We start from the raw sequence: 58,911 nt of genomic DNA, 5'->3' as shown, positions 1-58,911 counted from the left end.
GTACTCACACGGGTGAGAAGTTACGGATGTGAGCAGTTCCTGGAACTTCAGTGGGACCCCTGCTGTGACTAACGGCTCCCCAGTGGGAGTGAGAGGTTCATCGCCTGGCCCCAAATGAAATACAAAGGGCCACATACGTGTACCACAGACCACCCCTGTAAACCCAGAGAAATGCCACTGCCTTCAGGAGAGTTCTCCTGGGAGGACAGTAGTGTCAGGGAGACCAGAATCTGGCCCAAAGAATGTAAGAATGAGTCTGGAGTAGAGCAGAGGTTCTCAGACTGTGGTCCGTGGATAGTTCCCTCTAAGGTGTACACCTCACTTTACATGTTCGTCTTCCCCAGGCTCCAAGCAGCTAATCAGTGGAGCCACACTTGTGTGCAGCCGCCCAGGTGTGCACCTTAGACGGAACTATCCACGGACCACAGTCTGAGAACCTCTGCTCTACTCCAGACTCATTCTTACGTTCTTTGGGCCAGATTCTGGTCTCCCTGACACTAGTGGCCTCCCAGGAGAACTCTCCTGAAGGCAGTGGCATTTCTCTGGGTTTACAGGGATGGTCTGTGGTACAGGTATGTGGCCCTTTGTATTTCATTTGGGGCCAGGTGATGAACCTCTCACTCCCACTGGGGAGCCGTTAGTCACAGCAGGGGTCTCACTGAAGTTCCAGGAACTGTTCACATCCGTAACTTCTCACCCGTGTGAGTACAGATGTTACAGTCTGACCCCTAACATCCATGTTCTGTTACTGGCTGCTAAACCGGCCCTGTGGCTCTCCACAAGTGAAAACACAGGCCTGATTCTGATCTAAGTACTGACCTCAAAGCCACAGCGCGACTGGCCTTGGGCTGGGCTCCCTCCGCAGAGGGTCAGCGCTTGGATGGGAAAATTCCTCCAGTGCAGGACATAGTTTAACAAACTGAGCAGGTGACTCCATCACCCTCAATCAGCAGCAAATGCCCGTCCTGGTGATAAGGGGTGTGATGAAGTGTTCACCCCCACTAGACTAGAAGGGATTAATGAGGCTGAGAAGGGGCCAATTAAGGCCCCAGTTGAGGGGAACTAGATGGCCTTAATAACCCCTGAACGAAGATGGAGCCCAGCTGAGCAGAAGGCAGGGATGGTATAACACCAGGAAGCTGACAGCAGAGAAGGGCTGCAGTGAGGAAGGCTACAGTCACTCTCTGGGCACGAGAGAGGGAAAGGAGAAAGCCCAGGGCAGAGGAGAAACCCTGAGGACTCTGAAGGAAGGATTTATCTAGGAGGGTGCTGGAGAGAAAGCCTGAGAGAAGTGGAGAAGGAAAAGACTCAGGGAAGCCCCAGCAAGGTGGGACATTGCAGACCTTAGCTGCTGACTCAAGAGTCCTTGAACTGGAACCAGGAGCAGGGGACAGGTCCAGGTTCCCCTACCAGTCACTGGAGAAGTGGCACAGTCAGGGCAGTGGGTTTGGTGATGACCTGGGACAATTTATCCTGTGGCACTTTGATACCCTGGCAGGGGGGAAACACCCAGTGACCTGGCCAGAGGGCCAAGGCCTGACGAGGGAGCTGCCAAGCCAGGAAGAGGAAAGCACAGAGTCCAGGAGAGCGCGTGGGGCTGCAGTGAGAATGAGACGATGGAAGTGGGTGTTGGAGATGGAAGGAGCTAATCCCATGAGCAGCCAGGAGGAGGTGCCCTAGCGGTGAGTGAATTCTGTGACAGGTGCCTTGGTGCGGGAAGTGCCATGTTTGAGATGAGAGGCCTATCCAATGCCTGATCACCCTGCAGGCAACTCACAAACGACCCCACGTGGCTTTTTGCAAGAAGGAAGGTGTCAGCCCAGACTATGGATCAGAGAACTGACTATGGAAGTTGTTGTATTTCAAGCAAACTCACAGCACATCATGGCACATAACAAACATGAGACTTTCCATATTTCTCTCGCTTTCTCTTTCATTCTTTCTTTTTGCATCTCTTGTTTTAAAAAATATAAACCACTTTAGTGAGACTGCATCAGTCACAGAGGAGCGTTTCTGTTCTTGTACGTCAGAGCTGCATATTCAGTCTGAAATAGAAAAAGGAAAGATCTAGTGTTATAATTAATTCTTTATATTAGAGCAGCTTTCGCGTTATAAGAATGTGAAAACTCTATATCAATGGTGCAGATTTCTCTTTTGTCCTCTGCTGTTGTCTTTTGCCCTGGCTGCTGAGTTTAGTGTGAGCATTGCTGGATGGCATTGGAGCTTTGTGATATGCATGAGGTCAGACTAGATGATCTGGAGGTCCTTTACAAAATTATACTGTGATGTTATCTCATTAAACTATGACCATATAGTTGCTACCACTGTTATATAATTGCAACAAATCTTGTACAAAATGTGGCATGTAAGATGTCTATGGAAAGTTTATGGTTCACTGAATATGAGGATGCTATTTGCATGCATGTATCATTTTTGTATCTGAAGTTATGAGTATTGGCTCTATGCCTGTATTTCTAATGTGTTTGCTTGTGGGAAACACCAAAAAGATGTTTAGCCAGCACAGTGTGAAGGAACTATTCTAGTTAAGTAGCTCATCAAAAGGACACTTAACTCACAAGGACTGTCCTGTAAATGTTCTGTGGGGGTATAGGTAATGGCTTCTTTTGTGACTAAGCGGAATCATGCAGAGACGTGTGACTTGACCATGTGACTCCAAACTCCATCTTTTACCTGTAATTTTCCACTAGCTGTGCTGAGGGCATTGTTTGAAACAATGGATTTCCCTCCACCTGGCAGAAGCTATAAAAGGCACTGGAAACCCCTCCATTTTGCCTCTTTCCTGCTCAAGCCTCTGGAGTATGGACTTGTGTTAATGGGAGCATTATTTCTAACCAAGAGACTGAGGATCTTTCAATGATTTGGAAGCAACCAGAGACTTGACTTAAGCCAGCAGTTTATTCCATCACTGCTACAAGCCTGAACCAAGAACTTTGCAAGTATTGTCTGTATTTGATTACTTTAACCAATTGTAACCCTCATCTTTCTTTCTTATAAATAAACCTTTAGATTTTTAGATACTAAAGGATTGGCAACAGCGTGATTGTTGGGTAAGATCTGACTGATATATTGACTTGGGTGAATGGCTGGTCCTTCTGGATTAGAAGAACCCTTCGTTTGATGAAACTAGTTTTAAGGAACCACTCATCTGTAAGTCTAGTGGTCTGGTGGTGATAAAAGGACTGGAAAACTGCTTTTCTGACTTCTTGTTTGCCAGTGTGGTGAAACAGAAGTTTTGTTGCTTGTTTGATATATCTTATGGGGGAATAACCACCAGTTTTGGGGTGTCTCTGCCCTATTTCTCTGCAATTTGTCCTATATTTGGTATTCTCAGTTGTGGCCCACTGATGCACGGTGACATAAACACTGCAGTATTTCACCATCCCTGACCTGCAGCCACCTCTGGGGTGGAACCCAGCATTTCTTTTATACCAACAACCCTACACAACACTTCTGCTAGAAGAGCAGAGAAGAATAAATTTACATGAAACCTCAGAGAATTCAGGAGTCAAAGTGTAGACACTAGGGTAGGAAATTGGCCAGGACACTGGTTCTAGCCCCCATTGTTAATACGCTGTATCTTACTGAAGTGCCAAAAGCTGAAAAAGCAGTTTACCTGTGGGATCTGCCTCATAGGTATTTCCTTCTGTCTTTGCACAGCTCTCCCTGGTGGATGAAACACAAAGGGACAGTTATAGGGATGTGTGGTGAGTGGCTGCTTCATAGCAGTCAGAGTTATGACTGAGTTACCTCTGACGGGGCACTTTCTCCAGAGCAAAATCAACAGCTGGATCAGGAGAAGGATGAAAATACAGGGCAGCCCAGCACAGAACACAATCCCACAGTCTCCTGCAGAGAGAAGAGATGCTGAGTATAGAAAACACCTATCAAAGCATGGGCTGCCGATCTCTGGGCAAAGGGAGGTGTTTTCCCCAAAGCTCCGCACCCATTGTACTGTGCTCTGTGCAGGTGGTTCTCAACCAGGGGTGCACATATCCCTGGGGATACGCAGAGGGTCTTCCAGGGGGTACATCAACTCATCTAGATATTTGCCTAGTTTTCCAACAGGCTACATAAAAAACACCAGCAAAGTCAGTACAGACTAAAATTTCATAGAGAAAATAACGTGTTCATATTGCTCTCTATACCATACACTGAAATGTAAGTACAATATTTATATTTCGATTGATTTATTTTATCATTATATGATAAAAGTGAGCAAGTCAGCAATTGTTCAGTAACAGTGTGTTGTGACACTTTTGTATATTTGTGTCTGATTGTGTAAGCAAGTAGCTTTTAAGTGAGGTGTATTTTGGGGGTACACGAGACAAACCAGGCTCCCAAGAAGGGTTCCGTGGTCTGGAATGGTTGAGGGCCGCTGCTCTGTGGTCCACTGCCCTGCTGTATATGGAGGGAGAGGGACCTTGCAAAATGATCTGTCCTGGGTATTCTGTCTCTCTTCTCTCTCCCTCCCTCCCACCCCCTGTAACTCCTCTAATATGTAGATCGTTGAGTTTTGCAGTCAGATTGTAGGTGGTTCCTTTTTTCCCAGCACAGGTTTGCTGCAAATGCCGAGGCGATTAGGAAATTAAAAGGCCTTTGAGAAGGTTGGACATGCCCATCTGTGCCAATTGGAATTTGCTTTGTTTTTCAAGGGTTTGTCTACACACAATTTTACTACTGACCCATGGTGAAGGATGTAGCATAAATACCCAGATAGGCACGTTAGATTGGATGATACGATACTGGACCTGTTTCCCTGGAGACTGTAACATTGATGCTTCTTCCCGGGCTGCTCTGCTTGGCTGTACAAGTGCAGATTGTCTCCTGGTTCCACATTTCAGAAGGGATTGTCATTAGGCTCCAAACACTAAAGACCCCATTGCTGTCTATGGCTCCAGCATCCAACTGACCTTCAGACACCACCTCACCCGTGCCCCAGAGAACAGCATTCCAGGGAGGAGTGAAATCAGAGAGCAGGCAGAGCAGAGGAATGACGGGGGGAAGCTCAGCATCCTCCAGGACAGAGGGCACCAGGATGGAAAGTCTCGGATCCGAGGCATCTAAAAGAGAGTTGAGTCACAGGTGAGATTGGAAAGAGTGTTTACCGGTAGCTGAGCTAGTCCATACCCAGCTCCTACCCTACCCCAGCCAGTGCAGAGTGTTTGAAATGTCTAATGCTTTGTCTGTTCCAGTTGTCAATGTCTTACACACTGGGGTATCCACTTTTGGGGACTCCCCTGATCCGTCAGTGCTCAGGCGTTTTTCCTGATATGGCCATCCTAGATTATTTACTGAGTGCCAACAGCAGGTTCGGTTCAGTACAAAATGCAACGGAAGAGCCGGTCAGTCTGGTGGTGAGGACAACAGACTGGGAGTCAGGAGCCCTGAGATCTGTGCCCAGCCCTGCCTTGCTATGTGACCTTGGAGACAAGTTCACTTCTCCCCATCTGTGCCTCAGTTTCTCCGACTGTAAAATTAGGGAAACGATACTTACTTACATATGATATTTAGTCACCTTTGCAAGGCGCTTTGAGATCTACCTATAAAAAGCCTGATATAGGAACCATTCTTACTTAGCATGTCAGGCTAAATTTTCCTATTACATTCATCTCATTAGTGTGAGTTACAGTCGCTAGTAGTGCCTGAAATAATTCCTTGCCTTCCGTTTTATGTGCACACTTTGGAATAATTGCAACCAGGGTGGATCAAAAATATATAGATCTCACTAGTCATTCACTAGTCATACATTGAATTATTATGTGCAATTCATACTGTGCTGCTTTGGGCAATGAATAGTCCCCTGTATGAACACGTGGGTGGAATCATTTCATGAAGCTTGGTGAATGCCTGGAAAAGAACCTGATTAATAGTAAAGTCTTAATAGGATAGCAGGGCAGGTGAAACATACTCCATGTCCTAGGCTCAGGCAGTTTCACCCTACATGCCCAGTGATTCAGGGACAAAACCCAGGTCTCCTAATTCCCTACCCCATGTCCTGGGTCATGGCCTGGAACGTGGTGCCTGTTCCCACAAATACCTAAGGCTTAACGCTGAAGTGGCAATCACTCACGACCTAGCATTGCAATATCATTCTTTTGGCCCATTGGAAACTCACCTGTGACAATCAGCCTGGTCCCATTCCCGAAGTTGGGATGTACATATGCAGCAAGGCCACAATAATACACCCCAGAGTCATTTCTTTGTACGTTACTTATAATCAGAGAAAACGTGTTTGCCGGAATGTTCACTTTACTCGAGTATTTTCCATTTGAAGGTGGAAGCAGAGAACTCTCGTAAATCCATTGTAAACTCAGATGTTCCTTGTACCACTGAACTCTCCATACTTTTTGTGAAGGGCTACAGTCCAGCTTTGCAGTCTGTCCAGAGGTCAGCCACAGCTGTGCTGGGCTTTGCAGGATTTGTATCCCTTCTTCTGAGGTAGCCACTATACAGGGAAGAAAGGAGTGTGTTAATACAGTGAGCACTGGACAAGCCTGGGCTTTTGCATTACACTACACAGAGCAGGTGATCAAAGAATAAGAAAAAGGTATTTCTCCGTTAGAGATTCATTTTAACTTTTCTCCATTTCTAGCCAATATTTTTGTTAGGTTTCATGTAGCCTGTGCTGGAATTAATGTAAAGTAAAAACAAAAGTCTCGGCATTTAGAAGCAAGAAGTACAGACTTTCAGCTCACTGCCCTATTCACCAGGCTGTGCATTCCCACTCACGCTTAACCAAATCAATGGTAACAAACTTTTTACTAAATTGTACATGACAGAGTCTTTTGACAACTTGTATTTCAAATTCTCTTTTTGATCATTTTGCAGAAAATTACATCAGCCCCTCTGTAATGCATCAGCATGAAGGAAAAGTAGATTTTTTTCACCCCAATCCAGAATATTAACCGAAACTATTGTCAAGGTGTTAGTATCTGGCATTCAGGTTGTTTTAATGTAAAATATTTCATCACCTCTCTTCAGGTTTCAGCTGATAAACTAAAAGATGTGAACTCCTCTCTCAGAAGGTAGATATTAGCACTTTCTGGAATTGCAAAAGGTCCTTGTGCAGAAAGTTAATAGTTTTTAGTTTGGTGGAAAATAAGCATGAAATAAATTGGGCTAAAATACTTACTGTGCAGACAGACTAGCATCATCCCAACTATCTGGTGGGACATCTTGTGCCTTTCTTCAGTAAAGAAAAGGTGATGTCTGTCTGTCTCACAGCGCCTGCTAGCGAATGGATCTCTTGATGAAAGACTTTGTCACATGGAGAGGAAAATGTTCTGTTTCCTCTTAAAGATCTGTGAGGCAACATGCATGACAAAATAAGAAGGCCAAGATATATCGATAATCCCTTTGAAAATCTTACTCTCTTTACAGAGCAAACTGGGGGGAGGAGGAGGCATATTCCTTTGCCTCGAAAATCTTTTAGAGAAGATATTCATGCTTAGATTGGATAATAGCATGGTGTGTGTCAGGTGGAATATTTATGTCAGTCTTCTTATAGATATCCAATTATTCTTACGGCAAAGGTCAGATGGTATTAGCATCAATAAAAGGGCAATAAGCTCTCTCACTGTGGTGTGTTAAAACTGTGTTTTATAACTTTAAATTTCAGGGGGGTTTCCTGGTTCTGCTTGCTGTCTGCGGGGAAGTGTGCAATCTGGGCCTAGCAGCAGTCAGTCTGGAAAGAGCCAGCCTACAACAAGGTGGGGATGAGTTGTGCATCTCTCTTTTAAGGAGCAGCCTGCTTCATCTCTCTCTGGTTTTGGTTACTTTTTCTTACCGTTCTGGATTCGAAGAATAAAAGTCATGTTAGGTTGCAGCCTTCCAACATGAGTATTTGGTGTTTCTATTTGTATGTTGTGAACATAACATTCACCAAGAGGCATATCACGTGATTTAAGCAAAGGATGGTGTAAACCAACACACTGGTTCATTGGGCACCGTGGAACTGGGGAAATTAGCAAACATAAAACTTGGCTTTTGTGTTTCTGTAGATTAAGGAAAGGACTGGGGGTGGGGCCCTCTGGGGAAGGAATTGATGGGGTTAAAATATGAAAGTATGATGGAGTCACCCGACTTGGGAAAATTTGGAGCAAAACCTACTTTTAGGACACTTATTTCAGATATGTGCATAATGCATGTTCCATAGAGTAATGTGCAAAATTGCTTAGGGAGAGAAGAAAGTGAAATGCCCCCTAAGAGATTCTAAATCCATCCCTTCTAAACAGTTTTCCCCCACTTAATCTGGAATATAGTTCTCTCTGCAGCTTGTCTTTGCCTGGAAATTAAGGCTGAGAGTTGCAAACCTCCATCAGGAATTTGGTTCCTCAGATACATTGCGCATCCAAATTGCCCTTTTAAACCTCAGCTCCAATAAAACCCTACTGCAAATCCGGGCCAGGTCCTCTGCTGAGCCCACTCTCCTGTTATCTCACGTTGATCTTCAGGCCATACATGCGGCTGTCAAGGTTCTAGCCAGGTGCTCGCGGTCCAATCCCTGCTCTGCCACAGGCTCCGTGTGTGACCTGGGCTGGTCACTTACATCCCAATGACTTTCAAGCCTTAGTCCCTGTTGAAAGTGAGACTTTGCCGCTCAAATCACTTAGGGGCTTTTGAACATGTTTCCCCAAGTCTCTCTGGGCCTCCACTCCCCAGCTGTAAAATGGGCACAATTCCTCCCTACTCTGCAGCAGGGTGATGAGGATAAAGAAGTAGACAGCGAGATTAACTGAGGTTTTGCTGAACTGGGGGCCTAGTGCCATGGATGTGCTTTGTACAGGTGCATTGGCATCATCCCATGCAAAGGTCCTGTGGGCCAGGCAAATCAGCTTAGCTAGAACGCAGGCTATGGTTTTAGTATGGTGTTCACGGTGACCATGAATCTGAGGAAGATCCATGACTCCTGCAGTGGCTGCTCCTGGCAGGTGAGACTGGGCTTGGCTCCTACCACGGGCCTTGCAACTTGACCTATGTGAACAGAGCCCTACTCAGGTTTGGCACATCTGTCCCTCCGTTTCCACCATCTATAGGGTAGCAGAGGAACCAAAGCTGAGTGGCACTGTGCTCATGTGGGCTAGATGCCGATCCTGGGAGCTGGATCCAGCCCCACAGGGCAGGAGGTGCAACTGCAGTGTGAGTATAGCGTGGTCTTGCTGTCCAACAATCCACGTGCTCCCGCTCCCTCCTTTTCCTATGGTGGTTTTCCTGTATCTCTGCCTGAAATTTATTGTCAATTGCCATGATAAAATCGTAGGCCTGGCTATAGCAGAAATCCTGAATAACTTAGGAGCTAGGTATCATTTTCAAAAGTGATCTAGGTTACCAAGTTGTAATCAAAGTCCTGCTGACTTTTAATGGTATCTGAGCTCATGAGAACCAGATTTCAAGATAGTTAGGTACTTAAAGGTGCAGGTAGGTTCCTAAATCAGTGGGAGTTAGACATCGAAGTCATGGGACACAATTTCAAACATGCCCTAAGATTATTGCCCCCCGTCACACTTAACAGATGCAAGTTCCTTTTACACTTGATCGTCTTCATTACACGTCTATTAAGAGCCAAGAGAAAGACAAAGTGACTGTCACAGTTTTGATTTTATTTCTACATTATGTTTTATAAAAACAAATTGAAATCGATGTTAGAAAACCACAGGCTACAGGACAAACACTCATGTTTGCTGCAAAGGGCCAATCGTTTAAAAATAGATCAGAACTGGCTTCTCGGAAAGCTGCACTTGCTGCTGTGGTCAGTTTCAGCCCACTTATTTTGCCACTTTTCTTTTGTTTTTTCCACTAGCACAGCACTTGGGTTGTTTGATTTTTCAGGTCTCACTCCCTGCGTTTGGTTACCAAGGACGTATAAACAGATCCCCCCAATTCATCTGCAGCCAGGGGATGATTAGAGCAAAGGTGAAGCAGAACAGTTCATGAAATAACTGCAAAAACTGGAATTTACCGTTCAGCAGTGTGAAAGAAAGTAAATGTTACAGCACAAACCAGAGTCACTGAGAAAATAGCTCAGTCACTAATTATCCACAGTGCAGTGTGGCCTAGTGGATAGAGCACTGGACAGAGACGTGGGTTCTATTCCCAACTCTGCTGCTGGGTTATCTTGGGTAAGTCACTTCCCTGCTCTGTGCCTCAGTTTCCCCATATATAAAATGGAGATAAAATTGCTGACCTCCTTTGTAAAGTGCTTTGGGATCTACTCATGATGTGCCTGGAATTATTATCATAAAAGGGAGCCGAAGAATATGCACAAGTATCAAAGCCACCCGCTCCTGGGATTAATCATGGTGTATTGTGCTTCAGGAAGTGTTTGCACTACACCCACAATGCCCACAAACTCTGGACTAACAAAGCCAGACCCTGTGTTCCTGGAGCACTCAGCACTATTCCACTCAAATCAATGGGAGTTAGGAGTGTGCAAAATGCAGAATAAGAAACTGCACAGTTTGGAGGCAGGTGACAAAGTTTGAGCTGTTCTGGGGCCTGGAAATTCAGCCACGGGGATTTCCTGGTCTGATTTCTCAAGAGAGCCGCACTGTGAGTGTTCAGGATTAATTTAAAGACCTTCAGTGGAGTGATGCTGATTTACACCAGCTGAGAATCTGGTCTCAAATTACCGTTCCATATCATGTTGTCAAGCAATAAGGTGCCATAGTGGATAAAATACTAAGGTTGCAGGGAGAAGCCCGTTTCTCAGCTGTTCATCACCCACGGCTGGGGCCACACTTCCAGCAGAGCCAAGCTCCCATTCAGGGTACGTCTACACTGCGGCTGAGAGGGTAGCGGCTCAGGCTAGTGCCCTGAAAAAGAGCAGTGTGACCACGGCAGCACCGGTGGCAGCTTGGGCTGATGTCCCAAGTACAATTCTACCCGACCCCCTGGACATGTGCTTGCACAGCTGGCCCAACCCATGGACCATGCCGCTGTGTCCTCACAGCTATTTTCACCACACTAGCTCGAGCAGAACTAGCACATGTCTGTCTACCCAGGCTGGGAACTACCCTGCCAGCTGCAGTGCAGACGTATACTGAGGCACCTTAAAAAGGGCCAGAGTTGTACAAGTGCTCAGCTCATCAGACGCCCATTGGAACCTGATCTCTGAGGAATCGAGCCGTAAGTGTGCCAGTGGTGGCTGTTGGCGGCTGAGCACAGTTGATAATAGTGCCGTTCGTTAAGTGCCTAAATGAGAGATGGGCTCTTTAAAAATCTGGCCCCAGTGGTGGGTGCTGATCCCTTGGGAAAATCATTTGCAATAGGCAGCAAGGTACAATCCTGTCTACAGAATCGCACCGTTAGCCAGTGTCATATGCAGCTTTCTGACCCGTCAGAAAGCCCTGGTACCTGCTGTCTCTGCACTAGACATTCTTCTGCGTTGAACTATTTCAGGCATATTCTACATTGTGCCACATCCTAATGGTAATTTTGTTGTTCTGAATTGTTCTAATATATCCATATTTGATTCAAATGCAGCAACAGCAGACAGGAAAGAGATTGTCCCCAAAGGGTTCTTTAAGAAGCCTCGCTGAAAAGCATCTATCACCACAGTACAACCCCCTCAGCAGTTCCGACCAGGATGTTGGACCATTTGCACTTTAGCAGCTTGCAAGACAGACGCTTTAGATTTCATCTTTCAGGATATTGTTTGTAACAATCATGCTGTTCACCAAATATCTGTTTTTGTCTTTCATGGGTAAAGCTTTTGCTTTAGTCATATCGTTACGCTTTAGAATTGAAAAAGGAGCCTTTTCAATAAGACATTCATGGTGTCTGGTAGCTTAGGACAGTTCTGCTACAGTTTAGATGCTCTTCCATTTACTTTTGCACAATGTAATCTGATTGCATTTGTTTTAATTCTTAACAATTCAGTTTATTTGAAGCAGATTGTGACCTGCTGAAAATTGACTCTAATAACACAACCTCTTTTCTTCCTACAGTGGTACGAGTGCAGTTATTTTTGCACCAACTTCAGCCGTTCCTGTTTGTGAACATTAATGATACAGCAAAGATCCAGTGCTCTTCCAAAAAACAATTTTCAGCAGGACGTGTGAGAGCTCAGTGGTACAGGAGACGGGAAGGTGAGGCGCCCGTGTTAATTAAGAGATGCTCAGATCATCAAAACGTAAATAAAGTTGCTTTCATATTGGAAGGACACAACTTGACCCTGGCAATCTACAATGCTCAACGGAATGACTCGGGGGTTTATTACTGTTCCGATTCGTACTTCATCTTGACTTTTCACAATGGATCCACCCTGATTGTTGGAGGTAAGGAAACAGAACTGAATGGTTAGAAATGAAATTGAATGACAATGCAGATATAGTTTATGTGCAGGTTAAAATGTACAAAGCTGCTGTGATTGTTTATCAAAGATTGAATTGTTAGAAGACAGACTGTCTGAATCCAAAAAAAGCGAGTAAACTTTGGTTGCTAAAAGAACAGAAAATATATTTTGCACAAATAAAATGTGAAATAAGTGAAAATGAACTCTTGAAGATTTCTGTCATATTCCTGTTCAGGGCACATGCTAGGAATAATTTTAACCTAAGAGCCATGTTCAAATGACACAATACTTTGAAATTGGGAAATGTTCTTAGGACTGCCTCAGTTTCTAAAATAGCACAGAGTTTCCATTCTTCTAAGTGCAAATATGTGTTCAGTTAGGGCTGGATTTCATTTCACTTGTCAGTTTCTTCATATTTTCCTATTGTACAACACATTTTTCCTTTGAGCTATTTTCATCTCGTACAATTAACCCCTTGAACCAAACTGCAGCTCAGCTGAGCATCACACTGGACTCTCTGCTTTACTCTGCAGACAGTTACACCACCAGCAGTTGGGTGATGCCTCTGGCTCCATCTCCCCACAGCCTCCTCTCCCCTGGGACGGCTGATCTGGCTTGCGTGGTCCATGGAGTTTCCAACCCAGTCCAAATTTCCTGGAGTATTTCTGGGGATCTGCAGGAACAGGGGCTGCTGCGTTCGCTGAAAGCAAAGGATGGCTCCTTGGTGTTCATAAATCACATCAGCGTCCCTGTGGCCACCTGGACCAGTGGGAAGAATTTCACCTGTGATGTTAAATTCAACTCTTCTGGCAAGTGTGTTAAGAAAATTGCCAGGTATGTTGAAGGTGAGTGATTCTATATTCTGGGAGTAGAGGGGAGTCAGATCGATAGCCCAGTGAGGGTATGGTCCTTAACTGGGACTCTGAGGCACTATGATAATTATGATGGTAATTAGACATGTAAAATGTCTATGGTCAGAGTGACTTTAATGAAGTTTGTAATTAGAGAAAGTTGTGAAATGTCGGGTAATATGTAGGAGCAGGCAGAACTGCCGAGAACTTTAGGGAAGGAGGAAAGGGGAATTGCTGTGCTCACAGACAGTGATTTTCAATAGAAATTATCACCCCAGCCATAGCTGCAAAGCACCCTACAGAGCTAAATGACGACCAGTGTCAGAGGGATAAGGGAACAGAGGCACTTGAGGGTGCAGAGAGCTGTTTCCTGGTGAGATGTGGAGAGGTGATGAGGTGAGGAGAGAGCTACAGTGAGGATTTTGTAGGTGGCAGAAGGTGCAGAGAAGATTCTAATTGCAGGAGAAATCATTGGCCTAATGCCAAAGGCACAACAGAGAGACTGAAAGGTGCTGAAGGCTCCTGTAGCCTCACGCCTCAGGGGTTAAGGCCTGTGGTGAGATGGGGATCAAGAGGGAAGAGCTGAATGTGGTGGTATCACAACCCTCTCTACTCAAGTCAGCCACTTGTCTGTTTTTTAGCTTCCTCCACAGCCCCTGCCAGCGAGTGCTCACATTACATTGTGCCCCTTGCGGCTGGAGCTGGCCTGCTGCTGCTGGTGGTGTCTCTGAGCCTCATCTGGACCCTCTGCCCTTCCACACTAGGTAAGAAACACAGCTCAGCCCAGACACTCTCCCACAGAGAGAAATCCCACTCCCCTGCTTGCTACTAGGGAGTCCAACTGTCCCGTCCGATACATGAAGACTACGTCTTCACTAGCCGCCATATCGGCAGGTAGCAATCGATTTGTCAGGGATCGATATATCACGTCTCATCTAGATGCGATATATGGATCCCTGAACAGGTTCCTGTCGACTCCAGAACTCCACCAACACGAACGGCAGTAGTGGAGTCGACAGGGGGAGCCTCGGACATCGATCCTGCGCCGTGTGGATGGTAAGTAATTCGATCTAAGATACTTCGACTTCAGCTACGTTATTCATGTAGCTGAAGTTGCATATCTTAGATCGATCCCCTCCCCTAGTGTAGACCAGCCTGAACATGCTGCAAATGTCACAACTGCCAGCACTGATCTCAGAATATTTGTTTTCTGAAACTTGAATTTCCTGTGTCAGGAGAACGACTTTGTTCTCCGTGACAAAGGGAGTGAAATAGAAAGGCTTCTACTGCCCATGGCCCAGGTCTAGGCACCTTGTCTGTAGTTCACAAAGAGCAGTAGCCTTTCTGATGAGCCTCTCTCCATGTGCCGTGCAGGGTGGTGCCCTGTGCACCCACAGCTCGGCTGCACCATTAGTCAATGAACTACAGCTGAGGGAGTGACTGCGGAAGAGGAACTTTTACTGTTATCCTTGTTTGTTTGTTCCAGGATTCAAGCCCAGGATCTCAGCACCTCCAGCTTCAGAGGAGAACCAGGTACGTCATGTTACAAATGATCTGGTTCTAAATCAATGTGTGCAGTGTTTGTTGTAGCCCATATTACAGAGACAAGGTGGGTGAGTTAATATCTTTTATTGGACCGACTACTCGCAGGGCCACCCAGAGAAGGGGGCAAGAGAGGCAATTTGCCCCAGGCCCCAGGCTCTGCAGGGGCCCCCACGAGAGTTTTTCGGGGCCCCTGGTGCGAGGTCCTTCACTTGCTCCAGGGGGGCCAGAAAACTCTTGCGGGGCCGGGCCCCAGAGCTTCTTCCGCTCCTGGTCTTCACCGGCGGGGGGGTCCTTCTGCTCTGGGGGGAAGGACCCCTCGCCAGCGATTTACCGCCGAAGCGGGACCTGCCGCTGAAGTGCAACCCGGTCTTTGGCGGTAATTCAGCGGTGGGGGGCCCTTCCGTTCCGGGACCTGCCGCCGAAATGCCCCGAAGACCCGCGGCAGGGGTCCCCCGCCACCGAATTACCGCCGAAGAGTGGGCTGCACTTCGGCGGCGGGTCCCGCTTCGACGGTAATTCGCCAGCAGAGGGCCCCCGCCACGGGTCTTCGGGGCACTTCAGCGGTGGGTCCCGGAACGGAAGGGGCCCCCGCCGCCGAACAGGGTCGGCTCTAGAATTTCGCCGCACGGGGGGCGCCCTGCCACTTGCCGGTCCCACGGCTCCGGTGGACCTCCCTCAGGCATGCCTGCGGATGCTCCTCTGGAGCCAAGGGACCAGCGGACTGTCCGCAGGCACGCCTGCGGGAGGTCCACCGGAGCTGCCTGCCGCCGATGGCCCCAGGCCCCCGGAATCCTCTGGGCGGCCCTGACTACTCGTGCTGAGAGAGACATGCTTACAAGCTTACACAGAGCCCCTCTTCAGGTCTGGAACACATACTCAGAGTGTCAGTCAATATGTCTCTCAGCCATTTCTAATCCCTCAGTCCAACTTCATGTATTTCACACTTAAACTGATTGATCTTGAAGCGAAGGTGAAAGTCAGGTCTAGCTGTTGGAGTAGCAGAAGGGGAAGAAGGAGCCTTCATGCCAACTGTGGAACTTACTGTGGGATGGTGGGCAAGTCACTTACATGCTCTGACTCAGTTTCCCCATATGTCAAAAAGGGATGAGAAGATGAACTGCACAAGAATGCTGAGAACGTCAATGTTCTGTTGTTACTGACCATGCCCTTTACAGGGGTTTTGTGCGGCTGGGAACATTTTGGGCACTTATAAGATAAAGAGCCATAAGAAATTATATTTGTAAGGCACCTGAAGATTTTCTAATGAAAGGTGCTGTGGGCCTGATCCAAAGCTCGCTGAGCTCAGTAGGACACTGTCCATTTATATGGGGTTTGAGTCTGGCAAGTTATTGTCAGTAGTTGAGTTCTTAAAGTCCGAATCCGGCGCTGGTTTCCGTTCTGGTAACACGCAGAATTTATAGGACAAGTAGAAGAATCAGAAATGAGAGGGGATTTTTCATCAGGCTAAACTCACTTGGAGGTTCAGTTCTGTCTCACCCTGTATCCCTTCATTTTACAAGGAGGTGGCTAATTTTACTAACTATCGCCAAACAGGATGGAATCTTATACGCTCATCTGGATTTCGATTCGCGGAATCGCAATGCGCGCACGATTCAGCGACCGGCCAGAGGGAAACATCTAAAACCCTGAGCTGTCTAGTGCAGGGGAATCCACATGTGGTTCTCTGCTGATCGGATGCAGCAGCTGAAAGAAGGCTCTGTCTGTCTCCGTCTCCTTTCTTTTTTATTTTCTCCACTTCTCTGCTTAGAATAAAAAGCTCAGAAGATCCCCAAAGAGTCCAGCCTCATCAGATGGGAAATCTCCTTTTGGGATATAAAGGCATCAGGGTGTAGATGACTTTACATGTCCCCTTTGTTTTAGATTGGAAGCTGTTTGGGGCAGGGACTGTCTCTTTGTTCTGTGTTTCAGCAGCGTCTAGTACAGAGGGGCTCTGGTCCATAACTGGGGCTCCTAGGTAACAAAATCATCATCCTCCCTGCATCTGTACAGGGACCTGGACTCAGCTGAATGGCTGCAGGTTCCCTGCACAGAGTGAGGCTGGATGGCAGGAGCCTGCAGAGGGGACAGGCAGCCCTTGTATATGCCGCAGCTCCCAACTCCCCTGATCCTCAGAAGGCTCATGCTCCCTTTGCTGTAACGTTACATGGACGTGCAGTGGGATTGTGAAGGGGAAGGATGGATGCAGGAGTGGAGAGGGATGAGAATCTCTCCCCAGGCCAGTGCTGGAGCTGCTACCACCTACTCCAGTGCTACCTCTGCAATGGGCGAGTTTCACAGAGCCCCATGTGCCAGCCCCTCTGCACCATCTAACAATAACAACACGTTACCAATGGCTGCAGCTCTCCTGGGGCCTGACCCTGCACACGCTGCCTGTTTGCATCACAACTTGTTATTCAAGCTGTCATTCGAACTGTCACTCATTAAAAACAGATGGCAACCCCACTGGTGAGGTTTGTGTTGTCTTTATTGCCTGTTCAATGCATCGAGCTCAGCTCATTGCATAATAAGAAAGGTGACCCCTTAAATCCTTTGGGCCAGATTCTGCTCTGCTTTGCAGCAGCATAAATCTGGAGGAGCTCTGTTGCAGTCAGTGGAGTTACTCCAGATTTACACCGGTATCTCTGAGAGCAGAATCTGATCCTTTCTATCCCACTTTGCACCTGTTTCTTTTGATGGATGATACACTAAATGTGTTACATAGTTGTTACATGGCGGATGATGATCAATTGTTCTTCATTTCTTGTAAAGGCTTAATCTGCAGCAAGAGAGATTTAGGTTACATGCTAGGAAAAACATGTTAGGAAAAACTTTCTAACTCTCAGGGGAGTTCAGCTCTGGAACAGGCGTCCAAGGGAGTTTGTGGAATCCCCGTCGTTGGCAGGTTGAACAAACACCTGTCAGGCATGGTCTAGCTTTACTTGTCCAGACCCCTGTGCTGAGGCCGGACCTTGAGGACTTTTCACTTTCTCCTACAGCCTGAGATTTCAATGATTCTCTGAGTGTCAATAAAAATGAACGACTAAGGGCCTGAATCTGATCTCAGGTTACCCTCAGTACTGAACCGAATGGGGCTGCAGGAGGGCCCAGATTTCCATTGTGACTTCAGACTGAGATCTCGAATAAACAGTGACTTGCAGTCACTGAGGATGCTTTCAGCAAGATGAGAGCAGCTGGTTCTGGTTCCTTCGCCAACTTCCCATTTAGGTTATTACTAGAGCTGGTCAGGTCTTTAGAAGGAAGATTTTTTTGTCAGAAAATGCCCATTTCTTGAAATAGAAAGGGGTTTTTTTCATGGGAAAAGGGTGAGCTTTGATGAACTTTTTGACTTTACAAAAAGTTTCAAAATTGAAAAATGTACCAGTCCGGTTCTCCAGTTCAAAATGACTCCTGGCTTAGACATTTAAGCTAGCTAGTGTTAAAAGAAAATTTGAAAATTTAACAAAATTGTATATGGTCAAATTTGAAAGGAAACATTTCAAAATTATTAAAAAAAACAATTCCTTTCACCCAAACCCAGAATGATTTTTGGTTCCAGGAAAAAATTTGAGATTTTGATTATTTCATCCTAGTTCATGACAGGAAAAGTTTTCTATATCTTGAAAATTTGTGTGGGGTGGGAAATCTATCTTCTGCCCCGCCCTGGTAATCACATGAGTGTAAAATGTAGCTCTAGTTGGCTACATTGTTCCTTTTTACCTCCTGCCCTAAGGCTCTGCAGTGCTGCTGTGGGGCTGTCAGACAGCTGCCCTGCTCCACCCCCACAGTGGATGAAGATTTTTCTATACACAGAATAAGGGCTCAATCCTGCATGGTGCTGAGGCACCTGCTGTGATGAACAGGGCAGACACAACACTGCATAGTCAATAGGAGTGGGGTGTGCTCAGCTGTTTTTAGGATCAGCTCCTAAGTTCAGTTCCTTTAAGCAATTTACATTGTAGGGCAGCGTGTTGGGATCCCTCGAGCAGTAAACAGGGCATTGTGCTGTTGTCATTAGTGTCACTTGGAGGTTTATTACAGGCACATTCTTTTATAAGGGACTTTGATGGCAGACGTGCTCAAATACTGTTATGATTTCTATGGTCTTATCTGTCTTACTACTGACAACATTCAATCCCTTAACACTGAGCCTCGGGACCTGATTCTCATTTGCACTAAGTCCTTTTCCACCATGGTAACACACAGGGGCTTGGAAGTGGGTGTGAGTGTAATTTCTGCCCCTCTGAACTTCTCTTTACACTGATGCAAAGGAAAAGCCGTGTCACCGTGAGTAATGCCCTTGGGCTAGAAAACAGGCAGAATCTTGGCCAGTCCAGTCGCCTTCATCAGGCCAAACTCCTGCTTCCACTTAACATTGCCTGAGTCAGAGACTGCGGGATTTAGCCCAGGTCGCTCCCCAAGCATGAGAGGGAGGAAGGCAGGGTAGGGAAATGGAAGGAAGAAGGATGATGGTCCCCAGCATTAGAGAACTGCCTGGAAGGGGTTTGTGACAGATCGATCCCCACTTTGCCCGGGGAGCTGCAGCCAGTCCGTGCAGCCTCAGAAAATGGTGTGCAGTCTACAGAATCTGGTCTTTTTTGAGCCAATTGCTCTATTCACTAGCCCATGTTGCCCTCTATTGTCAATTGTTTCAGAAGAGTCACTGATAAATGCATTTTACTTCTCTCTCCCTACTTTGTGCAGCCAGAGGCAGCTTTCTAACCAGCCCCTTTCAGTTTGTTTTTAGCCAGTTTATTGCTAGATCCAAGCAGAGGCCCTTAACTTCTATTGACTTCAGTGGGAATGAGGCCCCTCACCCACTTACCCATGTACGACAATCCCGCTAGGCACCTCTCTGAATTTATAGGCACTGAAATACTTTTAACAATCTTGGACTCTTGAAAATTGCATCCCAGGTTGTCTAATTTCTCAAATGTCAGAGCTTTGAGTGTGATGATTTAAGGTACAATTAACGTCCTCCAAGACACGATGCCAAACGATCATTACATGTCTGTGTTGTACCAGCATGAAATATAATGCATTAAACCAAACATGGAAGGCTGGGGAGAGAGTTGCATTGGGATTGTCAGAAGAACTTAATGATTTAGGAGCATTTTCCTTTGAAAGTCAAAGGGACTTGTGCTCTGAAGTCATGTGGATTTGTTTATATAGATCATCCATATTCTGATTGTTTGAATTTATTCTCAATCATTATATACACTCCTGTGCCATTGGAATGCAGAGAAATTCTACAAGAAATGCTGCATCCCCTGTAGATTCTTTAACTCACAAATCTAGTCTCTATCACCACAGCACATCCTCCTGGGAGGCGTTCCTCACTGGACATAACCGAGACACTGTACCCAGTCACTGCAGCACTGCACTGGGCATCAGCCTTTGGACCAGTGTGTCAGGATTTTGTTCTACTTTTTTTATTAAAATGATCTGTGCTGAGTATCTGCTCTTATCTTCCTTAGGTAAAACGTCTGCACTAAGCTTTGGATTTGAGAAAACAGCCTCCTCAGCAGGACATCAGTGTTGAATATCTGTGATATGTTTGGAAACTTTTGCTGGATTTTAAGTGCATTTCCATTCACTTGTACAAAGTTATAGCAGGGGGTTTTTAGCATTTAGGCTGCAGAGCATAGATGTCATCAGATTAAATAATTTCTATTCGTGAGCTACCCAGTCCATCTGGGGCAGTTGGAGACCTGATGGAAACTGACTATAACGATATTTTATTTCTCCAGTGCTAGGAGTGCAGTTATTTCTGCACCAGACTCAGCGGATCCAGTTTGTTGAAGTTAATGACTCCGCAAAGATCCACTGTTCTTCCACGGAAAACCTGGAAGGAGGAAGTAGCATGTTTTGGTATTTGAGAAAAGAAGGCGAGAAACCCACCTGCATTAAGCGCTGTTTGGATGATCAAAATGTAGGTAAATTTGTTTGCAAACACAAGACACACAGCTCGACGCTGGAAATCAGTAACGTCCAGAAGACTGAGTCTGGCATTTACTACTGTGCATATAGATACAGCAGCTTCCTGATCTTTGGGAATGGAACCACACTGATTGTTGGAGGTAAGGAACCACAGAACTTGTTTAAGGAGACTAATAATTGATTGACAAAGCATATTTCATGTTCCCATTAAAACGTAAGAAGATACGATATTTATTGATGAATGGTTCAAAGGAAAGCATGCTTTAAGCCAAACAGATCAGCTAAACATTAAATGCTATGGGTATAGAAGGGATATAATACACATACATTTTATAAGTAAATATGTTAAAACTTGAAAGTAAACTTTTGAAGTTTCTCAGTGACTGTTCAGGGCATCCAAGAGTGAAATATTTCTAACCTAAGAGCCATGACTGCATGAAACTATATGTTGAGGTAATGAAATGTTTATAAAATTTTTTAAATTGCACCCAATTTTCCACCTGACTAATGCAGATACATATTGCGCTACATCCTAGTTAGTGGTGGTGTGATGATTTACTATCTCCTTCAATAGATGTGTTTCTTTGAATTAATGTCTTAGTGACAGTGTTGTTGTAGCTGTGTTGGTCTCAGGATATTAGAGAGACAAGGTGGGTGAGGTAATATCTTTTATGGGACCAACTTCTGTGGCTGAGAGAGACAAGCTTTCGAGCTGACGCAGAGCTCTGAGTAAATTCCCAGACCTGAAGAAGAGCTCTGTGGGAGCTCAAAAGCCTGTCTCTCTAACCAGAGGAGTTGGTCCCATAAAAGATTTTACCTCACCCACCTTCTCTTAGTGAAAGATTGACATCTTTAATCAGACTGCAGCTCATCTGACTATCACACTGAATTCTCCACCTCCTTCTGCTCAGACAGTTATACCAACAGCAGCTGGGTGATGCTCCTGGTCCCATTTCCATGGGGCAGTCAAGTCACTGGGACAGCGAATCTGGCCTGTGTGATCCATGGAGTGTCCAGCCCAGTCCATGTTTCCTGGAGTGTTTCTGGGGAGCTGCAGGAACAGGGGCTGACACACTCATTGAAAGCAAAGGATGGATTTTTAACGCTTGTAAATCACATCAGCGTCCCCATGGACACCTGGACCAGTGGGAAGAATTTCACCTGTGAAGTCAAATTCAACTCTTCTGGCACCAGTGTGAAGAAAAGTACCAGGTATCTTACAGGTGAGTGATATGATATTTGAAACCAAGGGAGACTCAGTTGTAAAATACGTGTAAAATGGCCGCAATTAGAGCTACTTCTATGTAATTTTCCTTTTCAGAAAGCTGGAATATTTTATGTCTTATTTAAAATAGCCAGATTTGTGGAGAATTTGGGAAAGCTAAACTGAGACAGTAGAGGGCCAGCAAGACAATGTAGGTCTGATTTCTAGAGCAGCTTTCACCCAGACTGTACCTATAAAGCACTATAAAGAATTAAATAAGAACAACTACTGGGGAGAGGGGAATTAAAACCAAGGATTTAATGAAAAGGTGCAAAAAAGATTCTCTCACTCGACTGGTGTCAGCTTCTTCCACAGCCCATCCCAGCGGGTGTGTGCCACAGACAGTGCGCTACGCAGTGGCGATTTTCCTGGTGGTGTTGATGGTGTCTCTGAGCCTGGCCTGGAGTCACTGCTGTTCTAATCCAGGTAATCAGCACACAGTCCGTCCTGGGTGTGGAGACGTAGCAGCAGCCCTGTTAATAGTGGGGCTGATTTCTCAGAAAATGACAAAATTAGAAAACAGCTCTACCATCCCTTCTCTTTGTCCTGACTGACCATTTATTCCTTCCGGCACTCCCGTAACACGGCAGTTCCTCCACAGAGACGAGTGCTGTATTCAGCCAGGCTCTGAGCTTGGAACTGCTATTGTATCTGATGGCTGAACACCCTATTTCTATCATTTATCATTTGCATTATTGCACAGGGCAAACTTCTGCCTCAGATAAGCAGGTGAAACTCCCATGTGAATCTCTGGGCAAATTGAGTTGGGATGTGACCAGTGATGTAAATTACACAGCAGAGGCCTGGTTAGCCTCTCAGTTGTAAATGCACAACTCTCATTAAAGGGCAAGATAATCTAGGCCTGGGTATAAATTGGGTGAAAAAAAACTTTAATTTCCTCTATTGAGTCATTGACCGAGTCTTGAAAATGAGTGAATTTAGGATGCAGATGGTTCCAATGCCCTTGTAAGTCTGCTAAGCCTGGATTTGGCCTTTTCTGTCAGTTTTGGAAATTCAGCAAAAGCGCTAAAGCCACAGACTCAGAGGAGTTATCGGGTACATGAAAAACTGTCTCAATCCTAAACTCCCTTTTCAGCCAACTGCTGGACTTTGAAAACAAGATTCCCTTGATCGTTTCAGTGCTAATGGCATGCGCTGTTTGGATAGTGGAATTTTAAATAAAGCTTAACAGTCTGTTTGTAAATGTAACTGGGCGATTGGCCACAACATAGCCAAAAAAAGATGATTTTTTTCACACTACCTCCTAGCACTGGAATATCATTGGTCTGAGCCATTGGAAACTCACCTGTGACAATTAGTCTGGTCCCATTCCCAAAGTTGGGCTGTAGATACAGAAAGGCTGAGAGACCACAGTAAAAAACCCCTGAGTCGTCTCTTTGCACATTACTGATGATCGGAGAAAACCTGTTTGTTGCAGTGCTCACATTACTCGAATATTTTCCATCGGAAGGTGCAGACTCAAAACTCTGCAAACTTCCATCCTGTTGTTCCTTGTACCACATAATCCTTCCTTCTACTTTAGAAGAGTGACAGTCCAGCTGTGCAGTCTGTCTAGGGGACCGCCACACCTGTGCTGGGCTTTGCAGGATTTGTATCCCTTCTTCCGCGGCAGCCACTATACAGGGGAGGAAAGGAGTGTGTTAATACATTGAGCCCTGGACAAGGCTGGGCTTTTGCAATACACTATATAGAGCAGAGGATCCAAGAATAACCCATATTTGTTAAAGATTTATTTTAATTTTTCTCTATTTCTAGCCATTTGTTTTCTTAGGATTCATGTAGCCTGTGTGGGAGTTAATGCAATGTAACAACATCAGAGTTTAGAACCAAGGGCTACAGATTTCCTGTTTTCTTCCCTAATCACCGGGCTACACATTCCCACTCATGCGTACCCAGATCAGTGATTAAAACCCTAAGATTTTACTAAATTTTACATGGGGGAGGCATTTGTTATCATAGCCCTTTGTGTTTCAAATTCTCCTTTTGATTATTCTGCTTAAAAATACATCAGCCTGTGTTATACAACAGCATAGGGGAAAAAAGATTTTGCACTACATTCCAGGATATTATCCAGAAACAGAAACTCTTTTCAAGGTTAGTATGTGGAATCCAAGTTTCTTTAAAAACAGAATATTTCATCTCTTCTCTTAAGATTTCAGCTGACGAACTAAAAGATGTGACTCTCTCTCTGACCAGGTCAGTGTTAGCACTTCTTAGAATTGCAGAAGGTTCTTGGTCAGAAGATTATTTGTAGTACTGTAGAAAATAAGCATGAAATAAATCAGACTAAAATACTTACTGTGCAGATAGACTAAAGTATCCCAACTATCTGGTGGGACATCTTGTGCCTTTCTTCAGTAATGAACAGATGATGCTGTGAGACAGACAGACGTCTGCTAGCTAATGGATCTCTTGATGAAAGACTTTGTCACGTGGAGAGGAAAATGTTCTATTTCCTCTTGTAGATCTGTGGGGCAACATGCATGACAAAAGAAGAGGGTCAGGAGCTATTCATAGACCCATTCAAAACCTGCTCTGAGAACCAGTAGAGCAAACCTGGGGGGAAATATTCCTTTGCCTCTAAAATCTATTAGAGAAGAAATTCAAGATCAGACTGGATAAGAGCATGGTGTGTGTATAGTGCAATCTGCTGTGTTATAGTTGGATGCCATAACAAGACCCTCTTCTGACTGCTATTCAGGTGGAATATTATCTATGCTTCAGAGATGCATAAGGTCAGATGGGATTAGCATCAATAACACAGAGGTGTATGAAAACTGTTAAACTTGTGGTTTATCCTTTTAAATTTCAGGGAATTTTCCTGGCCCTGCTTGCTGCCTGTAGGGAAGTGTACAATCTAGCAGATGTCAGTCTGGAAAGAGCCAGCCTAGAAAAAGATGGATGAATTTTGCCTCGTTGCCTTAGGGAGCAGCCTGCTTCGTCTCTCTCTGGTTTTGGTTGCTGTGTGTTATGCTGGATTTTAAGAATAAAAGTAATGTTAGGTTACAAACTTTCAGCAAGAGTATTTGATGTTTTTTATGTCACAAGCAAACCAATCACCAAGAGGCAAATCGGATGGAGGCCCAGGTTCCCCCCCAAGATTTCAGCAAAGGATGGAGGAAACCAAGAAACAAGTTCCCTGGTCACCCTGGAAGTGGGGAAATTAGCAAAAATACAACTTAGCTTTTACTGTGGGTTTAAGGAAAAGGCTGAGAGTGGAGCCCACTGGGTAAGGAATGGATGATGGGGCTAAAACATGAAAGTGTGGTGGAATTACCCCATTTCGGAAAACTTGGGTCAAAATGTACTTTTAGGACACTTATTTCAGGTATGTGCATGATACACACTCCTTAGCGTAATGTGCAAAATGCTTTATAGAGAGAACAAAGTGAAATGCCCCCTAAGAGATTCTAAATCCATCCCCTCTAGACAGTTATCACCACGCAGTCCAGAATACGGCTGTCTCTGTGGATCATCTTTACTTGGACATTAAGGCTGAGAGTTACAAAGCCCCATCAGGGATCTGGTTGCCAAACTCACATTAACTGTGCATCCAAATTGCCCTTTCAAACCTCAGCCTCAATAAAACCCTACTGCAAATCAGGGCCAGAGCCTCTGCTGAGCCCACTCTCCTGGTATCCCAAGTTGGTCTTCAGGCCATTTATAAGATGGCCCTGCCTGGAGGCTGTTCTAAACGACACCAGCAGGTCATGACTCCCAAGGAACCATTTGCCAACTGGGAAGACCCTGAGTACAGAATGCTCCGGCCACACCTCACATGCCAAGGGCTGTTGGGCTGCAAGGGCTGGTTCTGCTGCCTTTACACCCCCGGCACGTGCAGCCAGTTCCTGCTCCCTTGGTGTCATGGGAGCAGCACAAAGAGACCGGGGTGGGGTCAGGGTCTGACCAGTGTCTCATTGGGACCCTAGTTCCAGGGGAAGCTGAATGTGGTGAAAACACCTCTCCTGGCCTAACTGGTTCATTGGGACTTTAGCACATACTTGAAAAAGACAGTGCAGTTGTCAAGGTGCTAACTAGGCACTCAGGGGTCCCCTGATCAAACCTTGCTCTGCCATAGGCTCCCTGTTTGACCTAGGGCTGGTCATTTATGTCCCGACGACTCTCAAGGGATTTAAGTATCTTAGTCCCTGTTGAAAGTGGGACTCTGCCTCCCGAGTCACTTCAGAGCTTTTGAACATGTTACCCCAAGTCTCTCTGGGTCTCAGTTCCCCAGCTGTAAAATGGGGATAATTCTTCATACCTCACAATGGGGTGATCAGGATGAATAAGTACATAGAGATGTGAAAAGAGCTTTGATGAACTGGCAGCCTGGTGCCATAGATGTGCCTGGTACAGGTGCATTGGCATCATCCCATACAAAGTTCCTATGGGCCAGCCAAATCAGCTTAGCTAGAACTAATTCTGCTGCAATTTTGGCACAGGGCTCATGGGGGTCACATGAGTAAAGTCCAAGACCCCTGCAGCTGTGGCTCATGGGTGGGTGGGGCTGGGCCCAGCTCCCGAGTGAGTTGTGACCCCTTTTGTTTGGTTGTAACGCTAATCAAATTTGGCCTTCTGCACCTACGTCCCCATCTACTGAGGGGCAGACCCCTCAAATCTGAGTGGTGCAGTGAGCATGTGGGCCAGGTCGCAATGCCTGGAACTGGGAGCTGCCCCCCCCACACACACACACAGCCAGGAGCAGCTGCTGTAGGGTGAGTGCAGGGTGTGTTCACTTTCTGTCACCCACCACACAGATTCCCTGTTATCCTACCTTCTGTGCCAGATAATTGTTTTCCTGCACCTCTGCTGTGAAATTTATTTAAATTGTCCCTGATAACATTGCAGCCTTAGCTATAATTATAACAGAAATTTAGCCATACTGGGGTAGACCCGGGTCTATCGTGCAGTGCAGCGTACCAGACAGGTGCTTTTAGATTTCATCTGTCATGATATTGTTTATTACAATCATGCTGTTCGCCAAGTATCTGCTTTTGTCTTTCATGGGTAAAGCTTTTGCATTAGTCATTGTGTTAAGGTTTGGAATTGAGAAAGGAGCCTCTTCAATAGGACGTTGGCTTTCATGATGCCTCCAGTCCCACTCCTTGGGTACAAATTCACCTGACACTGGATCTGCTCCAATACAAATCTATTAAAACACAAGAGAAAGCAACTGTAATTATTTGCATTGGTTTTGTTTCTACAGTAAGTTTTACACAAACAAATTAAACCCGATCTTAAAAACCCACAGGCTGCAAGACAAAAGCCACCAAGGAAATGAGATGAATTGCTGCACAGGAGCTAAATCTTTCAAAGAAGGTTCAGAGCCAGCTGCTTGGACAGTTATACTTGGTTTTGTGGTCAGTTTCAAGCCATTCATTTTGCCACCTTTGTTTTGTTTGTTCCGCTAGCAACGCACTTGGGCTGTTCAGGTCTCTCTCCCAGCTTTTGGACATGGAAATTGCTCCCCCAGTTCAGCTGTAGAGGAAATGGTTGGAGCAAAGGAGAAGCATAAGAGTCCATGAAGTAAACACAAAAATAAATTTCCCTTTGAGTAGTGTGAAAAAATGCAATTTCATGGCATGAACTGTATTGGTGAGGAATTCTCCACTGGGCAGTGTTGCCTAATGGATAGTGCACAGGCCTGCAACCTGGGATCTATTCCTGGCTTTACTACAGCATGATCTTGAGTAAGTCACTTCCTGCCTCAGTTTCCCCTTCTGCAAAATGGGGATAATGATACTGACCTCCTTTGTAAAACACTTGGAGATCTGTTTATGATAAACTCAGAATTGTTATTATAAATGAGGCACCAAACAAAATGCAAAGGTACCAAAGCCACCCCAATCCCAGGATTAATCATGGTGTATTGTGCGGCATGAAGTCTTTGCAGCGCATCTACGATGCCCCTTTCAGCCCCACAAACTCTGGGCTAACTAGGCCAGACCCTGCGTTCCTGGTGCACCCAGCACTATTCCACTCAAATCAAAGGAAATTTGGGGTGTGGAAAAATGCAGGGTCAGAAACTGCACAGTTTGGAGGCAGGTGACAAAGCTTGAGCTGTTCTGGAGTCTGGTGATTCACTCACAGGGATTTCCTGCTCTCATTTCTCAAGCAAGCCGTGCTGTGAGCATTCAGGTTTCTCAGGAGTTCATCATCCCTGGGTGGAGCCTCATTTTGAGAAGAGCCCGGCTCCCATTCTGGGTACGTCTACACTGCAGCTGGGAGCGGAGCTGATCAAGCCAATGCGCTAAAAAATAACTGAGTGGCTGTGGCGGCACATACAGCGGCTCAGCTACCTGTCTGAGTACAGTTATGCCTGATCACCTGGGTCCGTACTTGAGTGGTTAGCCCAGGCCACTGTGGCCACGCTGCTATTTTTCGAGTGCTGGCTTTGCTCAGCTGGCACGTGTCCGTCTGCCTTCCCTCCCAGCTGCAGAGTAGAGGCTCCATCAGGGTACGTCCACACAGCCAGGAAAACCCCACAGCAGCAAATCTCAGAGCCCGGGTCAAATGACTCAGGGTCACGGGGCTAAAAGAAGCAGTGTGGACATTCCCACTTGGGCTGGAGCCCAGGCTATGACACCCAGTGACGAGGGAGAGTCTTAGGGCCAGGGCTGCAGCCCGAATGGGAACATCTACACTGCTATTCTTAGCCCCATCGCACAAGCCCCATGACCTGAGTCATTTGACCCAGGCTTTGAGACTCGCTGCTGTGGGGTGTTTTTTTGTTTGTTTGCAGTGTAGATGTAACCTCAGGAACTGATATAAGGGCTAGATTTTCACAAGTGCTCAACGCATTGGGTGCCTATTGGGCACCGATCTCTTGAGTATCCAGCCATAAGTGTTCCAATGGGAGCGCAGAGGCCTCTTCAAAATCATGTTGTTAGTTAGGTGCCTAATGGGAGCTGGTCTCTTAAAAAAGCTGGCCCCAGTTGTGGGTGCTGAACCCTTGGGAAAATCATTTGCCATAGGCAGCAGGTACAATGCTGTCTGCACAATCACACCTTTAACCAGTGTTGTATGCAATAGCCTGACCCGTCAGGAAGCCCTGGTACATGCTGTCTCAGTTCAACATCGAAGCACGTCCAATATAATCTCCAGCATATTCTACATTGTGCCATATCCTGGTGGTGATTTTATTATCCTGGATCATAACAACAGATTCATGTTTGTGTCAAATGCAGCAACAGGCGATAAGAAATAAGAAATAGAAATAGAAACCAAAGAGTTCTTTAAAACAAAAAAAACAACCCCGTTCAAAGAATCTATCAGCACAGCACATCCCCCAGGAGGCGTTTGTCACCAGGATGTTAGACCTTTCCACTTGAGCAGCGTACCAGACGGGTGCTTTTAGATTTCATCTTTCATGATATTGTTTATTACAATCATGCTGTTCGCCAAGTATCTGCTTTTGTCTTTCATGGGTAAAGCTTTTGCATTAGTCATTGTGTTAAGGTTTGGAATTGAGAAAGGAGCCTCTTCAATAGGACGTTGGCTTTCATGATGTCTGGTAGCTTAGGACAGTTCTGCTGTAGTTGAGATGCTCTTCATTCATTTGTGTACAGGTTTAGTATAATTTCCAGTGCTCTGGCTGTAGGGCAGTAATATCATCCGATTGCTTCCAGTCTTATTCTGATCTATCCAGTTTATTTAGGGCAGATCACGATCTGCTGAAAACTGACTCTAACAACACAACCTCTTTTCTTCCTACTGTGTTACGAGTGCAGGAATATCTGCACCAATTTCAGCCGTTCCTGTTTGTGAACATTAATGATACAGCAAAGATCCAGTGCTCTTCCAAAAAACAATTTGTACCAGGAGGGATAACAGCTCAGTGATATAGGAGACGAGAAGGTGAGGCCCCTGTGTTAATTAAGAGATGCTCAGATCATCAAAATGTAAATAAAGTTGCTTGCATATCGGAAGGACACAGCTTGACCCTGGCAATCTACAATGCCCAACGGAATGACTCAGGGGTTTATTACTGTACCGATTCGGACATCATCTTCTTGACTTTTGGCAACGGATCCACCCTGATTGTTGGAGGTAAGAAAACAGAACCGGATGATTAGGAAACAAGTGGAATGACAATGCTGACGTTCATGTGCATGTTAAAACGTAAAAAGCTGCTGTGGTTGTTTATCGAAGATTGAATTGTTAGAGGACAGACTGTCTGAAACCAAAAAAGAGCAAATAAACTCTAGCTGCTGAAAGAACAGAAAAAATGTATTTTGTGCAATCAAAAATATGAAATTCATGAAAATGAACTCTTGAAGATTTTCTGTGTTCAGGGCACATGCTAGGAATATTTTTAACCTATGAGCCATATTTTAATTAAACAATACTTTGAAATTGGGAAATGTTCTTAGGACTGCCTCAGTTTCTAAAATAACACAGAGTTTCCATTCTTCTAAGTGCAAATATGTGTTCAGTTAGGGCTGGATTTCATTTCACTTGTCAGTTTCTTCATATTTTCCTATTGTACAACACATTTTTCCTTTGAGCTATTTTCATCTTGTACGAGTAACCCCCTGAACCAAACTGCAGCTCAGCTGAGCATCACACTGGACTCTCTGCTTTACTCTGCAGACAGTTACACTTCCAGCAGTTGGGTGCTGCCTCTGGCTTCATCTCCCCACAGCCTCCTCTCCCCCGGGACGGCTGATCTGGCTTGCGTGGTCCATGGAGTTTCCAACCCAGTCCAAATTTCCTGGAGTATTTCTGGGGATCTGCAGGAACAGGGGCTGCTGCGTTCGCTGAAAGCAAAGGATGGCTCCTTGGTGTTCATAAATCACATCAGCGTCCCTGTGGCCACCTGGACCAGTGGGAAGAATTTCACCTGTGATGTTAAATTCAACTCTTCTGGCAAGAGTGTTAAGAAAATTGCCAGGTATATTGAAGGTGAGTGATTCTATGTTAGGGTATGGGAGTAGAGGGGAGTTAGATCAATAGCCCAGTGAGGGCCTGGTCCATGATTGGGGCTCCGAGGCACTATGATAATTATGATGGTAATTAGACATGTAAAATGTCCATGGTCAGAGTGACTTTAATGCAGTTTGTAATTAGAGAAAGTTGTGAAATGTCGGGTAATATGTAGGAGCAGGCAGAGCTGCCGAGAACTTTAGGGAAGGAGGAAAGGGGAATTGCTGTGCTCACAGACTGATTTTCAATAGAAATTGTCACACCAGCCGTAGCTGTAAAGCACCCTACAGAGCTAAATGACGACCAGTGTCAGAGGGATAAGGGAACAGAGGCACTTGAGGGTGCAGAGAGCTGTTTACTGGTGAGACGTGGAGAGGTGATGAGGTGAGGAGAGAGCTACAGTGAGGATTTTGTAGATGGTAGAAGGTGCAGAGAAGATTCTGATTACAGGAGAAATCATTGGCCTAATGCCACGGATACAACAGAGAGACTGAAAGGTGCTGAAGGCTCCTGTAGCCTCACTCTTTGGGGTAAGGCCAGGGTGAAGTGGGGATCAGGAGGAAAGAGCTGGATGTGGTGGCATCACAACCTTCTTGGCTCGAGTCAGCTACTTACTTGTGTCTGTTTTTTAGCTTCCTCCACAGCCCCTGCCAGCGAGTGCTCACATTACATTGTGCCCCTTGCTGCTGGAGCTGGTCTGCTGCTGCTCATGGTGTCTCTCTCATCTGGATCCTCTGCCCCTCCACACTAGGTAAGAAACACAGCCCAGCCCAGACACTCTCCTGCAGAGAGAAATCCTACTCCCCTTCTTGTAACTGTCCCATCAAACACATGAACATGCTGCAAATGTCATAACTGCCAGCACTGATCTCAGAATGTTTGTTTTCTGAAACTTGAATTTCCTGTGTCGGGAGTACGGCTTTGTTCTCCGTGACAAAGGGAGCGATGTAGAAAGGTTTCTACTGCCCATGGCCCAGGCACCTGGTCTATAGTTCACAAAGAGCAGTAGCCTTTCTGATGAGCCTCTCTCCATGTGCCGTGCAGGGTGGTGCCCTGTGCACCCACAGCTTGGATGCACCATTAGTCAATGAACTACAGATTGAGGAGTTACTGTGGAGGAGGAACTTTTACTGTTGTCTTTTTGTTCCAGGATTGAAGCCCAGGATCTCAGCACCCCCAGCTTCCGAGGAGCACCAGGTATGGCTCTTTGCAAACTATCTCTTTCGAAATCAATGTGTCTCAGGCATTTCTTATCCATCAACTTCATACATTTGGCACTTACACTGATTGATCTGGAAGGAGGAGGTGAAAGAGAGGTCTAGCTGTTGGAGTAACAGGAAGGGAGGACGGATTCTTACTGTGAGCTTTTATACTAACTTACTGATAGTCACTTACTGCTCTGTGACTCAGTTTCCCTGTATGTAAACAGTGGCTAACTTACTGTGCAAGGATGATGGGAAATTTGAAGTTTTATTGGTTCTGACTGTGCCCTTTACAGGGTTTTTGTGTGGTACTGGGAACATTTTTGGCACTTAAAAGATAAAGAATTATAACAAATTATATTTGAAGATTTTCCAGTGACAGATGCTGTGGCCCTGATCCAAAGCTCAGTGACCTCAATAGGAGACTGTGCATTTATATGGGGTTTGGCTCTGGCAAAATATTGTCAACAGGTGAGTTCTTAAAGTCAGAATCCAGCCCTGGTTTCCATTCTGATAACATCCACAGTTTAAAGGACAAGCAGGAGAATCAGAGATGAGAGGGGATTTTTCATCAGGCTAACGCTAAACTCACTTGGAGGTTCGGTTCTGTCTCAGCCTGCCCCCCTTCATTTTACAAGGAAGGGGGCTCATTTTACTATTTGTCGCCAAACAGGGTGGAATATTATACGCTCATCTGGATTTTGATTCACGGAATCGCAATGGGTGCACGATGCAGCGATCGGCCAGAGGGAAACATCTAAAACTCTGAATTGTCTATGAGGGGAATCCACATGTGGGAACCGTTGGCTGGTTCTCTGCTGATCAGACATAGGAGCTGGAAGAAGGCTCTGTCCATCTGTCACCTTTCTTTTTGTATTTTCTCCACTTCTCTGTTTAGTATATAAAGATCAGATGATCCACACAGAGTCCAGCCTCATCAGGTGGGAAATCTCTTTTTGGGATATAAAGGCATCGTGGTGTAGATGACTTTACACGTCAGTTGTACTAGGTTGGAAGCTCTTTGGGGCAAGGACTGTCTCTTTGTTCTGTGTTTGTGCAGTGCCTAGCACAGAGGGGCTCTGGGCCATAACTGGGGCTCCTGGGCGCTAAAGCAACACAATCATCATCATCCTCCCCCAAGTGCAGAGGGACCCAGACTCAGCTGAACGGCTGCAGGTTCCTTGCACAGAGTGAGGCTGGATGGCAGGAGCCTGCACAGGGGACATGCAGCCCCTGTATTCGCCACAGTTCCCAGCTCCCCTGATCCTCAGCAGGCAAATGCTCCCTTTGTAACGTTACATGGACATGCAATGGGATTGTGAAGGGGAAGGATGGAAGTGGGAGGGGCTGGGAGGGAAGAGACTCTCTCCCCAGGCCAGGGCTGGAGCTGCTACTCCAGTGTTTCCTCTACAGCATTGTACCTCAATGACCAGACCGTGGACCAGTGCCGGTCCTTGAGATCTCCGTGACACAGTTTAGGAAGGCAGCAAGCCGGTTCCTGGTATCAGAAAGGTTGAGAAATGCTGGTGTGGAGGCTGCTTCTTTCCCCATGGGCGAGCTGTCATTCTATATATCACTTATTAAAAACAGACGGCGTCTCCACTAGTGATTTCTGTGTTTTGCCTTTTTTACCTGTTCCGTGCATCAAGCTCAGCTTATCGTGTAATAAGAAAGGTGACCTCCTAAATTCTTTGGGCTGGATTCTGCTCTGGTTTACAGCAGTGTAAATCTGGAGGAGCTCTGTTGCAGTCAGTGGAGCTATTCTGGATTTACTCCGGTGACCCTGAGAGCAGAATCTGTCCCTTTTCATCCCACTTAGCATCTGTGTTTCTTTGATGGATGATACAACAAATGTGCTACACTTCACTTGTTAGACACACATCTCCGCATATGATAAGGACTCTTTTAAAGAGGATATTTGTTCTCCATGTCCACAAGAAGTAATGGGCTTAATCTGCAACAGAGAAGATTTAGGGTAGATATTTGGGAAAAGTTTCTAACTCTAAGTGTACTTCGGCTCTGGAACTGGCTTCCAAGGGAATCTCCATCGCTGGAGGCTTTGAAGAGCAGGTCGAACAAACACCTGTGAGGGATGACGCAGGTTTACTCGTCCAGACCCCTGTGCTGAAGCAGAACCTGGATGACTTTTCAAGGTTCCTTCCAGTCTGACACGTCTATGATTCTCTTAGTGCAAATAAAAATTGAATGACTAAGGGCCTGAATCTGATCTCAGGTTACTGAACCCAACAGGGCTGCAGGAGGGCCCAGATTTCCATTGAGCTTTCAAACTGAGGTCATGAGTAGACGGTGACTTGAAGTCACTGAGAATGCTTTCAGCAGGATGAGAGCAGCTGGCTCTGGTTCCTTGGCCAATATCCCATGTACATAACTTCTAGAGCTGGTTAGGTCTTTAGAAGGAACATTTCTATGTCAGAAAATGCCCATTTGTTGAAATGAAGGGCTTTTTTCATGGGAAAAGGGTCAGTTTTGATGATTTTTTGACATGTATAAAAAGTTTCAAAATTGAAAAATTCCTGTTCTCCAGTTCAAAGTGACGTATTTCTGAGAAGTGTAAGCTAATTATATTTGAAACTTAACATGGTCAAAATTTTATATCATCAAAATTGAAAGGAAACATTTCAAAAATATTAACAAAAACACTTCCTTTCACACAATCCAAAAATGATTTTTGGTTCTAGGAAAATTTTTGAGATTTTAACTTTTCATCCAGTTTGAGATGGGAAAATTTTTCGATATCTTGAAAATTTTTGTGCGATGGGAAATTTTCGGCCCCAGCCTGGTAATTACATGAGTGTAAAATTGCTCCCGTAGCTGCAGTTGGCTACAGTGAGCCTTTTCACTTCCTGCCCTAGGGCTCTGTGCAGTGCTGCTGTGGGGCTGTCAGACAGCTGCCTCGCCCCACCTCCACCGTGCATGAAGCTATTTCCATATACAGTGTAAGGGCCCAATCCTGTAAGGGGCTGAGGCACCTGCTGTGACATGCTGAGCACCTGCCACACTCTGCAAAGTCAAGGGGAGTGGTGGGTGCTCAGCTGCTGTTAGGATCAGCAGCTACCTTCAGTTCCTTAGAGCACATTGTAAAGCATTGCGCTGGGATCCCTAGAGCAGTAAATAGGGCTTTGTGCCATTGTCAGTCAGTGTTACTGGGAGGGTTATAACAGGCCCTTACAGGACCTGGGCTGGGCAGACACTGTGCTCGAATAGCGTTATGATTTCTGTGGGCTTATCTGTACGACCTGACAACAGTCAGCTCCTTAAAAGCGAGCCTGGGCACCTGATTCTCATTAGCACTAAGTCCCTTTCCACTATGGTAACGCCCAGGGGCCTGGAAGTGGGTGTGACGTGAGTTTAATTCTGCTTCTCTTTACATTGGTGCAAAAGGGAAGCTGTGTCATTGTGAGTAATGCCCTTGGGCTAGAAGTCAGGCAGAATCTTGGCCAGTCCAGTCATCCTTCATCAGCCAAACTCCTGCTTCCATTTAATATTTCTTCAGGGAGGGACTGCAGGATTTAGCCCAGGTAGCTCCACACCCATGAGGGAGGGAGGGAGGGAGGGAGGGGAAGGAAGGAAGATGGTCCCTAGCATTAGAGAGCTGCCAGGAAGGGGTTTGTGACAGATCGATCCCCACTTTGCCAGGGGAGCTGCAGCCAGTCCGTGCAGCCTCACAAGTGCAGCTGAGGCTAAGGAGAGCTGGCCAAGTCACCTAGGGAATCTGGTCTTTTCTGAGCCAATCGCTCTAATCGCTAGCCCACATTGCCCTCTATTGTCAGCTGTTTCAGAAAGGTCACTGACAGATGCACTTTTCTTCTCTCTTCCTGCTTTGTGCAGCCAAAGGCAGCTTTCTAACCAGCCCCATTCCACTCATTTTTAGCCAGTTTATCGATAGATCCAAAGGGAAACAGGGAGGTGCTTATCTTCCACGGCCTTCAGTAGGATTGAGGCCTCTAACCCTCTTAGCCATGTTTGAAAATCTCACCAGGCACCCCTCTGCATTTATAGACACTGAAATATTATTTGGCCCTAAGTCAGTTTTTGAAATGGGACTTGGACTCTTTTGAAAAGTGTATAACTTATTGTCTTATTTCTCAGACATGTCAGAGCTTTCAGTTTGATGATTTAAAGTGCTATTAATGTCCTCCAAGATGAGACTCCAAATGATTGTTACAGGCAAATTTTGTAGCACCAAGAAATACGGTACAACAATGGATTGAACATGGAAGGCCAGGGAGAGATTTAGCTTGAGATCGTCAAAAGAACTATGTGATTTAGGAGCATTTTCCTTTGAAAGTCAATGGGGGGATTTGACAGCTGCTTTCAACTACCTGAAAGGGGGTTCCAAAGAGGATGGATCTAGACTGTTCTCAGTGGTAGCAGATGACAGAACAAGGAGTAATGGTCTCAAGTTGCAGTGGGGGAGGTTTAGATATTAGGATATTGGATATTAGGTTGGTTTGGATATTAGCAAAAACGTTTTCAGTAGGAGGGTGGTGAAGCACTGGAATGGGTTACATAGGGAGGTGGTGGAATCTCCTTCCCTAGAAGTTTTTAAGGTCAGGCTTGAAAAAGCCCTGGCTGGGATGATTTAGCTGGGGACTGGTCCTGCTTTGAGCAGGGTGGACTAGATGACCTCCTGAGGTCCCTTCCAATCCTGATATTCTGTTATTCTAATGGGAATTGTGCTTCCAAGTGATGTGGATTGCTTATAAACATCATCTGTGCTCTGGATGGCTAATTTTTTTCTAAATCATTGGAGTACACCTCTGTGCCATTGAAATGCAGAGAAATTCTACAAGAAATGCTGCACCCCCTGTAGATTCTTTACCACGCCCCTCTAGCATCTATCACCACAGCACACGCTCCTGGGAGGTGTTCCTCACTGGAAATGACTGAGACACTGAACCCAGTCACTGCAGCAGTGCACTAGGCATCAGCCCTTGGTCTAGTGAGTCAGGATTTTGTCCTAATATTTTTATGAAAATGATCTTTGCTGAGTATCTGGTTTTATCTTCTTTAGGTAAAACTTCTGCATTAACTCTGTAATTGGGAAAACAGCCTCTTCAGTAGGACACCAGTGTTAAATATCTATGATATGTTCGGAAACTTTTGCTGGCTCTTAATTGTATTTCTGATTACTTGTACAAAGTTAGAGCAACCTTTTTAGCATTTTGGATGCAGAGAACAAATATCAGATTAAGTAATTTCTACTGCTGAGCTATCCAGTCCATCTGTGACAGTTGGAGACCTGACGGACACTGACTATAATGATATTTTATTTCTCCAGTGCTAGGAGTGCAGTTATTTCTGCACCAGACTCAGCGGATCCAGTTTGTTGAAGTTAGTGACACAGCAAAGATCCATTGTTCTGCCAAAGAAAAACTGGAAGGAAGTAGAATGTTTTGGTATTTGAGAAGAGAAGGCAAGAAACCCACCTGCATTAAACGCTGTTTGGATGATCAAAACGTAAGTAAATTTACTTGCAAACACAAGACACACAGCTCGACACTGGAAATTAGCAACGTCCAAAAGACTGAGTCTGGCGTTTACTATTGTGCATATGTAGACAGCAGCTACCTGCTTTTCGGGAATGGATCCGCGCTCATTGTTGGAGGTAAGGAACCATAGCTTGTTTAAGGAGACTAATAACTGATTGGCAGATCATATTTCAAGTTCTCAATAAAGTTATAACAAGATACCATAGCTATTGAGGAATGGTTCAAAAGAAAACATGCTTTAAGCCAAACAGATGAGCTAAACATTAAATGCTATGGGTATAAGAGGAATATAACAATATTTATTGTTATAAAATATACGTGTAAAATCTGAAAGTGCCGAAAATACATTATTGAAATTTCTCTGTGACTGTTCAGGGCACCCATATAGGGAATATTTCTAACCTAAGAGTTATGTTTTCATGAAATAATTATTTGATTTAATTAAAAGCTTACAAAATTTATAAAATTGTACGTTTGCGCTATGTCCTATTAGTGGCTGTGTGGTGATTTAATATTTCTTTCTTCAATACATTTGTTCCTTTGAATTAATGTCTTAGTGACAGGTATTAGCTGTGTTGGTCCCAGGATATTAGAGAGACAAGGTGAGTGATGTAGTATCTTTTATTGGACCAGCTTTGGTTGGTGAGAGAGACAAGCTTTCACGCTGACACAGATACTCTGGGAAATGACACTCTGAATACATTTCCCAGACCTGAAGAAGAGCTCTGTGGAAGCCTGAAAGTTTGTGTTTTTCACCAACAGAAGTGGGTCCAATGAAAGATTTTACCTCACCCACCTTGTCTCTCTGAGTGAAAGACTAACACCTTTAATCAGACTGCAGCTTATTTGATGATCACACTGAAATATCACACCTCCTTCTGCTCAGACAGTTATACCAGAAGCAGCTGGATGATGCTTCTGGTCCCATTTCCACGTGACAGTCAAGTCACTGAGACAGTAAATCTGGCTTGTGTGATCCATGGAGTGTTCAGCCCAGTCCACATTTCCTGGAGTGTTTCTGAGGAGCTGCAGGAACAGGGGCTGACACGCTCATTGAAAGCAAAGGATGGATCTTTAACACTCATAAATCACATCAGCGTCCCCATGGACACCTGGACCAGTCAGAAGATTTTCACCTGTGAAGTCAAATTCAACTCTTCTGGCACCAGTGTGAAGAAAAGTACCAGGTATCCTGCAGGTGAGTGATATAATATTTGACATTAAGGGAGACTCATGTATGAAATGGGGGTGAAGTGGCCACAATCAGAGCTGCTTAAACATAACTTTCCATCACAGAAAGCTGGAATATTCTATGTCTTAGTTAAAATTTCTTTAGATAATTTCGGGAAAAGTCATGTGAGATATACAGGCATCACAAGACAATGTAGCTTTGATCTCTGCTACAGTTTTCACCCAGATTGTACATGTGAATCCCTGTAAAGAGCTAAATAATAATAAATATCAGGAGTAAAGGGGAATTGAGAGGCATTTGTGATGAGAGATGTTTTCCAGTGAGATGCACAAAGCAATGGAGAGACCTAGAGGGAGGATTTTGTAGATGGCAGAAGGTGCAGACAAGATTCTGATTACAGGGAAAGGAATTCACCTAAGGGAAATGGGGCAACACAAAAGGTGGAAGGTCCTGAAGGCTCCTGTAGCCTCACTCCTCGGGGCTTAAGGCCTGTGGTGAAGTGGGGATCAGGAGGAAAGAGCTGGATGTGGTGGCATCACAACCCTCTTGGCTGAGTCAGCAACTTACTTGTGCCTGTTTTTTTGCTTCCTCCACAGCCCCTGCCAGCGAGTGCTCACATTACATTGTGCCCCTTGCAGCTGGAGCTGGTCTGCTGCTGCTCGTGGTGTCTCTGAGCCTCATCTGGACCCTCTGTCCTTCCATACTAGGTAAGAAACACAGACCAGCCCAGACATTCTCCTGCAGAGAGAAATCCCACTCTCCTACTTGTAACTATCCCATCAAACACATGAACATGCTGCAAATGTCACAACTGCCAGCACTGATCTCAGAATGTTTGTTTTCTGAAACTTGATTTTCCTGTGTCGGGAGAACGGCTTTGTTCTCCGTGACAAAGGGAGCGATGTAGAAAGGCTTCTACTGCCCATGGCCCAGGCACCTTGTCTGTAGTTCACAAGGAGAAGTAGCCTTTCTGATGAGCCTCTCTCCATGTGCCGTGCAGCTTGGTGCTCAGCGCACTCACAGCTCAGATGCACCATTAGTCGATGAACTACAGCCGGGGGAGTGACTGTTGAGGAGGAACTTTTACTCTTGTTTTTGTTTGTTCCAGGACTCAAGCCCAGGATCTCAGCACCCCCAGCTTCCGAGGAGCACCAGGTACGGCTCTTTGCAAACTGACTCCGTCTAAATCAATGTGTCTTTCTCAGGCATTTCTAATGCATACATTAACTTCATATATTTAGTAATTAAACTGGTTGTTGGAGTAACAGGAAGGGAGGACGGATTCTTACTGTGAGTTTTGATACTAACTTACTGATAGTCACTTACTGCTCTGTGACTCAGTTTCCCTGTATGTAAACAGTGGCTAACTAGACTTACTGTGCAAGGATGATGGGAAGTTTGAAGTTTTATTGGTTCTGACTGTGCCCTTCACAGGGTTTTTGTGCGGCACTGGAAACATTTTAGGCACTTAAAAGATAAAGATTTTCCAGTGACAGATTCTGTGGCCCTGATCCAAAGCTCAATGACCTCAGTAGGACACTGTCCATTTATGTGGGGTTTAGATCTGGCAAAATGTTGTCAGTAGCTGAGTTCTTAAATTGAGAATCCAGCCCTGGCTTCCATTCTGATAATACGCACCGTTTATAAGATAAGCAGGAGAATCAGAGATGAGAGGGGATTTTTCATAAGGCTAAACTCACATGGATGTTCAGTTCTGTCTCAGCTTGTCCCTTCAATTTTACTAATTGTCACCAAACAGGGTGGAATCTTATACGCTCATCTGGATTTTGATTTGCGGAATCGCAATGGGCACACGATGCAGCGACCGGCCAGAGGGAAACATCTAAAACCCTGAACTGTCTAGTGCAGGGGAATCCACATGTGGGAACTGATGACTGGTTCTCTGCTGATCGGACGTAGCAGCTGGAAGAAGGTTCTGTCTGTCTCCGTCTCCTTTCTTTTTTATTTTCTCCACTTCTCTGTTTAGAATAAAAAGGTCAGAAGATCCCCACAGGGCCCAGCCTCATCAAGTGGGAAATCTCCTTTTGGGATATAAAGACATCAGGGTGTAGGTGACTTTACACATCACATGTGTACTAGATTTGATGCTCTTTGGTGAAGGGACTGTCTCTTTGTTCTGTGTTTGTGCAGCGCCTAGCACAATGGGTGCTACAGTAACACAATAATTGTCATCATCATCTAACCATCTGCAGAGGGACCCAGACACAGCTGAACAGCTGCAGCTTCCCTGCACAGACTGAGGCTGGATGGCAGGAGCCTGCAGAGGGGATGTGCAGCCACAGTATATGCCACAGCTCCCAACTGCCCTGATCCTCAGCAGGCTCATGCTCCCTTTGCAGTAAGGTAACATGGATGTGTGATGGGCTTGTGAAGGGGAAGGATGGATGCAGGAGGAGCTGGGAGGGATGAGAATCTCTCCCCAGCCCAGTGCTGGAGCTGCTTCCTCTGGAGCAGTGTTTCTCCACGACCAATCCATGGACCAGTGCCAGTCCCTGAGATCTCCCTGACACAGTTTAGAAAGGCAGCAAGCCAGCCCCTGGTATCAAAAGGGTTGAGAAACGCTGCTCTAGCGTCTGCTGCTTTTCCCCAAGGGCGAGATCCACAGAGCCCTATGTTCCAGCCCCTCTGCACCATCTAACGATAACACACGTTACCAATGGCTGGAGCTCTCCTGGTGCCTGAGCCTGCAGGTGCTGCCTGTTTGCATCACAACTTCTTGTTGGTCGAGCTGTCATTTGAACTGTCACTCATTAAAAAGACCCAGTATTGATGTTTGTGTGTCTTGCCTTTTTTATCTGTTCAATGCGTCAAGCTCAGCTTATTGTGTAATAAATAAGGTGACGTCTTAAATTCTTTGGGCCAGATTCTGCTCTGGTTTGCAGCAGTGTAAATCTGGAGGAGCTCTGTTGCAGTCAGCGGAGTTACTCTGGATTTACTCTGGAGTCTCTGAGAGCAGAAGCCGGTCCTTTCTATCCCACTTAGCATCTGTGTTTCCCTTGATGGATAACACAACAAATGTGTTACATAGAGCTTGTTAAGCATACATACCTTCAGCTATGGTAAGAGCTGTCCACTAAAGTCTGGAGAAGAAGTAATGGGCTTAATCTGCAGCAAGGGAGATTTAGGTGAGATGTTAGGAAAAACTTTTTGTAACTCTCAGGAGAGTTCAGCTCTGGAACAGGCGTCCAAGGGAGGTTGTGGAATCTCCGTCACTGGAGGTTTTTAAGAAGAAGTTACACAAACGTGTCAGAGATGGTCCAGGTTTACTTGTCCAGACCCCTGTGCTGAGGCAGGATCTGGATGACTTTTCAAGGTTCCTTCCAGTCTGACATTTCCAAGATTCTCTGAGCACCAATAACAAATGAATGACTAAGGCGCAGAATCTGATCTCATGTTACCTTGAGTACTGAACCCAGCGGGGCTGCGGGAGGGCCCAGATTTCAATTGTGTCTTCAGCCTGAGGTCTTGAATGAATGGTGACTTGCAGTCACTGAGGACACTTTCAGCAAGATGAGGGCTGCTGGTTCTGGTTCCTTGGCCAACTTCCCCTGTGGGTAATTACAAGATCTGGTCAGAAGTCTTTAGAGGAAACATTTCATTGTCAGAAAATTGTCAGAAGATTTGTTTTCCATTGGAAAACGGTCCGTTTTGATGCATTTTTTTTACTTGATAAAAAAGTTTCAGAATTTCAAAATGAAACTTTCTGGTTATCCAGTTCAAAAAGACGTCTTCCTTAGAAATATACATTATAGTAGAATTTTTAAAAAATATTACATGGTCTAAAATTTATATGTTCAAAATTGGAAGGAAACATTTCAAAATTCTTAAAACAAAATGCTGCTTTTCACACAAACCGAAAATGATTTTTGATTGAAGAAAATTTTTAAGATTTTTACTTTTTGTACCATTTTGACACAGGAAAATGTTTCAGTATCTTGAAAATTTGTGTGGGATGGAAACTCCATTTTCTCCCCAACCCTGGTAATTACACGAGTGTAAAATTGCTCCCGTAGCTGTAGCTGGCTACATTGAGCCTTTTCACTTCCTGTCCTAAGGCTCTGTGCAGTGCTGCTGTGGGGCTGTCAGACAGCTGCCCCGCCCCACCCCCACAGGGTATAAAGAGATTTTGATAAACACTGTAAGAGCCCAATCCTGCATGGTGCTGAGGCACTTCCTGTGACGTGCTGGGCAATTGCAACACTGATTAAAGTCAAGGGGAGTGGTGGGTGCTCAGCTGCTGTTAGGCTCAGCTCCTACCTTCTGCTCCTTAAAGCATGCACATTGTAAAGCATTTTCACTAGGATCCCTAGAGCAGTAAATAGGGCTTTGTACCACTGTCAGTCAGTGTTACTGGGAGGGTTATAACAGGCCCTTACAGGAACTGGGCTGGGGAGACATCGTGCTCAGATAGCGTTATGATTTCTATAGCCTATCTGTATGACCACTGACAACATTCAGCCCCTTAACAGCGACCCTGGGGACTGGATTCTCGTTAGCACTAAATCCCTCTCCACCCTGGTATCACACCGGGGCCTGGAAGTGGGTGTGAGTGTAATTTATGCTCCTCTAAACTCTTCTTGACATTGATGCAAAGGGGAAGCCATGTCACTGTGAGTAATGGGCTAGAAATCAGGCAGAATCTTGACCACTCAAGCCGTCCTTTAAATTCCTGCTTCCACTTAACCTTGCCTCAGTCAGCGACTGTGGGATTTAGCCCAGGTCACTCCCCAGCCATGGGAGGGAGGAAGGCAGGGGAGGGAAAGGGAAGGAAGAAGGACGATGGTCCTCAGCATTAGAGAGCTGCCGGGAGGGGGTTTCTGACAGATCGATCCAGGGGAGCTGCAGCCAGTCAGTGCAGCCTCACAAGTGGGGTGCGGGTTAAGGAGACATGGCCAAGGCAACCGGGGATTCTGTTCTTTTTTGAGCCAATTGCTCTAATCACTAGCCCATGTTGCCCTCTGTTGTCAGCTGTTTCAGAAGGGACATTGACAGATGCACTTTACTTCTCTCTCCCTGCTTTGTGCAGCGAGAAGCAGCTTTTTAACCAGCCTCGTTCAGTTCATTTTAACCAGTTTATTGCTAGACTTAAGGGGTGGCGCTTAACTTCCATTGACTTCAGTAGGAATGAGGCACCCAACCCTCTGAGCCGTGCTGGAAAATCCCACTAGGCAACTGCCTGCATTTATAGGCACCTAAATACCTTTGAAAATCTGTCCAAAAGTCACTTTTGAAAATGGGACTTACACTATTTGAAAATTGTGTCTTACGTTGTCTTTTTTCTCGCACATGCCAGAACTTTCAGTGTGATGATCTAAAGTGCAGTTAACAGTCCTCCAAGGCAAGACAACTAACAATCATTACATGTCTGCATTGTGCCACCAAGAACTGTGCTACAATAAACCAAACATGGAAAGCTGGGGAGAGATTTAGCTTGAGGTTGTCAAAGGACCTAAGTGGTTTAGGAGCAGTTTCCTTTGACAAACAATGGGACTTGTGCTCTGAACTCATATGGATTTGTTTATTTACATCATCCAAATTCTGCATGTTTAATTATTCTGAATCATCATATACACCCCTGTGACACTGGAATGCAGAGAAAATCTACAAGAACTTCTGTACCCTCTGCAGAGTCTTTACCCCACCCATCTAGTATCTATCACCACAGCACATCCTCCTCGGAGGCATTCCTCACTGGACATTGTACCCAGTCACTGCAGCAGTGCACTAGGCATCAGTCCTTGGTCTACTGAGTCAGGATTTTGTCCTACTATTTTTAAGAAAATGATCTTTGTCGAGTATCTGGTTTTATCTTCTTCAGGTAAAACTTCTGCATTAAGCTCTGGAATAGGGAAAACAGCCTCTTCAGTAGGACACTAGTATTGAATACTGTATCTATATGTTTTAAAACTTTTGCTGGATATTAATTGGATTTCCATTCACTTGTATGAAGTTATAGCAGCTTTTTAAGTATTTGGGATGCAGAGCATAGATGTTATCAGATTAAGTAATTTCTATTGCTGAGCTATCCAGTCCATCTGTGACAGCTGAAGACCTGACAGACACTGACTATAATGATATTTTATTTCTCCAGTGCTAGGAGTGCAGTTATTTCTGCACCAGACTCAGCGGATCCAGTTTGTTGAAGTTAATGACACCGCAAAGATCCACTGTTCTTCCAAAGAAAACCTGGAAGGAGGAAGTAGCATGTTTTGGTATTTGAGAAGACAAGGTGAGAAACCCACCTGCATTAAGCGCTGTTTGGATGATCAAAATGTAGGTAAATTTGTTTGCAAACACAAGACACACAGCTCGACGCTGGAAATCAGCAACGTGCAAAAGACTGAGTCTGGCATTTACTACTGTGCATTTGAATACAGCAGCTACCTGATCTTCGGGAATGGAACCACACTGATTGTTGGAGGTAAGGATTGATTGACAAAGCATATTTCATGTTCCCATTAAAATGTGATAAGATACCATAGCTACTGATGAATGATTCAAAGGAAAACATGCTTTAAGCCAAACAGATGAGCTAAACATTAAATGCTCTGGGTATAAGAGGAATGTAACAATATTTATTGTTATAAAATATATGTGTAAAACCTGAAAGTGCCGAAAATAAATTATTGAAGTTTGTCTGTGACTGTTCAGAGCACCCAGGTAGGGAATATTTCTAACTTAAGAGTTATGTTCGTGTGAAACAATATTTTGACTTAATGATAAGTTTATAACATTTATAAAACTGTAGGCAATTTTCTTTCTAGGTAGTGCAGCTACGTATTGTCCTACTTAGTGGTTGTGTGGTAATTTAATATTTTCTTCTTCAATACATTTGTTCCTTTGAATTAATGTCTTAGTGACAGATATGCGGTGTTGTTTTGGCTGTGTTGGTTCCAGGACATTGGAGAGACAAGGTGGGTAAGGTAATATCTTTTATTGGACCTGCTTCGGTTGGTGAGAGAGACAAGCTTTTGAGCTGACACAGAGCTCTTCTCCAAATCTGGAAAATGGCACTCTGAATACATTTCCCAGACCTGAAGAAGAGCTCTGTGGCAGCTTGAAAGTTTGTGTCTTTCACCAACAGAAGTTGGTCCAATGAAAGATTTTACCTCACCCATCTTGTCTCTCTGAGTGAAAGATTAATACCTTTAATCAGGCTGCAGCTCATTTGATCATCACACCGAATTTGCCATCTCCTTCTGCTCAGACAGTTATACCAACAGCAGCTGGGTGATGCTTCTGATCCCATTTCCACGTGACAGTCAAGTCACTGAGACAGCGAATCTGGCCTGTGTGATCCATGGAGTATCCAGCCCAGTCCACATTTCCTGGAGTGTTTCTGAGGAGCTGCAGGAACAGGGGCTGATGCGCTCACTGAAAGCAAAAGATGGATCATTAACACTCATAAATCACATCAGCGTCCCCATGGACACCTGGACCAGTGGGAAGAATTTCACCTGTGAAGTCAAATTCAACTCTTCTGGCACCAGTGTGAAGAAAAGTACCAGGTATCCTGCAGGTGAGTGATATGATATTTGAAACCAAAGGAGACTCAGATGTGAAATAGGGGTGAATTGGCCACAATCAGAGCTGCTTAAACATAACTTTCCATCACAGAAAGCTGGAATATTCTATATCTTAATTAAAACTTCTCCAGGGAGTTTTGGGAAAGAAAACTTGAGACATTACAGGGACCACAAGAAAAAGTAGTTCTGATCTCTGCTGCAGCTTTCACCCAGATTGTACATATGAATCCCTGTAAAGAGCTAAATAATAATAAATATCAGGAGTAAAGGGGAATTGAGAGGCATTTGAGATGAGAGATGTTTTCCAGTGAAATATGCAAAGTGATGGAGAGACGATGAGGAAAGGAGAGAACAACTGGGAGGATTTTGAAGATGGCAGAAGGTGCAGAGAAGATTCTGATTACAGGAGAATAGAATTCGCCTATGGGAGAAGGGGCAACACAGAGGGTGAAAGGTGTTGAAGGCTCCTGTAGCCTCACTCCTCGGGGGTTAAGGCCTGGGGTGAAATGGGGTCAGGAGAGAAGAGCTGGAAGTTGTAGCATCATGGCCCCCTTTGCTCAAGTCAGGCACATTTGTCTGTTTTTTTAGCTTCTTTCACAGCCCCTGCCAGCGAGTGCTCACATTACATTGTGCTGCTTGTGGCTGGAGCTGGTCTGCTGCTGCTGGTGGTGTCTCTGAGCCTTATATGGACTCTCTGCCCTTCCACACTAGGTAAGAAACACAGCCCAGCCCAGACTCTCTCCTGCAGAGAGAAATCCTACTGCCCGGCTTGTAACTGTCCCGTCCAACACATGAACACGCTGCAAATGTCACAACTACCAGCACTGATCTCAGAATGTTTGTTTTCTGTATCTTGAATTTCATGTGTCAGGAGAACAACTTTGTTCTCCGTCACAAAGGGAGAGATGTAGAAAGGCTTCTACTGTCCATGGCCCAGGCACCTTGTCTATAGTTCACAAAGAGCAGTAGCCTTTCTGATGAGCCTCTCTCCATGTGCCATGCAGGGTAGTGCCCTGCGCACCTACAGCTGGAGGAGTGACTGTGGAAGAGGAACTTTTACTGTTGTCTTTGTTTGTTCCAGGATTCCAGCCCAGGATCTCAGCACCCCCAGCTTCAGAGGAGAACCAGGTACGGCTCTTTGCAAACTCTCTGTCTAAATCAATCTGTCTCAGGCATTTCTAATCCATCAACTTCATGTGTTTGGCACCTAAGCTGATTGATCTGGAAGGAGGAGGTGAAAGTGAGGTCTAGTGGTTGGAGTAGCAGGGAGGGAGGACCAAGTCCTACTGTGAGCTTTCCTACTAACTTACTGTGGGACAGTGGGCAAGACACTTACTGCTCTGTGACTCTGTTTCCCCATGTGTAAAGGGTGGATAACTAGACTTACTGTGCAAGGATGATGGGAAGTTTGCTGTTTTATTGGTTCTGACTGTGCCCTTTACAGGGGTTTTGTGCGCCTGGGAACATTTTTGGCACTTATAATATAAAAAGCTGTAACAAATTATATTTTTAAAACACATGAAGGTTTTCCAGTGAAAGGTGCTATGGGCCTGATCCAAAGCTTATTGACCTTAATAGGAGACCGTCCATTTATATGGAGTGTGGATCTGGCCAAATATTTTCAGCAGGTGAGTTCTTAAAGTCAAAATCCAGCCCTGGTTTCCATTTTAAAAACACCCACAGTTTATAGGAAAAGCAGGAGAATCGGAGATGAGAGGGAATTTTTCATCAGGCTAAACTCACTTGGATGTTCGGTTCTGTCTCAGCCTGTATCCCTTCATTTTACAAGGAGGGGGCTCATTTTACTATTTGTCGCCAAATAGGGTGGAATCTTATACGCTCATCTGGATTTTGAATCATGGAATCGCAACGGGCGCACGATGCAGCAATCGAACAGAAAGAAACGTGCAAAACCCTGAACTGTCTAGTGCAGGGGAATCCACACGTGGGAACTGATGTGTTGCAGACGTAGCAGCTGGAAGAAGGCTCTGTCTGTCTCCGTCTCCTTTCTTTTTTATTTTCTCCCCTTGTCTGTTTAGAATAAAAAGGTCAGAAGATCCCCACAGGGTCCAGCCTCATGAGGTGGGAAATCTCCTTTTGGGATATAAAGGCATCAGGGTGTAGATGGCTTTACCCGTCCCCTTTGTATTAGATTGGAAGCTCTTTGGTGCAGGGACTGTCCCTTTGTTCTGTGTTTCTGCCGTGTCTAGTACAGAGGGACTCTGGTCCATAACTGGGGCTCCTGGATGCTAAGGTAATACAATCATCATCCTCCCCGCATCTGCAGAGGGACCTGGACACAGCTGAACAGCTGCATCTTCCCTGCACAGAGTGAGGTCGGATGGCAGGAGTCTGGAAAGGGGACGTGCAGCCCCTGTATATGCCACAGCACCCAGCTCCCCTGACTCTCAGCTGTAACGTTACATGGATGTGCAATGGGATTGTGAAGGGGAAGGATGGATGCAGGAACTGGGAGGGCTGAGAATCTCTCCCCAGGCCACGGCTGGAGCTGCTACTCCACTGCTTCCTCTGGAGCAGTGTTTCTCAACAACTGGTCCATGGTCCAGCACTAGTCTTTGAGATTTCCCTGACACAGTTTAGGAAGGCAGGAAGCCGGTCCCTGGTATCCAAAAGGTTGAGAAATGTTTCTGTAGAGTCTGCTGCTTTTCCCCATGGGCAAGATCCACAGAGCCCCATGTGCCAGCCCTTCTGCACCATCTAACAATAACAGGATGTTACCAATGGCTGGAGCTCTCCTGGTGCCTGAGCCTGCAGGCGCTGCCAGTTTACATCACATGTCATTCTGTCCTCATTAGAAAGTGATGGAAATGCAATTAGTGATGTTTATGTTGCGTCTTTTATCTGGTCAATGCATCAAGCTCAGCTTATTGTGCAATAAGAAAGGTGACGTTTTAAATGCTTTAGGCCAGATTCTGCTCTGGTTTGCAGCAGTGTAAACCTGGAGGAGCTCTGTTGCAGTCAGTGGAGTTACTCTGGATTTACACCGGTGTCTCTGAGAGTGGAATCCGGTACTTTCTATCCCACTTTGCATCTGTGTTTCTTTTGAAGGATGATACAACAAATGTGTTAACACACCATTTGTTACGCACACATATGATAAGGGGTGATTCACAGAGGACGGTGATCAACTGTTCATGCCCACTGGAAAAAAGACAAAAAGTAATGGGCTTAATCTGCAGCAAGGGAGATTTACGGGAGATATTAGGAAAATCTTTCTAACTCTCAGGGGAGTTCAGCTCTAGAACAGGCTTCCAAGGGAGGTTGTGGAATCCCTGTCACTGGAGGTTTTTAAGAACAGATTGGACAAACACCTGTCGGGGACGGTCTAAATTTACTTGGTCTGGGACTTGATGACTTTTTAAGGTCCCTTCCAGCCTGACATTTCTGTGAATCAAAGTGCTAATAACAACTGAATGACTAAGGGCCAGAACCTGAGCTCATGTTTCCCTACGTACTGAACCGAATGGGGCTGCAGGAGGGCCCAGATTTCCACTGAGCCTTCAGACTGAGGGCTTGAATGAACAGTGACTTCCAGTCACTGAGGATGCTTTCAGCAAGATGAGAGCAGCTGGCTCCGGTTCCTTGGCCAACTTCCCATTTGGGTTATTACTCGAGCTGGTCAGGAATCTTTAGAGGAAACATTTCGTTGCCAGAAAATGCCCACTTGTTGAAATGGAGATTTTTTTTTCCAGGGGAAAAGGGTCAGTTTTGATTACTTTTTTTTTACATAAAAAAAAGTTTCAGAATTGCAAAATGAAAAATTCCAGTTCTTGAGTTCAAAATCACGCCTTGCTTAGATGTTTAAGCTAATTATAGTTGAACAAAATTTTAGTTTCACATTATCTTAATTTTATATGGTCAAAATAGAAAGGAAACATCCCAAAATTATTAAACCAAAATGCATCTTTTCACCCAAACCAAAAATGGTTTTTGATTCAGGAAAATTTTGACTTTTCATCACCGTTCGAGACAGGAACATTTTTCGATCTCTTGAAAAGTTGTGTGGGGTTGGAAATCCATTTTCTGCCCCAGTCTGGTCATTAAAAGTGTAAAATTACTGCTGTAGCTGCAGATGGCTACATTGCTCCCTTTCATTTCCTGCCCTTAGCCACTGTGCAGTGTTGCTCCACCCCCACAGTGCATGAAGACATTTCTATATACAGCTACTCCTGAGGGCATTCTGTGCCAAAAAAAAATAAACATTCTGTGCACAATATTTTAAAATTCTGCAAATTTTATTTGTCAATAAATGTGGAGGCTCCAGCATGGCACTGTGGAGCAGAGGCCACTGGCTGCACAGAGGTGGGAGATCACTGTGAAGCTCCCCACAGGACACGGACTCAGCAGTAAGGCTGCACCCAACCCTGACACAGCGCAATGACCCGCCCTGCCCCTCCATGCCAGGTGCACCAGGAGTGGACAGGCAGGCTCAGCAAAGATCCAAGTGTGGAGGGGTTTGGTGTGCAGGGATCCAGGTGGGGGTTCCAAGGGTGTGTGGGGCAATCTAGGTGCGAGCAGCTCAGTGGGGGATCTGAGCAAAGGGGGGGAATCTGGATGCACAGGGGCTTGTTGGGGAGTTCTGGGTGCAACAGTAATGGGACTCTGCAGAGGGGTCCAGGTGAAGTTGGCTGGGGCTCAGCAGGGGGGGTCTGAGTTGGGAGGGCATACAGCTCATCAGGGGGGTCTGGAGTGTGGGGGCTCAGTGGTGGGTCCAGATGCTGAGGGAGTGGGGCTCAGTGAGGTAGGGAAAAGGATCCAGGTGCAGCTCATTGGGGCTCAGTGAGGTGGGGATCTGGGTGCAGGTGGCTCATCAGGGTGGTCCAGGTGCAGGGGGAGTGGGACTTGGCAAGGGGGGGTTCTGAATGTGAGGGATGAGGCTTGGTGGGATGGTCAGGGCATGAGGGGCTCTGGATGCAGGGTGGTTGGGCAAATGGCGGAGCAGCTCCCTATACAGGGATCCCTCCCCCCTGCAGCTGAGGAGCAGAAAGCAGGGTGGGAACTTTGCAGAGCTGGGGGATAAATCTGGGGGTGGGTCTGACCCAGCCCCGGATGCTGTGCAGGGGAAGAGGAAGTCCCATCCTCCCGAGCCCAGCTGGGTCTAGCAGCTAAGCCCAGTATAGGCTAGGAGCCACCAGCTGGGTCTTCCCCAGTCCCGCCTCCTGCCCGACAGTGATTTACCTCTCTGCCAGCTGCCCTGGGCACCCAAAACATACTGCTGCGGTGGGTCATATAACCGCTTTTGTGGCTTCCCTTTGCCTCCCTGTCAGAAGTCATTTTTCTTCAGGGAAGTAAAGAAATCTGCGAGGGACATAAATTCTGTGCCTGCACAGTGGTGCAGAATTCCCCCAGGAGTAACACAGCATAACGGCCTAATCCAGCATGGTGCTGAGGCACCTGCTGTGACATGCTGGGTGCCTCCCACACTCAGCAAAGTCAAGGGGAGTGGTGGGTGCTCAGCTGCTGTTAGGCTCAGCACCTACCTTCAGTTCCTTAAAGCACTGCACATTGCAAAGTATTACGCTGGGATCCCTAGAGCAGTAAATAGGGCTTTGTACCACTGTCAGTCAGTGTTACTGGGAGGGTTATAACAGGCGCTTACAGGAACTGGGCTGCAGAGACATTGTGCTCGAATAGCGTTATGATTTCTGTGGGCTTATCTGTTAAACCACACAAAACATTCAGCCTCCTAACAGTGACCCTGGGGACCAGATTCTCTAAGTCCCTTTCCACCATGGTAACGCACAGGGGCCTGGAAGTGGGTGTGAATGTAATTTCTGCTCCTCTAAACTCTTCTTTACATTGGTGCAAAGGAGAAGCCGTGTCATTGTGAGTAATGCCCTTGGGCTAGAAATTGGGCAGAATCTTGGCCAGTCCAGTCATCCTTCTTCAGGCCAAACTCCTGCTTCCACTTAACATTGCCTGAGTCAGAGACTGCGGGATTTAGCCCAGGTCGCTTCCCAGCCATGGGAGGGAGGAAGGCAGGGGAGGGTAGAAGGGAAGGAAGGAAGGACGATGATCCCCAGCATTAGAGAACTTCCTGGAAGGAATTTGTGATAGATCGATCCAGGGGATCTGCAGCCATTCACTGCAGCCTCAGAAGTCAGGTGTGGTCTGAGGAGACCTGGCCAGGTCACCAGTCGCTCTAATAACTAGCCCACGTTGCCCTCTATTGTCAGCTGTTTCAGAAAGGACATTGACAGATGCACTTTACTTCTCTCTCCCTGCTTTGTGCAGCCAGATGCAGCTTTCTAACCAGCCCCATTCCGCTCATTTTTATCCAGCTTATGACTAGGTCCAAGGGGAGATGCTTAACTTCCATTGACTTCGGTAGTAATGAGGCACCTAACAGTCTTAGCCATGTCTGAAAATCCTCCTAGGCACCTCTCTGCATTTATAGGCACCTAAATACCTTTGAAAATCCGGCCTGAAGTCACTTCTGAAAATTGTATCCTTCATTTTCTTATGCCTCAAACATGTCAGAGCTTTCAGTCTGATGATTTAAATTGCAATTTAAGACACCAAGACCAGATGCCAAATGGTCATTACATGCCTGCATTGTAGCACCAAGAAGTATGGAGCAACAAGTGGCCCAAACATGGAAAGCTGGGTGGAGACTTAGGTTGGGGCCGTCAAAAGAACTAGGTGATTTAGGAGCATTTTCCTTTGGAAATCAATGAGACTTGTGCTCCCAAGTCATGTGGGTTTGTTTATATAGATCATCCATGTTCTGGATATTTAAAATTATTCTAAATCATATAGTACACCCCTGTACCGCTGGAATCCAGACAAATTCTACAAGAAATGATGTAGCCTCTGTAGATTCTTAAACCCACGCATCTTGTGTCTATCACCACAGCACATCCTCCTTGGAGGTGTTCCTCACTGGACATTGTACTCAGTCACTGCAACAGAGCACTAGGCATCAGCCTTTGGGCTAGTGAGTCAGGGTTTTGTCCTACTATTTTATGAAAATGATCTTTGCGAAATACCTCATTTTATCTTCCTTAGGTAAAACTTCTGCTTTAAATATTGGAATTGAGAAAACAGCCTCTTCAGTGAGACATCAGTGTTGAATATCTGTGATATGTCTGGAAACTTTTGCTGAATTTTAATTGCATTTCCATTCACTTGTATGAAGTTATAGCAGCTTTTTAAGTATTTGGGATGCAGAGCATAGATGTTATCAGATTAAGTAATTTCTATTGCTGAGCTATCCAGTCCATCTGTGACAGTTGAAGACCTGACGGAAACCTACTATAACAATATTTTATTTCTCCAGTGCTAGGAGTGCAGTTATTTCTGCACCAGACTCAGCGGATCCAGTTTGTTGAAGTTAGTGACACCGCAAAGATCCATTGTTCTTCCACAGAAAACTTGGAAGGAGGAAGTAGCATGTTTTGGTATTTGAGAAGAGAAGGTGAGAAACCCACCTGCGTTAAGCGCTGTTTGGATGATCAAAATGTTGGTAAATTTATTTGCAAACATGAGACACACAGCTCGACGCTGGAAATCAGCAACGTCCAAAAGACTGACTCTGGCATTTACTACTGTGCATATAGATACAGCAGCTACCTGATCTTCGGGAATGGATCCACACTCATTGTTGGAGGTAAGGAACCATAGCTTGTTTAAGGAAACTAACAGCTGATTGACAAAGCATATTTCATGTTCCCATTAAAATGTGACAAGATTCCATAGCTATAGATGAATGGTTCAAAGGAAAACATGCTTTAAGCCAAACAGATCAGCTAAACATTAAATGCTATGGGTGCAGAAAATATCCATAGCAGAAGAAATAAGTTTTAACTAAAAATGTTAAAACTTGAAAGTACTGAAAATAAACTACTGAAGTTTCTCTCTGACTGTTCAAGGCACCCAGGTTGGGAATATTTCTAACCTAAGAGCCACGATGGCATGAAACTATATTTTGAGTTAAAAAAAAGTCAATGAAATTTATAAAATTGCACAAAAATTTTCCTTCTAGGTAATGCAGCTACGTATTGCTCTATATCCTAGTTAGTGTTGGATAGTTCCTTCTTCAAAATAGATTTGTTCCTTCGAATTAATGTCTTAGTGAATGATAGTATGCAGTGTTGTTGTAGTTGTCTTGGTCCCAGGATATTGGAGAGACAAGGTGGGTGAGGTAATATCTTTTCTGGGACCAACTTCTGTTGCTGAGAGAGACAAGCTTTTGAGCTGACACACAGCTCTTCTTCAGGTCTGGGAAATGACACTCTGAATATATTTCCCAGATCTGAAGAAGAGCTCTGTGGAAGCTCAAAAGCTTGTCTCTCTCACCAACAGAAGTTGGTCCCAGAAAAGATATTACCTCACCTACCTTGTCTCTTAGTGGAAGATTAACATCTTTAATCAGACTGCAGCTCATCTGATTATCACACTGAATTCGCCACCTCCTTCTGCTTAGACAGTTATACCAACAGCAGCTGGGTGATGCTTCTGGTCCCATTTCCACATGGCAGTCAGGTCACTGGGACAGCGAATCTGGCCTGTGTGATCCATGGAGTGCCCAGCCCAGTCCACGTTTCCTGGAGTGTTTCTGGGGAGCTGCAGGAACAGGGGCTGACGCGCTCACTGAAAGCAAAGGATGGATTTTTAACGCTTGTAAATCACATCAGCGTCCCCATGGACACCTGGACCAGTGGGAAGAATTTCACCTGTGAAGTCAAATTCAACTCTTCTGGAAACAGTGTAAAGAAAAGTACCAGGTATCCCGCAGGTGAGTGATATTATATTTGAGGGTAATGGAAACTCACATGTAAAATATGGATGTGACCATGCTGAGAGCTGCTTCTATGTGATTTTCCATTAGAGAAATTTGAAATATTCCATGTCTTAATTAGAATTTCTCCAGAGAATTTGGGGTCAGGTGATTTGAGACGTTATAGGGACCACAAGATAATGTAGCTCTGATTTCTAGGGCAGGTTCCTCCCAGACTGTCCAGAAAGGGGAATTCAGAGGCATTTGAGAAGAGAGATGTTTTCCAGTGAGATATGCAAAGTGATGGAGAGATAATGAGGTGAGGAGAGACCTAGAGGGAGGATTTTGTAGATGGCAGGAGGTGCAGAGAAGAATCTGATTACAGGAAAAATTATTGGCCTAATGAAAAGGGAACAACAGAGAGGGTGAAAGGTGCTGAAGGGCCTGTAGCCTCACTCTTTAGAGAGTAAAGTGGGGAACAGGAGCACAGAAAATGTCTAATTCTTACCTAGTGCACCCGTCAATCTCAAAGCACTTTACAGAGGAGGTCAGTATCACTAACCTCATTCTATAGATGGGGAAACTGAGGCACAGAGAGTAGCTGCGATGTGCCCATGCTCACCTAGCAGACCAATGGTAGAGCTGGGAGCAGATCCCAGGTTTCCTGAGTCCCTGTCCTCTACCCATTAGGCCACACTGCTTCTTGGAAGGGTGGAGGCAGGACTGCTGAAGGAAGCCTTTCTTTTATCCACCTCCACAGCCCACGCCAGTAGTTGCCTACCTTCCATTGTGTCCCTGGCGGTGCTGAGCGCCCTGATACTGTTGACGGTGTCTCTGAGTCTCATCTGGACCCTCTGCCGTTCCACGCTAGGTAATAAACACTGCCCATCCCCAACGTTCTCCTGCAGGGAGTGATCCCACTCCATCCCTCCTCCTGGGGACCACGAGTGTTATCCCATGTGTTACATGGATACACTGCACATCTCATAAACACCAAGACTGAGCTCAGAAGGTGACTTTCCTGTGTTGGGAGAACGGCTTTGTTCTCCGTGACAAAGGGAGCGATGTAGAAAGGCTTCTGCTGTCCATGGCCCAGGCACCTTGTCTATAGCTCACAAAGAGCACTAGCCTTTCTGATAAGCCTCTCTCCATGTGCCGGGCAGGGTGGTGCCCTGTACACCCACAGCTCGGCTGCACCATTAGTCAACGAACTACAGCTGGGGGAGCAACCGTGGAAGAGGAACTTTTACCATTGTCTCTGTCTGTCTGTTCCAGGATTCCCACCCAGGATCTCAGCGCCTCCAGCTTCACAGGAGAACCAGGTACGTCACGTTACAAACCATCTCTGTCTAAATCAATGTGTCTGTCTCAGGCATTTCTAAGGGTCCTTCCCCTTAGTGCATTAGGGGCCCACAGGTGTTATTTCCAGCCTGGGTACTGTCAAAGTTAGATTCAGGACTGACAATTTGTTAGACCACTCTGTTTATTAGCACAGCGCTCTGCTAATACACCCAGATAATGTGAGCACCATACAAGACCCACGCTACCTTATTTTATACAGATAAAAAGGGCGCGAACTTAACAAGAGGACAAAGAAAGCAGAACTGACAAATTTACATGAGGCTAGACATACATAGTTAATTTCCTTACTAACTTTTACCAATCTCCAGTTAATGTTCCACCATTAGCTTAAGTGGACTCATTGTTTGTGCCTTAATGTTTCTTTTACTGACGCCTGTATTTCAACATTCCTTATTTCTGCTTAAAGGTACATCCAGCATTTCTTTAATCCATTTTATTTTTACAATATAATTCATTCTACTTTCACAGTACCAACAGATTTGGCCATTCGGCAAATCACTTACCTGCTCCGTGCGTTTTCCCCACATGTACAAAAAAAGATAACAAAACCTAATTCACATGGATACTAGGAGGTTTCATTTATTATTCTGTCAGACTGTACACTCTTTCAGGGCAGTTTGTCTTTGCTTTGGCCCAGATTGTCAAAAGTATTTAGGTGCCTCCCTCCCATAGTTGGGCACCTACATACTTTGAAGATCTGAGCTTTTGTGTCTTATACAGTGCAGGGCATATTGCTGGCACTTAACAAATAAATAATAGTAATTGATAGTACTGGAAAAGAACATTAAGATGCTCGACTGAAAAGTGCTTGAGACCTGATCCAAAGCTAACGGAAATGAACCGGAGAGTTTTCGTTATTTCCGTGAGCTGCGCGTCAGCCCCGAGGAGAGCAAAATGTTATCACTGAGTTCTTAAAGTCACATGGCACTGTCCATTTTCATAACACACACCATTTATAGGAAAAGCGGGAGAATAAGAGACAGGAGGGAATTTTTAAGGTCCATGGATGCTAAACTCACTTGCATGTTCCGTTCTGTCTCAGCTCGTATCATTTCATTTTACAAGGAGGTGGCTAATTTTATTCACTGTCGCCAAACAGGGTGGAATCTTATACGCTCATCTGGATTTTGATTCACGGAATCATGATGGGCGCAAGATGCAGCGACCGGCCAGAGGGAAGCGTGTAAAACCAGAAACTGTCTAGTGCAGGGGAATCCACATGTGAGAACTAACTGTTCTCTGCTGATCTCAATGAGATTAGTCAGCCTGTAATAAGGCTCTTTCTGGCTGCATCTTTTTTCTCTCCTCTTCTCTGTTTAAAGTATAAATGTCAGAAAATTCCCCAAAGAATTAGCCCCGACAGGTGCTAAGGGCATCATTATACAGGTGACTTTTCAGTTGATTTGCATATTTTGAAGAACTGATTGGAAAATGGCTGTTTTTCCCCTCATGGAACATTTTGATAAAAGCAAAAAAATTTTTCATTTTTCCTAAAATTTTCAGTAGCAAATGTTTTTTGAAGGATTTTTTTCACTGTTTGGCAACCAAACCCCATAACACATTTTCAGCTACAAACCAAACTGTGATTTTATTTCTGGCTTTTCAATCTTCAGAGCCCAAAAAATCAAAGATTTGGATTTTGTCATAAACCCAATTTTCCTTTGGGGGCGGGGGAGTTTAGATGGAAAGTTTTCAACCAGGGCTGATATTTAGGAACAAATCCCTCACCCCTCTGGGGAGGCAGAGTTGACTCCCTCAGATTAATCGACTAATAAATGTGAAGGTCAGAAGGAACCATCCTGACCTCCTAAGTCATAGACCAGAGAACCTCAAGGCCACAACTTCTGTTTGAGCTGTGGTGTAGCTTTTAGAGAGACACCCAATCTGAACATAAAGCCTGCAGAATTCACCACATCCCTTGGCAAGAGCACCCGCTGCAGTTTTGCAATGACATGTGATACATCGTGCATGTCAGCTGAGATTATGAATGGTAAAGAGGGGTCTAGAAAGAGACGGTAGGTCAGGCTCTCTGTCTGAGCGCTGGGGCTGCTACTCCACTGATTCCTGCTTTTCTTGAAGGACCAGATCCTTAGAAGCCCACAGGCCGTGCCATGTAATAATAACAGGTAATCAATAAGAGAGACTCTCCCTAGCCACTGAGGCTGCACATGTGCCCATTTGGATCACAGCTGGCTCTTTTCAAACTCTCATAACGCTACTAATTAAAACTTCAATCTCGTCACTAAAGCGTCCGTTGCCTTTTTCAGCTGGTGAGATGCCGCAGCTCAGTTTATTGTGTCTGAGAGGGGACTTTGCAAATCCCGCAGGCCAGGTTCTGCTCTCACTTGTGCCCGTGTAAATCTGTGGCCATCCATGGAGTTGCGCCACCTTCACAACGGTGTCTCATGCAGAGGCAGCAGAATCCGGCCCTGTACATTTCATTTAATATCTGGATAAACTTGCTGCAAGGCACAAGTGCCAATACAAAAATGAATGAAG

The 58,911-nt window shown here is 45.4% G+C and overlaps 4 protein-coding genes across 8 annotated transcripts; all 4 read left to right on the top strand.

Moving 5' to 3' along the window:
* The first annotated feature begins 11,627 nt into the window (after positions 1–11,627).
* Positions 11,628–16,985, top strand: LOC127037734 (M1-specific T cell receptor alpha chain-like). The gene is made up of 6 exons (XM_050929737.1): positions 11,628–11,722; positions 11,967–12,296; positions 12,847–13,158; positions 13,806–13,928; positions 14,651–14,697; positions 16,264–16,985. The coding sequence occupies exons 1-6, from the start codon at positions 11,686–11,688 to the stop codon at positions 16,357–16,359; spliced, it is 945 nt and encodes a 314-aa protein (XP_050785694.1). The 5' UTR covers positions 11,628–11,685; the 3' UTR covers positions 16,360–16,985.
* A 3,061-nt stretch (positions 16,986–20,046) lies between these two features.
* On the top strand, positions 20,047–24,926 carry LOC127037736 (immunoglobulin alpha-2 heavy chain-like). 3 transcript variants are annotated; one of them, XM_050929740.1, is made up of 5 exons: positions 20,047–20,183; positions 20,457–20,786; positions 21,558–21,869; positions 22,214–22,336; positions 24,744–24,926. In XM_050929740.1, the coding sequence occupies exons 1-5, from the start codon at positions 20,147–20,149 to the stop codon at positions 24,773–24,775; spliced, it is 834 nt and encodes a 277-aa protein (XP_050785697.1). In that variant the 5' UTR covers positions 20,047–20,146; the 3' UTR covers positions 24,776–24,926. The 3 variants fall into 3 exon arrangements, with proteins under 3 accessions (XP_050785697.1, XP_050785696.1, XP_050785698.1); XM_050929739.1 differs by lacking the exon at positions 24,744–24,926 and adding an exon at positions 24,397–24,726 and having other exon boundaries at positions 22,226–22,336; XM_050929741.1 differs by lacking the exon at positions 22,214–22,336.
* A 4,747-nt stretch (positions 24,927–29,673) lies between these two features.
* Positions 29,674–48,504, top strand: LOC127037732 (immunoglobulin kappa light chain-like). 3 transcript variants are annotated; one of them, XR_007770451.1, is made up of 10 exons: positions 29,674–29,980; positions 30,524–30,835; positions 31,489–31,607; positions 32,007–32,053; positions 37,361–37,687; positions 38,458–38,769; positions 39,360–39,470; positions 39,872–39,918; positions 40,523–40,696; positions 48,296–48,504. XR_007770451.1 is itself a non-coding variant. In XM_050929735.1 (9 exons), exons 2-9 carry the CDS (start codon positions 30,779–30,781, stop codon positions 40,616–40,618), a joined length of 1,116 nt encoding a protein of 371 aa, XP_050785692.1. In that variant the 5' UTR covers positions 29,674–29,980; positions 30,524–30,778; the 3' UTR covers positions 40,619–41,554. The 3 variants fall into 3 exon arrangements, 2 of the variants coding, with proteins under 2 accessions (XP_050785692.1, XP_050785690.1); XM_050929735.1 differs by lacking the exon at positions 48,296–48,504 and having other exon boundaries at positions 40,523–41,554; XM_050929733.1 differs by lacking the exons at positions 37,361–37,687; positions 38,458–38,769; positions 39,360–39,470; ... (1 more) ...; positions 40,523–40,696; positions 48,296–48,504 and adding exons at positions 44,876–45,205; positions 45,992–46,303; positions 46,899–47,021; positions 47,392–47,438; positions 48,134–48,254 and having other exon boundaries at positions 29,883–29,980.
* LOC127037733 (immunoglobulin alpha-2 heavy chain-like) lies at positions 36,739–58,650 on the top strand. Its single transcript, XM_050929736.1, has 6 exons — positions 36,739–37,093; positions 53,611–53,940; positions 54,757–55,068; positions 55,811–55,921; positions 56,326–56,372; positions 57,512–58,650. The coding sequence occupies exons 1-6, from the start codon at positions 37,051–37,053 to the stop codon at positions 57,614–57,616; spliced, it is 948 nt and encodes a 315-aa protein (XP_050785693.1). The 5' UTR covers positions 36,739–37,050; the 3' UTR covers positions 57,617–58,650.
* The last annotated feature ends 261 nt before the right edge of the window (positions 58,651–58,911 follow it).

The sequence above is a fragment of the Gopherus flavomarginatus genome, chromosome 20 (genome assembly GCF_025201925.1).
Source record: "Gopherus flavomarginatus isolate rGopFla2 chromosome 20, rGopFla2.mat.asm, whole genome shotgun sequence".
Lineage (NCBI taxonomy): Eukaryota > Metazoa > Chordata > Testudines > Testudinidae > Gopherus > Gopherus flavomarginatus.
Note: the sequence above shows the minus strand (reverse complement) of the source record. Positions and strands in the feature narration are given on the sequence as shown.

Coding starts and splice junctions, on each gene's coding strand:
- LOC127037732 (XM_050929733.1), top strand. CDS start 30,779: ATGTTAAATTCAACTCTTCTGGCAAGAGTGTTAAGAAAATTGCCAGGT. Junction 30,836..31,488: donor AATTGCCAGGTATATTGAAG/GTGAGTGATTCT, acceptor TCTGTTTTTTAG/CTTCCTCCACAGCCCCTGCC. Junction 46,304..46,898: donor AAGTACCAGGTATCCTGCAG/GTGAGTGATATG, acceptor CTGTTTTTTTAG/CTTCTTTCACAGCCCCTGCC.
- LOC127037734 (XM_050929737.1), top strand. CDS start 11,686: ATGCTGTTCACCAAATATCTGTTTTTGTCTTTCATGG. Junction 13,159..13,805: donor AATTGCCAGGTATGTTGAAG/GTGAGTGATTCT, acceptor TCTGTTTTTTAG/CTTCCTCCACAGCCCCTGCC. Junction 13,929..14,650: donor CCTCTGCCCTTCCACACTAG/GTAAGAAACACA, acceptor TGTTTGTTCCAG/GATTCAAGCCCAGGATCTCA.
- LOC127037733 (XM_050929736.1), top strand. CDS start 37,051: ATGAAAATGATCTTTGCTGAGTATCTGGTTTTATCTTCTTTAG. Junction 53,941..54,756: donor ATCCACACTCATTGTTGGAG/GTAAGGAACCAT, acceptor CCTTCTGCTTAG/ACAGTTATACCAACAGCAGC. Junction 55,069..55,810: donor AAGTACCAGGTATCCCGCAG/GTGAGTGATATT, acceptor CCACCTCCACAG/CCCACGCCAGTAGTTGCCTA.
- LOC127037736 (XM_050929739.1), top strand. CDS start 20,147: ATGATCTGTGCTGAGTATCTGCTCTTATCTTCCTTAG. Junction 20,184..20,456: donor TCTGCTCTTATCTTCCTTAG/GTAAAACGTCTG, acceptor TTATTTCTCCAG/TGCTAGGAGTGCAGTTATTT. Junction 21,870..22,225: donor AAGTACCAGGTATCTTACAG/GTGAGTGATATG, acceptor CTTCTTCCACAG/CCCATCCCAGCGGGTGTGTG.